Source organism: Pleuronectes platessa, chromosome 17 (genome assembly GCF_947347685.1).
Source record: "Pleuronectes platessa chromosome 17, fPlePla1.1, whole genome shotgun sequence".
Taxonomy (NCBI): Eukaryota; Metazoa; Chordata; class Actinopteri; order Pleuronectiformes; family Pleuronectidae; genus Pleuronectes; species Pleuronectes platessa.
Genome location: NC_070642.1, coordinates 7,932,327 through 7,993,274, shown reverse-complemented (window position 1 = coordinate 7,993,274; position 60,948 = coordinate 7,932,327). Strand labels below are relative to the sequence as shown.

Here is a 60,948-nt window from a genome sequence, read left to right as displayed (position 1 = left end):
TATATTGTATGTGAAAGGTGCTGACAGGCGACAGTGTGGGAAGGGCACAGCATTCATTCCCAGGATGGGTCGGTCGGCCAACCCGTCAGCACTGGCTAATCCGGAGTTGTGTTGATTGACAGAGGGCCAACTGTCAGGGATGAAAAGGCCTTGTTCTCAATGCCACTCTGAGGCCTTTCTGCAAAATGCCATAGGCCCACCCGAACACGTGGAGCAGAGATCCCAAACAGTAATCAATACTCAAGACTCATTCCAAAGATGAAGTTGTAAATAATTAGCGGCTTATAGAGCCAATCAGAGACAAGAAACAAGCTCAGAAGACCTGAAGATTTTAATTTGCAATCACCTGTATTTTCAGTTAGCACATAGCACTACATTAGCTGTACATTGTAATAGAATGTATAACAACTAGGCATTGAATATTATCCTTGAGGGTTTTCGGAGTTTAGTCTCTGTTTACTATGCATCAACATCCTTGCTAATAGTTTACAGTCATGCAGGCAGATCTATGAGACTCTACAGAGGTCAATGCTAAGGGTCAGCATGCTAACACAAATCAAATGAGTGCCCGCCATATTAACAATTTTTTATTGGTTTGAAGTTCATTTTCTTTGTCACTATTCTTCTGCTCTAGCTCAACATGGAAAAGCATGGATGAAATTTTACACTAAAACGACTACATTGACTTTGACTTTTAATGACTAAAAGAAATGATTTGACGGTAAAGTAAAATCTGTTTCATTGCTCGTGCGGGCACAAGAGTGTTTAATATAGACTTGAAAATTATGAACCAATTCTTTAATGTGCTGTTGAGGCTAATGAAGTGGTCGCTCTGTGCTTCCACAGACAAAGAACATAAAGATGGAGGAAGAAAAAAGAAGGTATAATATACGACAGCAGGGCAATTATGGTTAATTCATCAAATCTAAAATTACCAGATTAAGAGGGATAACACAATAAACTGTATTAAATTGTTCAACATCTTGAATGCCCCCTGGTGGCCGGCTGCAGTACACGTCATAGACGCCCACCTCCTCCATCTTTGTGGATAGGACATGGACAAAAATGAAGGCACACATCAAATTAATTTATGTAAGTAATACTATGTTATTTGTTCTCAGATATACATGATGAATGGTATTTATTTATATATATATAAATACACATATTTATTTATATCTATATGTAAACAAACTATATTATATTACAATCTTATACTGCTATATTAAAGAACTCTGCAGAGGAAATATGTCAATCAAAGGAAGCCCAGCATTTATTTGCCTTGGCACAGAACTGTATTAAGGCTGCATGCATATGAAAGTGAAAGTGTGTCTGTGCATGCTCCCACAGAGACAGGGAAGCAGCAGTGTCCTCTACGCCGTGTCCGCCCACACAGAGGCCTAGTCACCAGGTGGGCAACTGGCAGTCCACTCTCATTGGCCAGTTGAGGTCCGCTGGCTTTTCCCAGCCAAGAGATGATTTCCATCTCCTCATCTCCCCACACAAACTGCAGCGATGAGCATGGGCTGATTCAGAACAGAGAATTACCTTTGATATAAATAGTGAGGATATCGTCAACACTCTGCTTTGATGAGCATTCGCTGAGGATTAAAGTGACTGTGAGAATTTTTAAGAACCGTAAGCTGATTATTGTGACTTGGGAGGCCTGTCACACAATGCCACAATCCATAACCCCTTTTCCTCTGGTAAAACCCCCTGACAAACACCCACTATTTCGCTTTTGACTGCAATGGGAATAGATCAAATTGGCATTCACTTCTTGGTCAAAGGACTCCACAGTAGATACAGGTTTTAATGAGCTCTGTCTCCGATCGGCAGTGATGGAAACATGACACCCGGGTGAACGTGCTAATTTGGAAAGGAAATTTGGTGCAATCACAAAGACGAACATGACGCAATGTCAAAAGACAGACATGCAAACTCCTTGAGTAGTAATGGGAAAGGGTTGCATATTACCTTCGTATAAAACACCTGCATATACCTTTGAAATTTGGTGTCGAAGACGTATAAGTGGCTCACATGGATGGAAAGTTCCATCATCTGGATCTTGGTGTCCTTTCAAACAGAGAAAAATCCAAGTGAACCAAAATGCATCATTACAGTCCACACGAGAACATTCACTTATTGTTCAGATGTTTGTCGGCTGCTGCTTGTACACAAACTGTTACAGTTTGCGTGCTCTGCTGCTTCCCAGAATGCAAAGCACATGGAGCCGTTTAGCTCCGGGGAGCTGGGTCGGATCGAGGTCAGATCGTGTTCCCACAAACAAACTGCTCGGGAGTTTGCAAATAGGACCGAACCAAAACCACCTCCTCTAAAAGGGCTCGGGAAAGGAGGATAATTTATTCTTTTTTATTTATCAGTGAATTATTTAACATATGCCCTGTTGTTATTGTAATCAGCTGAGATGATTATTTAATCATTCTCTGTCAAAGAGACAAATAACATATTTAATCTACTGATATAAACCATTAAGCACCATACGACTGGCTGAAGAATCATTAAATCCTCGGTGATGTACAGCACCGTGAGCAGAGCCAGCCTCTCGCTCTCTCCCTCTCCCTCTCTCTAATTACCGCCTGGCAAACTAATGAGGATTCTTCGGTTAAACTCAAACAGCAGCCTTGCCCTTAATTAGCAGCCTCTCTGGTTTGTTTTTTGAAAACACTGAGAGAGAGTGGAGCATCTAATAAAGGCCAAGTCCTGGCTGACATTGTGACAAATAAAGGCCGTGCTGACGAGCACAGGCGGGGGGGCATTGGGCGTGCATGCGGGCAATTTACGTGTAGAAATTCTTGTGTGTGTCTGTGTTTATTAGAAACCTTCTCTTGCTCTGTTGTCTGAACAATACATCCTCATTGCTAGAAAGGTGGGAAGAATTATGCAAAGAAATACTTTAAATACAAGAGACAAAGTTAATGCTTTCAGCTGTTTTTAAATATTTCATCAAAATATCAAAACCACAATGTCGCCTTGGAGGTAGAAGAAATCATTTCCCCAGTTTTTAAACCAGTAGCAATACACAGATTTGCGCAGATATCCTTTTAGGACTTTGCATTGAGTTCCATTCATTATCCCACAGCTCAACATGATCAATTCCTGCATTACCCTCTTACCTCTAACCATGAGAAATATGAAGGAGGTGTTGCCTCAGTAAGGCTTTGGTCCCCACAAGGTACACTGGTCCTGACAAGGTCTGTGTTTATAGTAGAAAAGGTCCTAATGACGTGACGCAAAAAAGGACACACGCACACACAAACAAACTTGTTGCACTGTTTCACTCACATAACCCTGACACTGGTCACATTCCTCACCTCTTTCCCGAAGGTTTACTATCTAATATAAACACCAGCTAAATGACTAACCCTAAAACTTAGCCTTGAACCTCAAAAAGCAATTCCGTACATGGGTTTTACACACACAAACTTACACAAACACACACACACACACACACACACACACACACACACACACGAACACACACACACACACACACACACACACACACACACACACACACACACACACACACACACACACACACACACACACACACACACACACACACACATACATACATACATACATACATAGGCTATACAAAAGCAACAGAGCATACTTTTAGTGCTCAATTGGTCATTGGTCTGGCCCAGCGTAGCCAGTATAGTGTTAATGGAGGGTCAGAGGCTAAACACACAGAGGCATAGCCTGTCGAACTAAAAATATCCTTTTATTTGAGGTTCCTCTGGGATACGGCGAGTTGCCTTGCAAATACACATCTCTCTTTTCCCTCCCACCTTCATCCCTCTCTCTTCATTAAGTGCCTAGCATACGGGCCAGGAGGGCTGGGGGTCAGCCTGTGGGGGACAGTGCACTTCACCTGCAGCTACCAAGAGGACTTGGGGGGGACTTTATGGCAGAAAACCTGAGACAAGGGCAGTGACAGCAACACAGGCCGAGCCATCTTCAGTTTCCGCCAGATCACCCGAACTCCCCGTCGAGGGCCAATCACAATCACGTTCACCGGCTGGCGAATGACAGACAGTCAAGGATCAATCGGTCGGATGAGGGCAGCTGGATGGCAGTCCGCTGAAGTCACAAAAGCAATTTTTGAGGAGGCTGAATGGGCCACTAATGAGACATTTGATCCGAAATGATAATAGGGTGTTTATGAGAGGTCACCTGAGATAGCTGATGAATAATACAGGGCCTGTAGCCTGGTGAGGGCAGGTGAACTCACCAGGCTGTGGTTAGAGCTCTGCTCTGGGCTGAAGCGGCCACAGGCCCACAATTAGCCTCACGAGAGGGGCAACAAGTGAAAGGGGCAAATAAAGGCCAGTGGGCACGGAGCCTGGGCAAGCTGGGCACAGAGCCCGACCTGGGTCAGTGACCCAGAAGAGTGATAATGAGACCCAATAGTATGATGAGAAGACAATGGCAAAATATCGGATATGTCCTAGCTTAAAGAAAAAACTATTTAGTATTCTTATTTTAGTCAGAGTTTTCGTATAGCTGCATGTGTATTTGTAAACCTTTTTGTGGTTCTGCTTCTCATTCCTTTATCATAGATTGTGGAGAAATGACAGGAAATGAGAGACAGGGAGATGCAGCATGGGTCTCTGCACAGATTCCTAAGATACAGAGTCCAAGGCCAGTTTTTTCCCCCGTAAATGACAAAAAAATGATGAAGTAATAAACAAAATCAATATATTTTCTTCCAAAAATCCTCATTTCAGCTCTAAGCGAACACCTTTACACTCGCATTCACACCTACTGGAAGATTAGTTTCCAATTCGGCCGAACCTGCTCGCCTGTATGTTGAGGAAGGACACGTATTGCCCAGATGAAACACAAGGGAAGAACATGCAAACTCTATGCAAGTCAGCTCGACGCAGGAACACCCAGGTACCAGGTGTCATCGCTCCATGGGGCGTGCCTGTAATACCGTGTTGATGCAGTGTAGCAGCTTTTCATTTAGGTGGGTCAGACTTTTCTGGTGATGCTGCTGTTAGCCCTGACCCAATGAAACATTAATGAGGACAGATGCACTCTTAATAACCTCACTGGAAAAGCAGACTCTCAACCTTTTTGGAAGCGCTCACTCACATTATTATCAAACCTTAATAAAGCATGGTTGCATCCGACTGTGCACAGCTATAATCGCCTCAGCGGCAGAGATAATTTGTCACTATAAAAAGCCTATGGGAATTATTTGGTCTTGAAAATGATTGGATGACAGTGGATTCCATTAGTGCCTCCTCTCCCTTTTTCTCTTGTCGACATGTAGTCTCTCTCTCACTCCCTCTAATCCATTAAAGGATGCATCCATTTCACAATAAAAGACCTCAGTCCCCCAGCCCACTGCATTAGTTCGCTAACAGATAAAGGGAACAGAATGTTTCCTTAGGAATAGACGCAGACAAGTCAGCCCATTCATTTCCGCTTTAAACATGCATGTGGATGGATGGGTCAGGTACAAGGGGCTGTGCTCTTGCGCTGGGGGCGCTGTGTCTTTATGTACGTTCCAGTGCGCAGTCTGCGGGGCTTAACATGCATCCCTGGGCATCACTGAGGCTCATTGAAGCCAGCACATAAAGACAGAGCGAGCCTGCTCCTCTGCTCGCCCTCCTTCTGAGGGTTACATAAGAGTGGAAGATGCAGGCGTGCTGGCGCTGCTGCAGCTGGAGGTGAAAGTAGGCCCGTTAAGCCAAAGGGGTGATAGGTTTGTGTGGTTGTTAGAAAGGACCATGGGAGGGGAAAAAATAGCTCGAAGCAATGGGCTGGGCCGAGGGAGAAAAAAAGCCACTGCTGGACGGGAAATTCTATTTACTTATTCATAAACAGAGAGCTTTAGGGGCTGCTTTTCAACACATTCATAGCGTGTGTATGTGTTTGTTTATTTGTTTGTTTAAAATGAAGCAGTCACAAATTACTCACTCAGACAGGTAAACAACGTAAAATGGTAATATCATCTTATGACTAAAACAGCTTTTTTACAGAATTTGGAAAACAAACCTGCGATGAAACACTGATTCACCTCAACAGTGCACACAAAGTGCACAAAGCGCCCCCCCCCCCCGCCTTCCAACGGCCTCTGTGGAACACCATGAGGCTTTTACCGAAGACGAGAGGACCTCATGAATATTCATGTTAGCAACACTGCTGGAGACGCAACAGAATTTGCTGAGTTCAGCACCGAGAAACTCCCATTGTGCGAAAACACACACGTACGCTCATGCTGTACAGTATACGTACATGCATGACGGAGCGGCTCTCTCTAGCTCTCTCTCTCTCTCTCCATTTCTCATTCTTTCTCTGACATCCGGACGTCCCACGCACATCCAAATGTCGAGCGCACACACGCACACATGAACTCACAGCCACCTACACACTTTCATGTTTACGTGGTCTGGCTGAAGGATATCGAGGTCCACATCTTCACTTTCCCTTCATGAGGGTCCGACAAATGCTTTTTCCATTACATTTTGTAATTCAGCGTCTCTCTCCTCGGAACTTATCCTAATATGCAAATGTTCAGCACAGGCAGTGAGTCTGGATGATGTTGACAGCTGCTTCTCTTTCACACTGCAATCCCATCAACCACACACATGCAAGAACAGTAATGAGCTTGACCTCTGCACAACCTACTGAAGTGATTTGGGAAGGCACGGCAGCACTTGGACAATTACACACCGTGTTCTCTCTTGTGTTTATGAGTCAGTGCTCCTCATCCTGTCCTCAGATGGCTCGGCACCACGTGTGCAACACCTGCCTTTTAACTTGCCATTTGAGAGTTGCTACAGTGGCTTTCGACCGTACAGAGGCAGAGTCTTGATAATGAACGGAGGTGACAGCCAATCTGATGTCAGCTTTGGAGAGCGGGGACGAGGCCGAGCCTATGGGCCCAGACATTGACAAGTACCCTGGTATTACTGCTGTGCCCTGTGATCCGCTGGCAGCGCTGCTCAGCTCACAGCTCTGCAGCTGACCGAGTGTTACGAGTGGAATGCGTGTGACACAAGCAAACAATCTCCTTTGGAATGCAGTAGTGCACAAGGTAGGCTTCATTTTCTCCAACTGCTTTAATGAAAAAAAAACATTTGTCGCAGTTTATCTCAGAGGTCAGATTCATGGCCGGTTATGAAAGAGACCACGAGTAGGCAATCACTTCCTGACAGTCTGATGCCACGATGACAGTTGCCTTTCGAAACCTTTTGTTAGGTCCCTCTGTGAGAACTACTTTGGACTTATAGTGGATTAATGTGCAACTATTACCTAACAAGACATGGACCTCCCGAGTGATCGGAACACAGATGGTCAGTGGTAAGTTAAGGTCTGAACGCACCCAAATGGGTCCTGTGTCCTGAGAGAACACATTATAGGAGATGGTCTAAGATGCATTTTTCTATGTGTACACAGACACGTCCTGGGACACATATGAAGGAGAGTCTACTCAGCTGACATCCTCTGACCTGCAACAGTTTCAGTATGAACTGAAAGCAGTTTTAAATGTCTCAGTGTTAAAACATTGATCAGTTTAGGGCCACAGCCACAATATCAACACTGACACCATTGGACATATCTGTGCGCTCAGACGGGCTAAAGACAACATCATTTTGTCTTTGCAAATACAAATGATGCACTTGTATATTTGCATACGGAGTGAGGAAGAAACCTCCGACAAAAGGTCACGGGAGACAGACTCAGGACACGTTTTAATGCCAGGTGTGAAAAGAATAACTTCCCACTCTCCACTTGTTATTGTCTGAACAAGGCTGCTTTAGAGTCAGTCTTGGCCTCGCAAGATACTTTGTGAAGCTGTACTTTACAGGCAGCAGTTTATCATTTTAGTTGCTAACGTTGCCAATGAGCAACAAACATGTTATGGCTGAGGTTGATGCAGATGTCATTGTGTTTTCAGGTTTCTTAAATAACAAATGTCAAAGCTAACAGGGGCACTAGTTCTTAGAATTGTCTTTCTACCAAGTTTATTGCAAATCTATCCTGTAGTTTTTCAGATATTTCAGTCTGGACCAAAGAGGAGATCACGGTGACAATTTATAAATAATGATCTACTTTGATATTTGATTAATTGCAAATCATTTTTAATTAACGGCGGCAAATATTCGTCATTGGTGTGTTTTTATTACATTTCCTTCATCTTACCAGAAGGTAAAGTGAGTATTAGTCCAGCAGAACAACCATCGTGATAACACCACCTTCAGGAAACTGTGATGAGCATTCTTCAGCCAGAAGTTCTGAAGCATTATCACATCTAAGGCAGACGATGGTCAATACCAATGGAACATTTGCAAGATGGTGAATATTTAAAAATACATGAGGTTAACTTTCAGCACATGGAGCACATATAACTTGGGCGACCCTGTGCCCTCAAAGTCTCGGAAAGAAAGAAAGACAGACACAAAGATAAAAAATATGAATCATTGAGCTGCACCTCATTGTGGCTGTTGATTTCTTAGTCATAAAAACGTAATAGAAAGAGAGACTCAGGATTTAAAAGTAAAAGAATAAAAGAGAGAGAGCGTGAGAGATGCTACATCATGAAGAAAGAGAGGTAACATTAAAGACTGAAACTTGCATTAAACTACGTTAACACAGAGAAGGGAGACAGAGGCTGTACTTTGAAACTTTGGATCATCCACTGATCTAGGATTCTTGTCCTTTTCCCTCCCAGTGCTCAGCCCAACAGAACCTTAAACTCTCCCTCTGGTTTAAGGGAATTAAGGAAACATGTACTGTAGGTAATAGGCATGATAAACTTGGTCTTAAGGCCCCAAATAAACAGTAATGTATATGATCCTTTAGATATTTAAAATTATCTACTGATCTTGTTAATTATTAACGAATAAATGTCATACAGCCATACTAGCAGCTCTGTGAAGCTGCACTTAGGCAGAGAACTGCTTTGAGCTAAATGCTAACATCAGTATGCTAACCAAGGACAGTTAAATAAAGATATAGATGGATGATGTGTCTCACTTTGGTGCCTCGTAGATGTCCATCAAAGTAAAAAATGTCAGGAAATAAAATCAGTAATTAAAACTAAATTTATTCAACCAATGTAAAGAGTTTTTCCTGTTGTACACATTCTGCTGACAGCGTGGATACGGCATTTGTCAAAGTATTTCTGGTTTCCAGTGATACTGCCATGCTAAGCTAACTGGCTGTAGAATGATATTGTAGCTTTATATCAACATGGACAGACATGAGTGTGGTGTCAATGTTTTTTATCTAACTTGCCACCAAGGAGTGTGTTAATGTATTTACTATGATCTCACACTGTAAAAAATCTCACACTCTGCGAAGCAAGAGGAAACGTGGGCGAAATACAACAAATACATAAATTAAGCTGACTTAGATTTCTCAGCCAAGGTTTTTCATAACGCAGGGGACCTGGTGGCAAAAAAGTGACTTCTCCTTTATCCTCGAGTCTAGACTGAAGGCCATGGTGATTCTGTTATTCTTTGACAACATGGCTGACTGCGTAGAGCAGAGCTGCACCTCCGGAAGGCATACAGTGTGTGACATAACTTCCCATGAAGTGTAAACAATGTGAAAACACACCTGAAGGGACGCCAGATTGAGTAAATGTATTTGTGAATGAGCGGCAGCGACAGAAAGAAGTGCATTAAGTGATATCATTGTGATCCATCAAAGTAAAGTGTTGGGTAAAAGCACCCGGAGGCAGCAATCTTTCCCGTCCTTTAGACATGGTTCGCTTGAACCGCTACTAACGTCCCCTCCCCCTCTTTTACTCACACCCCACTGCTTTCTGCTGTCCATCAAAAGCCCTGGATGTGTTTGTGCATGTGTTCCCTGCAGAGTCAACTTTGCCATTATGATGAACTGTACTCTGAATTTTTCTCTACTCAGGATGTTCCTCTCTCCGTTTTTTAAGTGCAAAGCTGTAGAGCGCTTTGCAGCGTTGCATGAATGCATGCACACACCTTTATATGCTTAAACATGAACAGAATCCGATGTGTGAATGCTCATTTATAGCTATAAAAATCTGTAGGTGCGAGTGCACGTGTTTGTCCACACAGAGGCAAACACACAGAGGTCAGGCGGGTCACCAGTCAACAGTGAACCACCAAGGCCTGATAAGAAGCACAGAGCCGTCTCATTAAAGCTTGCGTATCTCCAGACTCCACATTCCCCTTTTTCTCTATCCAACACTGGAAAAACAACAAGCTTTGTAACTTGTCAGAGGGCACCACTTACATTGTGTTCTGCCTGAAAATGAGCAGAGCAGGGAATTCCTCTGAGGAAATTATTTCACAAACCCAGAAGATGGAACAGAGAGAAACAGAGTACCTGTCTTGGCGATGGGCTCTGTCAGCATCCTGTCAACAGCACACAGCCAATTAGGACTGCAGCCGAATGGCTGGGTGAGCTTTCTGTTTCTCAGTCCACTGATTCTGCATCCAGCTTACAGACACACAGACACACTGATGTGCACGTACACAATGCCGTTAATACAGCTGACACACATTCCAGTGTACGTTCAAGTAAAATGTGTATATATGTCTGCATTTTGTGCACAGGCTTTTACAGTAAACAAAACGCAACATCCATCCTGAGAGACAGGAAGCCTATGACTAAACTCTGAGGCAGGAGAATCTCCCTGACTACCAAGTCTGTAGCCTCCTATCCTGCTGCTCATGCCAGTTGGCCATTTGACTACATTTCCATATTGGGCCTGCTCTGAGGCTGCGCCTGCAAGAGGCGGATAAGATGTGTGTGTTTATCTGTTTTGGAAGATGACGCTGAACGTGATACCCTCGCTCTGTAAAATCATAGCAACTGTCTTGCCACTGGCTGGGGAACCCATCCAGACACAAACACACACCCTCTCACGCACATATACACAAAAACATTGCCCCCGTCTCTCTGCTAATGCTACAGTCATTCCCAGGACTACTTTGCATATCAGACCTGACATAATGGGGAGAGACTGTATGGTGTCTGGGGACAGTGGGTGTGGAGGTGGAAGGTGATACCACCCCGGTCGGCTAAATAAACCTGACGGATAGAGGCCCGACAGCCTGTTGGAGCTGCTTAGTTTCAAGCTATCAAGTCAAAAAGATTTATAACACCTGAAATCAATTGTCAGGACAGGAAAAACATCTCGAAGTAGGTTCAGGTGTTTTTTTTAAAGTTTTATACCGAGGAATAGGTTGGAGCTAAAAGAGACAAACAAAATCAACAGCTTGCAGTTTCTTCTCAAACATTTAGCAGTTTCATCTTTTAATTACACAGTCCTTAGCCTGTTACATTTACTGAACTGTTTTTATTATGAATGCTAAAGACTGATACACGTAATAAAACATGTTCTATATGAGCACTGCTGCAATTACAAGGCTCCAACAGCTTGGCCACTTGTCGTCTTGGGCCTGCATTTAAATTTTGCATGTAGGCAAGTGGCACTCACCACCTGCCAACCAGGCTACTTTGTGAAAGTGCAAGAGGATACATGGCTCTTCTATGAGTAATACGGCTGCTCCAACTGTTCACTGAGCAGTATTCTGCCTCTGCTGCAGCAGATGCTGGAGACCTAGACAGAGCTATGATACAGCAAGGACAGAGCAGTTGCTGGCAGCAGCCCACACGTCAATCACACTGCATTTAAACCTGAAAACATGCAGGACCTCGACGGTGCTGCTAACATCCAGACATCAATAGATGTTCCACTTAGCAGAGCTGCCATCTTACTCCTTGAGTGTGCACAGACAGCCAAGGGGATCCTTCAAAGATACCCTTGCACAACCAATGGCTGAGCCTAAGGGGGTGTACCAGCAACACTGTCCACAGAGTGGATAACGTGCTGCAGAGTGCATCTCATGCCAAATCTCACACAGGGCACAGATGATGCACTTTTTCAATGTCTCTGTCCCTCGAGGATGCAACGCACTGAAACTGGGAACCCTGCTCCCTGACAAACTTCTTATATTTATTGGCTAAAGCAGAAGGTGCTGTCTGAAAATAGTATCTCTCACGTCCCCTCAACTCAGCATGTAGTTAGGGTTGTATGGCTTATTCACCCTTGTAGCCGTTGTCAGAGTATGCAGCAATGCTGTCATTATGGATAACAGCTTTAGCTGAGCCTGCCCAATGGGTATAAACTAGCAATTTCCACAGAGGGGGAGAGGAGTGAACCATAGAATGCAGCTGCCTCAGCCAAATTCAGCAGAAGGTGGTTAAAGATCAACTATCTCCAAACCCCACGACAAGAAGAGATCAGTGATGTGTACACCTGGACAGGAGAGTGTGGCAGACAGGATATGGGGAACAGAACAGAATGGGTCTCTGGGTCACCTCAATCTACTAACATTGTGCTGGCGAGCCATTTTGCATTGGAGACAGAAAAAGAGAGTTCTACCCTCTTTGTCTCCAGATCACAGCCTTGAGAGGCTTACACAATTGTTGAGAATTTTAACGCACATTAGCTGGGACACCTATGCTTATCATACTCAAAGAGGTTGACAGGTAGTTCTTTCTGATGCTCTGACAGCTAAAGAGTGGATGAGAGGGAGTGGGTGTTCTGCTTTAAGGAAATGCCAATCAAGGCTGTCACTGCTCCGTTAGGCTGAGTTCTTTAGAATGAGACCGCAGTAGCCATCTTTGTGGCTGAGAGGGCTTATGGGTCATTGAAAGGACTGTCAGGATATCTATGAGGACTTCACTATTCCATGGCTGTAGTGAAACATGACCCACCGGACCTGAGATGCTTGTAGCAACCCCATTCATCAAGGCCATTCATCTCACATACCTTCTATCGAATAACAGGCAGTTTCTTGGCTGAGACAAATATCTGCCCTGCTGTTTGGGGAATGATAAAATATGCCAGGTTGATATCTGCAATGGATAAATTGATCACAGGAAAAGATAGTGGCAGCTGCTGTTCCATCCTTCAGTCGCCTTGCAGAAAGTAGCCTTTACATATCATGTCACAGGTCGGAGATCAGAAGTAAGTCGCAGATGCCAAGGCCCAGTGGCAATGCATCATCATGCTGTGCCCTGGCATCAGTCCACAAGTTGACTTGTGTTGTTCTAGTAAGCTGCAGTTGGAGACCATGATTGTTATGTACTGTGACAGACTCACAGGGGAGCAATAGAACCAGGAAAAGGTCTGATTCATCCACAGGAACAGAAACCTCAGACGATCTTAGTAAAAACTGTCCTAAATATTTCCAGTTAAATACTTCCAGTGAAATCATCAAATACTGCCCATTACTGAAAAAAGGGTTTAGCGATTATCAAATAGGATAATTCTTTGGACATTTTTACTGAATCTTTGGATCATATAAGAAATGAAATAATAAAAAATCACTGTACATAGTTTTTTACAAATAGCAATGCCTGATAACACAGACCTTTTGGTGATCTGGTAATATGCCCTAGTCATTTGTATTATTATCATATATTATTGCAGTGTTATATTCAACTTGAATTTGCCATTTCTCCACCGCGAGCCATTTGTCACCTTGTGGGTATTTTTTTATATTGATTTGACATTTATGGATAACTTGTATACTATTCAAAAACTAAAAGCATTGTATTAGCTGTGGTTGTTTTGCCACTGTTTTTTTCAATGTGAAACCATTTAGTCAGAGGTGACCATCTAGTACTTTCAGAGATCCATCTTTTAAAATTAATGGTATTTAAAAAGGTCTTCAAATTGTTGCTTATAAAAGACACCAAATCTAAACTTCCTTTCCTGTGCCTCAATGTCTTGCACAATGGAAGGTTGCGTGTTTCCAGGGTGCAAGACAATTTGAGCTTATCTCTCGAGAAGCAGGAACTTGATGTAAGAAGAGTCTAGATAGGATAAGATGAAGAAGCGGCTATACCCTGAGTGCTGATGGTGAATTCTAGGCCATTGTCACTGACACACTTAGAGAGGTGTCACCAGACAGCACTGTCCATTTGAATCAAACTCGCTCTGTACATCCCTCTCTTCTCATAGATCCCGATGATGAGCTGCGTGCCTCGTCCCTTTGATGTTAACCTATAGATTTATACATTTAACATTCTCTTACGCAATCAGCAAAGGTACACACCCACGCACAGCACTGGCACACGGCACATGCACGCATGCACAGAGAGATCTACACCCACAGCCTCACTCTGCACGCGTAGCAATGTACACACATGTACATCACACAGAGGGGCAGGGATATAAGTAATTTAGCACAGTGTGACACTTTCACGGTCTAATTAGCCCCAGTGTTGCAGTAAACACGTCCCAATGACCCTCCAGTTCTGGTTACTCATTAAGTATAGATGGAGCTGAAGATGGCTAGTTTCTCTCATCCATCAGGACCTGACCCGTCACAGTAGCAGCTCCCCAGAACCCTCTAGAACCTCAGGGTGAGCACCACATTCAACCCAGCGTCCTCGCAAATACAGACAGAGAGAGAACAAGAAAGGAACCCCCTCTGCCTTTGCAGCTATGCGTCTGCATCTACATGTAATGTCCAATTTTGACCATGTTCATACATGTATTCATGTGCACGCTCACAGGAGCGTAAGATGCAGAATCAAAGAGAGCTCTGGAGGGATGCTGCATGGCACGTACAGAGACAGACAGCCCTGTTGCTTGCTCGCTACTGCTGTCGCCTTTGACGCGGTGATGGGGGTTTTCCTCCTCCACGCTCTCTCCCTCTCTGTTGCGGTAGCAGACGTGGCCAGCAAGCTGTGATCAAACTGTGCCTTCATCCTCTCTCTCTCGCGCTCTCATCAGCTGGAAGGCTTCAGTAGCAGGGTGCCCCAGATTCATAGACCACCCCCCCCTCCCATCTAGTGCAGAGGCTCCACTGGCTCCACTGTGGAGCTCCACTGACACCTTGTGGCCAGAAAAGAGGAAGTGCAGTGGGGAAGTGAAAGGTGGGCTTGTTGGGCCATTCATATTGCGGGAGTTTATGATACACACTTTAATACACATCACAGTGTTGACCTGGTGTGAACGTGTTAAGTTATATGAAATTATATGTATTTGAAACATCACTATGGGCTATGAAGCTCTATCTAAAGGAGAAATGTGACTAATTAGTCTTTCAATTGATTCCTTGTCAATATTCCCAATAGATCGATCATAGGTCGCAATCGTTCTGCACGAGGCGTCAACACAGGCCCGAGGGCACGCTGACAGTTGGGGGAAGAAAATGGTACATCAGCTCAGATCCTGGATCGATATTAGTGTGTGGTGTTAATCTGGTGAGTGGCCCTCTGGCAGAAATAAGGGACTTAAGGGTTAAACAGCGCAGCAGACCAAAGAGTCATTATCAAATAGAACGAGCTCAGCATTTTTCTCCCAAATAAGCCACCTTTTTTTTTTTTGTCACAGAGGAGTGGAGCCCGGGTCCAGAAAACCGCTGGGGTGACTTTGGGTTGAGCACTGTCAGGGACTTTTCTGCCTTTGTACACTGGAGTATTATATAAGATTTTATCTGGGCCTTCTTGTGCATGCAAAGCCAAATCCAAAAGGCTCTTAAGTCAAAGAGAAGGAAATTAGCGTGACTCAAGCTGAGCTGCGCAGGTTGATACTGTAATCACCTAAATGCAGAGCCACTTTTCTTGCTGGAAAAGCAGACAGGAAGTCTTAAAATAACAGTGGCAAAACAATTCTAGTCAAATGAACTCTTATGAAATGTTTGTGTGCAGGTAGGACTCTTCAAAATATATATTACAAACAAAATCTTTAATCAGCTGTAGATGCATTGGCACAATGTCAGTTTTCTTTCGACCTCTACTGTTGAAAACGAACCATGGTACAAAAACCAAAGAAGAAATAAAACAGCAAAAGTTCAATAGAGTGGATTCCACATTTTTTCTTTGTTTATGGTTTTGTACAATACTGTTCCCAGCTAATACTTTGACATATGTATTGTATGCAATGCTGAAAGTATAATGCACAACAGAGAAGACACAATGCAACATCCCCATCCTTTAACCAAATTGTAATTTACGTTGGACGGACTGTACGCACAAAAATAAAGTCCTTTCACCTTCTTTCTCTTTGTACTGCTGATACATCAGTACTGAGGAACATTTATACTTACAACAGAGAAGAAGACAAAGGGGAATTGGGAAAGAGAAGTGACAACACAGGAGGGAACAAAGACAAGAGGAGAGGACAGGGAACAGGAAATACTTTTTTAGATGTTTCACAGATGTAACATTTATGCTGCAGTGCTTAATAAATGATCCTCTTTGCTGTTTTATTCAAAGCGGAAACAAACAGACTAGATAAAGGCAAAGAATATGAAAAATGGCACCATAAATTACAAATCAGATTTTCTTCTGGGCCCGTCAAATGAAACCCAAGCCTTTTGAGTTGGACTTTTCTAGTCCTCCTCTTTAAAAGGTGACACATCGTGCTCAGTTTTACTTTCCTCTGGTGGGTTATAGGTTATTTTTATGAATGTAAAGGATCTGCAAAGTTAAAAAGCCCGAGCTCCTCTCCTCCACAGAAAACACTGCTCCTGATAATCCTGTAGCACCCTGTCAGTGGCCGGACCATACTTCAGAAGAATTTGCATAATACACGGCGAGCTGTTAGTCTGACAGGCCACTTTACGGTAAAGTAAGAGCAGAGGTCAACACTTCCCACATGCTCTGGAAACAGTGGACCAGTTACAGCAGAGTGGACCAGCTGGCCAATCGGAGCAGAAATTGACATTATGAGGACAATGATGTGTTTTCCGAACATTTGAGCATGTACACCTTATCAAGTAATAACACCAATTCAAATTATGAATATGAAAAATGTATGTCTCCTTGAAAGAAAAATTCTGGCATCCCATCAACTTAGCCATCGTTACTTGATAGGAGCCACAGTAGCCGCATCTTCCAGTATGATAGTCTCTTTTGAATGTTTTTTTTTCTAGGCACTATGAGACACATGGCAATACAATAGGAGTTAGAGGGTAAAAACAGAGTAAACATACAATACTGTAGTCTCTATATACAGGGAACTTCCCATTTCTGCATGAGTAGGCCTCTTTTTCAAACTGTCCGGTTTTGCTTATTTCATGAACTAGCCTTGATTTGAACTTTAAAACATGTGGTGCCTTTAAAATTACACTGAGTCTTCAACACATAAAGAGATCATTCAGTACAGAGGATCCTCAAGTGGCTTCCTACAAAAGCCAGAGGGTATTCTTGAAGAACAGTTTCATCTCATTATGTTCACAATATAATCATCTACTCAAAACTGATTAATCATTCAACCCATCTCCATAATGACACTTATTTTCCTTTTCTAAATCAAACACTGAATCAAACTGCAGTCCCTGGGGATCTTAATACAGATTTATTAGGCTCTGTGGAGCCTGAAATTCAAGTCTTACAGCAGCCTCACCTGGATCAGGGTTCATTCATTGACCCACTTCAGTCCTCCTGGTGCTAACACACTACAGAGTAAGGCTTCACACTGCATTGATAGTTCAGAACTATTTTTAAGTCAGTCGAGGCATCGTCTCGTCTCAGAAAGGCACGCGACTGAGCTTCACACTTCGCTCCTGCTCCGGCTTTTCTCCCTTGGTTATTTATTTTTTTTAAGCAGCACTTTGCATTAATCTCCGATCCAAGGGAGAATGACACTTTGTGGCCTTGTCGAGAATATCAACATACATATACATATTTACAGAGAAGACCACCTTCTGAAAAAAAGAGTCAGTTGATACTTGTTTGTTTCTGCTTCTGTTGAATAGGTCTGTGTGAACTTTTCAGGGTTTTGAGTAAAATGTTTTTCACATATGTGTGCACTGTACATATGGCAAGCATGTAGAAAGATACAGCATGGAAACGAGGCAGAGAAACATGGCAGAGATGATGGTCTTTGTACTGTGTGTGTGCGAGTGTGTGTCACTGTGGTTCTAGGAGTGCTTGATAGTGTATTTGCCTTTCTGCAGCTGGGAGATGTACAGCTTTGACTTGGTGCCATCCAGCCGTTTGAACCACACCTCGTCATTGTTGATTGTGGTGATGATGGCGCTGCATGACACACAGAACAGCACAATGTTACTGCGACAAACCAAACCACAACCCTCACAGTTTGCGTGAGACTGTCTCAGTAAGCAGAAGTGGATGAGCACTTCTCACAGTGTGGAAAGCAGTCAGAAAGTGCCCTTGTGAATTACTTAACTAAAATGGCAGCATATGTTTTGCAGGCTGTTGCTGCATACGAAGTATGTGGATCTCAAAGTGAAACACAAAAAATTAAATCTATATGTTTCTACAAACTTCATGATTTATGATCAGGCTTAGAATTAAAACTTTAAGATGTGACAGAACAGAAAACACAAACACGACAGGACTCTATTAATCTTTGATCAGTGAATTATGCATTATTGGTACCACAGCCAAGGGCGTTATATTTCTACCAGTCTGGATCCTGGAATAGTTTTACTCACTTTCATGAACATTATGAGAAAGGGCGGTTTAGAATTTTTTATTGATTCCTTAGGGAATATTTCATGGATCTTGATGACAAAAGAAATCAAAACAGACAAAAAGACACATGAAGGGGACTGATATTTTAAGTATTTGAAATTAGGTGCAGGTTAAAAAAAAATCTGAATATAGTAAATTCAAATGTGGTTTCAAAAGAGGGTGTGCACTCTACTGAAAGCCATTCTCATTTGTATTCATATAGTGTCTCTATGTTTATATTATCATACCCATAGCTATGTCAACATCCATTTACAGATAACTATGGGGGTGGAGATGAGACTCATCCTAGTGACTGCGAGCTATTAAAAAACAACAACATGCGTACACATTTACAAATCTGACAAAATGAATGTGTGTACGTGTTTGTGTCTTTGTGCTTGAATAGTGTTTAACGTCATGAACCTCAGATGACTTCTTGGAACTAGATATCTTAAGGCTTGTTTTTGTGAAACTGGCACTTCCCCGGGGTGACGTTATACACACACACAAACGCACACAGAGGCGGGTGACAAATTAAAGTAGAAAACAAAATAAAGTGTTTTATTGAGGTGAGCCTGCAGAACAGCTTCAGTGCTTGTAGCTTTGGATTCCTTCTATTCGAGTACGTTTATTGTCCGTTTGTCTGCTCTCTGTTTGTTTATTTGTTCTCTTTTTAACATCAACATGCCTGGGACTGCAGATGAAATTGAGTCCAAGAATCTAACTCTGGTACATTTATATGAACCATTGTGCTCATATTAATTAATGAACACTGTCCCTTTTAAATAAATACAAGTTAAAGTTATTATCTCCCAAAGGAGTTCAGCTGTTTTTTTAAAAAGTTATTCAGGTACTTGTCACGAATTAGTATGTTTCAGGAATATAGTTTATATTAATATATGTTTATGTGTCAGGTTTTAAGTTTTACTCTCAGACCACTGACTGGCCCCTGTATCGCAGCTCTACCCCCCCATAACATCCTTCTATTGCATTTGTTTTTCCACTAAGTGTTATGGAGGGGTGTCCAAGCTGTGCTGTGACATCAATGCATTCCCATCTATTCAGTGGGCATCCTGTCTTGACTACGCACATGATGGGACGCATGGAGCAGTGGGTGGAATCACAATCTTTCCTCTTAACGCTATCATGGCATCGGGTTAAATCAGCCATGATCATCTCCATTGCTGAACAAATCCACCCTGTGACCACAACTGCTCCACAGGCCTTGTCAAAGCAACTGTAGATATTTATTTAAATGAATATCTTGTCCTCCGTTGTTAAATGAAACTTGCAACTTAAACCTGTTTGTGTGTGGACGAGAGGTGAAAATGCAGAGGAAATAGTTTGTTTTGCAAAATATCTGCATTCATGTAGTCATAAACACAATGTTGCAGATGATGTTGTTCAACGTTCTAACTTTCTCATCTTGTAACCAAAATCCTCACTCTCTCTTAGTTTTACATAGAGCAATCTATTCCTAAATAAACCCTCCTCCCACACACACACACCTCGTCGGGTACTCGTCCTTCCTGTTGATACAGATGGCCTGCCCCCTGCAGTACCACTGGTTGTCATAGAAAAGTCGACCGTCCTCGGAGCGCGCGACATGGTGATGCCTTTCAGGCTTCACTGCAGGAACTGGAGGAGGAAAAATAGACGGATAATATTTGATGAGGATGAGACAGTGAGACAAGGAAGGGAAGAAGTGACTAAGGGTGAGGTGACGTTTAAAGAAACACAGTACAAAATCTAAACAAAACTAAAAAAACAGAGGACAAGGAGAGGGACAAAGGCAACATTCGTCTCCTCATCATGAGCTTGGGCACTTTCAGTAATGAATGAAGCCCTCATGTGTAACTGTGGGTCGATCGCTGCACTCAGCCACCTATTGACTGTAACCAAGGAAGAGGAGTAACTCTTACCATCCACCTTCACCCTGTGTGGCCCCAGTGATGCCATTGCCTACGGGTGGAGGAAACAGACACCTAACATCTGTACTTAACATCAACACAGATGCATTGACCAGCTGACTAGTTTGGCCATTATCATAACAGTACCTTTCTTATTGCAGTCCAGTCTTCAAGAATATCCAGGTCTTGCAGCATGTAAACGATATAAGGGCGTAAAGGAGAGGTTAAGGGAAACTCTGAGGAGTGGTAGAAAACATCTGTCTGTAACAAGCGCGACAGTGAACTGCTGCAGTAAAGTGTAAGTGGAAAAAGACAAGGACAGGCCAAAGGGGAAAAGGATATCAGAAACTACAACAGGCTTCTTCTTCTTGACAGGGCAGAACGGGTCCTTCTTCTTGTTTTTCCGTGAGTGTAATCCATCGTTCCACAACTCTGGAAAACAAAGAGAGTAGATTACTTCTTCTGTCTGGATATTTGCTTTAATATTTTAATCCGTTTTATAGTTATTATGTGCAAACTTCACTTGTTGTCAGTTAACATTTTCTTGATCAAATACGCAATGTTTATTCGCTGATTGCTTATCATTACTTCTGCGTGATAACCGGCCCCAAGGAGGTTGTTTTCCCCCCTGTCAGTTTGTTTTTCAGCAGGATTTCCATGAAACTTGATGGAAGGCTGAGAAATGGGCCAAGAAAGACTCTATTAACTTTTGGTGTGGATCTAGTTCCTTATAACTTCCTTTAACATTGCGTGATAAGAGATTTTTTGTCATTTTCACCATTTCCCAGAGACTAATAAATGGATCTTGGAACATTCAGGAGTGTGTCCAAATGAAAATACAGCGTTAGCAGATTTAAATGCGGTTTCAAAGGGAAGGCTTAAATTTAAATCTTTTTGAAATGTTTTTTGATTGATCTTGGAGGACCGTTGGGCCTTGGTGGAGTAATGCACTCTCTTGAATGCATACAGTTGTACCCTGTAAAGTATGTAGAGATAAATTACCTGCTTTACTTATTGTTCATAAAATTTACAAATATTTACCAACTGCTGCATAATGAATGCAAGTTAGTCTTTTCTCTGTTTCCGAATATAACCAAATACTTTGGGTTCCAAGGACTGTGGCTGACCTGAATCAGAAACTTTGGAATCTCTCTCTAAAAAAATCATTCTGATAGATTTTTGGCATGTTACTTGGATGGATCAAAACAACAATGGTTTGTGTTGAAGCCCTGGCTGGTACCTGAGGTAATATCAATACTGTGTCTGTCCTCTTCCAGTCTTCTTATCTTTTCCTCCAGTTCACTTTGCACAGTGTCAAACAGCAGCAACTTCTCACTCTGGAAGACAGAAAGAAAGTCAGTAAGGACAGAGGGGTCATCACATCACCTCACAACCAACTCCAGAAGCAGGAGCAGGAACGGGGTTGAATGTAATCCAGGCAGTGAAGGGGCCTGTACTACGAAGCAAGTTCAACAATCCACATGAGCTCCACAGTATCCTCTAAAACGATGATGTCATGTTTCAGAGGGCAGAGATTTTACACTGGTAGAACTCTTATCTCCAACTTAACCTGGTCTGGAGCAGGTTAAGTCGTTCTGCATAAGTTACCATGGTGATTTACCCCGATGAAAAGTGAATAAAATGCGACAGAAAACCCTGAAGTAAACCTGAAGCTCCCCTGATAACTGCAATCCTGGTTCATAGTACTGGCCTCAGATGAGGCAAAAACCACAACGTCCAAAACTACAGTGGATTTCCTCCTTTGTCCAGGTAATCGTCTGTTGAATAAAATCTATTTTTAAAGAGGTGCCTCACTGGCTCTACCGTTGGCCTCTCACCTCCCAGTGTTGGCAGGCTGCCTGGATCTCACACTCGTACTTATTCTTCACCGAATCCAAACACAGCTCCCTGTAGATCCCTGCAACACACAATGATGGGAAATCAATTCCGCGGGGCAACCGACAGGAAAGACGACAATTCGGTTTAATTCAAACAACTACAGTCTTTAATTTGCACAGAGACAAATGTAATTAAGTATTACAATCAAACACTGACATTTAATCAGGTGTTAAATCCTGTTTTGCTTCCCAAGTCCAGACATTTTCCAGAAACTTCTACAGAGGCGCGTAAAGTGAGCCCATGGGAGAATTTCCAGAAAGTTTGCAGCAAGCCAAGTGGCAAGTTAATGCCATTCGACATTAGACATGAAGACACAGACGACGACATTTACTTGGAATGGCAATTAGATTGGAGCTTTTGGTTATGAGCCGGCCGCCAGTGTTGATGTGCTGTGAACAAATACGTGTGTTTTCCATGGCGGACTTTATACTCTCCCGCATGCTCCATTCCTCGCCTGTATTTGATGGACTTGAACATGTCTGACAATCTCCTGCTGCATTCTTCAAATGTTAGAGGCAAACTACAGACAATCCTGGACCAAATTTTCAGTCAAAGTTCATGTCCGAGTATGAGCTTGGACTCACCAGCCACTTTAGTCCTGATCTGCATGTTCTCCTGCAGGTTGGCTAAAGGCTCCAGGTACTCTTGGGCACAGCCAGCCATTACCTCCTGCAGCTTGATGTCCACCTGGCTCAGACGCTCCTTGTACAACCTAAGCAGCAAAAAGTAATAATAACACAGCGGTAACACACAGAGCAATTCAGGAGCTTGAACTTGATGATTATTATTGTGACATTACTGAGTCCAGCAGCAGTGGGGTGCTAGCAGCTTGTCACAGCTTGGAGAAAGGACATTACTCCATTTTTTGGAGATACTAGATTGATTTTCATTTGAAGTAAGAATGGTGAAAGTTATAATATAGTCGAAAGTCTTCAAACAATATTAATGTGACAGGAGTCTCAATTTGTTTTGTAAAGATAGAGCTGGTAGAAATGGTCTTCAGAGGAACTTATTTTTTTACCTAGAGTACTTTTCAGAGCCTGTACTTTTCTACTGTTACCTGAGAAAAGAGGTTGTATCAGTACTTACTTGAGTCCTTTTTAACACAAGTATCTGTACTTCTACTTGAGGAAAGAATGCGAGTACTTTTGCCACCTATGCTCACTTCTGACAGACGGAACACTGTGACCATCAAGTACAACAGGCGAGGTTGACATTATAAAAGCAAAAAACTATTTCAAATATCACTTCGCAGTTACACAACTCTTTGATTTTAATGTCATCTTGGTGATGATAAGGATTTGATGTGAAGAATACTTGTGGAAGAGGACCAAAAGCAGTCATATGTACGTTGGCCGAGAGAGGGCAAGGCACTGCCATTAAAGTAAACACAACTTCATCAAATTGACGACACATGCACTATAAAAGGTCACAACACATGCAAATAGCAAAAACAACAACAGAAGTGTCTCCAGGGGACCCACAAAAGTGATGAACCTGGCTGTTCAATGCTGTATAAAGTTCCATCCCCACTGATTAGTAGCAGACTTCAATAACTTTACAAAGCATTAAACTACAGCCAGGTTCATCACCTTTTTGGGTCCCCTGGAAACATTTCCATTCGGTGAAATTGATGAAGTTGTTTTCTTAATCTGGAGTGTGTAGATCTCTCTTGGCCCCCGTACACAGATGAGCAGCATCTCAGAGTCTGCTCCACACCACAGTAAGAGATGTATTTGTGTATGTTGTGAGTTCGGGACAGTTCCAGGTGTTAATGGAAGCAGCATGTGGAGGAACTCACTGCTCCTTCAGGTCAGTGAACTGTTTCTCCAGCGTGGTCATCTCGTCCAGACACTCCATCCTCCTCCTCTCACAGTCCTCATCATCCATCTCTGTTTACAGGAGGACATGACAGCTCCTCGTCAACAACACTGTACCACCTGCACTCCCTGGTCAGCATGTCAGGTCATTTTAAACAGCACAACCAGTGTAACATTGTAACTGCGTGTTGGTGTTTATTGGGGCCTGTTGTTGTTGTTTTCCTACCGGAGCTGTCTCCATCTTCGGACACGGAGGAGCTCACTGTGTCCTCCTCGTCCGTGCTGCTGCCGTCCTGCTCCGGGTAGTCCACCTCCATCTCCTCGTGGTTGCTTTCTTTCTTCTCCCGGGCGTGAACCGGCATGGCGGCGGACAGAAGAGCCGGTGTCGACGGGCTGGCGCCGCTGTTCGTTGATGTTAGCCCACGGTGATAAAAAGAGAAATATGGCCCAGACAGCTAACCGGTTAGCTAGCCCGCATCTACACCAGCTGGAAGTGCAAACATGGCCACCGCCGACCAATGAGAGGCGGCTTTACTGAGTTTGTCCAATCAGATGCTGGTACGGGTCACTGGAGGGTTTCAGGGATTTGTAGTTTGTTAAACTTTCTCCAGATCTCGACAGCTACTGTATGAGCAGGTATTCAAATATAATAATGTACTTTTATTTCACGATAAAATATATAGTATAATAATAATAATATAAATAATAATAACAATGAAACCTCCTGATATACAGTTAAAAGACCCCCCTCCCAATAAATAAATAAACAAACGTCATTTTAAGTAATTAAGAATAACACAATGAAAAAAAGCAGTTGTGATTAAAGAATATTGACGTAATTATAAAAGAGATTTAAAAAGTTTAATTTGATTATTATTACCGAGGCCAAAGTGGTTCTGCTGTCATCCGTGTATGTTTGTTTATAAGTTAGCAGGATTATGCAAAAACTACTATTTCCATGAAATGTTGTTGCAGATCTTGATCGGGGAGCGGATCAAATATATTTTCTTCACCTTCATCAATGTTGTTAGATGGGGTATTTCTCAACTCTATTAATAATAAGATATGTATAATAATACATTTTATTTATAAGGGGCTTTTCAAGATACCCAAGGTCGCCGTACAACAGTCAACAATACAGTTAATTCAAATTTTTAAAATGCACAAAGTAGAGCAGCAGCAGAACAACAACTTCAGCAGACAGGAACATTAAAAGTTATACGTCTGCCTAAACAGGTGGGTTTTGATGCTAGATTTAAATTGGGTCAATGTTCCTGATGTCAGGGGGGAGGGAGTTCCAGAGGTATTAATTGCTCAGAGAATAATTTATGGATTTTGATAATAAATCAAACATGGAACTCACTGTGTATCTATACATCTGTGCAATTGGATGCTGATCCAAATAAAGATCCCGGTGGTATGCAGTCCACTGCCATTCTGGTTATGTTCCATGTTTCCCCCCCTCCTGGTTGTTTGCAATAATGTAATATTGACTGCCATTGTTTTTGAGAGACTCTTATTCCTGTGGGACTCAAACGTTTTCATTGCATGTTGTCAGTGTCATCATCATCAGTCTCAGTGAGGCTACTTGGAGGCAGACAGGAGAACCCTTAGAGAGATTCTACCGAGCGCAGCTGCAGGGGATCTGGTACAAAGTTGCTGGAGGGCCTTTGATACCTGACTGGAACATCATTCCAGCGCCTTGGGGGGCCAGAGCTGTGACAGCCTGCAGCTCATCTGTCACTCACCTGGGTGATAGTGATGGACAGACTGAGCATTGAGGGGAAGTGTGAGCCATGGTGTTGTCTACCAGCCGGATGACAAACAAAACACTATATGGCACAAAATCATTGTGTTGTGGTTGGCAGTGTACATGCTCTAGTCTAGTGCATTGTATCCCACTGACAAGGAGAAGGGCCTTCTATCCTAGGACCTGCAATTCATGCGTTGACCTCAGGATGGCGATAAAGGCATTTGAAGGGTGGGCAAACAGTCTGTGTATAAAAAAGTAAAATATTCCTGAAGAGTATGACCTGCGCTGCTACTGAAACAGGAAGAGTTCAGAGTCATTATTAAATCAAATAGAGATTTGAGAATAATGAAAGGAACGTGATATAAAAAAGATCACTGTTTTAGTTATGTATCTGTAAAGAATAAGATGAGCATGAAGCATGAACTACTTTAATGCTTTAATTTTTTATTTGTGAGTCATAAGTTGACAGAACAAACAGAGGGGCCCCTCCAACCTCACCAAAATGCAAAACTGCGTAAGAGGATATTAAACTGAGAGATTGAGCTCAGTTGATTTGTGGTTTGTCTTGTAGCATCACTGTTTCCGTGGTGTGTAGCATGCTTCTGTAAGTGTGTCAGGAAACTCTGCCGGTCTAATTTCAGTTCAGGGTGCAGTACGTTGTTCTACAGCAGAAAATCCGAGCTGTTTTTGTGGTTTATTTAATAATATTAAACTTTTTCTCTCTGGCTCACACGGCCCAGAGCGGAGACGGGCTGACACAATGGACCATCAATAAAGCTGCGCACGAAGGGCTGATGGAGAGGCTGAGGAATGAGAAGTAATCCAAACAGAGAACCACAGTTTATGGTTAACTGCACATTCTCTCTTGACTTGTAGCTGAAGTCTCTGCAGCCTGGATACATTTCTTTGTACAATATCATTTGCATTGATTACATGTCAGAGCACTCACATGTTCATTGTATGCACCAATAACCAGAGCAAATTCCTGGTAGGTGTAAACCTACTTGGCAATAAATACCTTCTGATTCTGATGACAGTGAGTGCTCTGACATGTAATCAATGCAAATCTATGACCTCAAACCACACTTGCTAACACAGGCTGCGTCTCCAACTCTTTCCCCCTCTGATCTGATTTTAGGCCTCTGCTTTCAGTCTCATCTGGTGAGCTCATTTGAAAGTACTAAGAATTGAGTTGATCTATCGTTCCCTATAGAACCTGATGGTCATATTATTTACTAAACGTTACAATAACAGATGAAGATACAGGGGAAGGCTTGTCATCCAAGTTACAATTAAACAACTTGAAGTGTGTCTCTATAATGCTTTTATCTTACTTCGATTGAAGTACATCAAATCACTCCTACATCTCCTGCGTGTTCAATATGCAGCGACAAGTATTTGAATTTGAGCCAAGCAAGGCGTTTTGTAAATCCCCAACATTAGCATTCTGCTTACCCCTCTAAAATCACACAGACATTTTCATGATCGTGTTTAAACCCATTTCACCTTTGCATCACAGAGCCCTTGATTTCACATGCAGGTATGCACAGCCTGACATCTCCCAGCCTTTAAGGCTCATCAATACATAATTGTCTTTAAAGCAAGGTCCTTAGCTAGCTGCATATAAGTGCTTTAAGGTTAGCTTGAAAGGAAATTCCAGATTGAGGAACGCTCTTCTCAACGCGCCTTCTAAGCGTGGGTCTGTAAGACTGATTCCACTCTCATGTCTGTATGGTAAATATGAAGCATAAGAGCCAACAGATATAATTATTAACTTAAAATTAAAAAAGAAACAGCCGATGTTACTCACTTCAAATCAAATCCGCCTACCAGCCTCTCTAAAGCTAACTAAGTAACACGTTATACTGAGTTTGTATAATCTGTATGAAACCCCAAATTGTAAAAGTGGCAGGGTATCATGCTGGAATCTCAGTCCTACACTCTGGGATGATCGTGTTGGCAACCTCATGGTGATGACAATAAACCTCCATCTTTAGCTTTCTTCATATTTTTTGTTCCTTTGGGGTCTCCATGTTGGGCGGCTGTGGCTCCGGTGGTAGAGCGGGTCGTCCACGACTGATTTACTGGCAGTGCGTGAGAGATGTTGGAAAGAGAGAGTGCTGCACAGAGATGCACTGTATAGCCATTGCCAGACGTGATAGGATCCTGACTTTCTCCGGAGTTTTTCTTTCACTCATGAACGAAGCAGCAGGCGTGAGTGATCATCAAGATGAGAAAAGCCCGAAATAAATACAGACCATTTATCATTTATGTTTAACAAAATGTTCTCTAAATCTATGAGAAGAATATCAGATATCTAATAAAACTAGCCAGTAAAAATAAAAATGTCTGCATGGCTAGACACCACTAAGTACGTATGCTTTTGTTTTTTTATAGATCTATCGAGCTGAACCTATAATGTGTTTTAATGCTGCTGTAAGAAAACAATTCTGAACCTGACCGGGACACTAGGGTCTTGGGAGATGGCTGCTGGCAGTAGGGCAGTAGGACAGCAGTTCATCCCTTTCTGTGTGTCTGTGTCGACGTGTGTCTGTGTGCACATCACCGTGGGAATGCCTGGGGAGGGAAATAAAGGTATTACCCCTTCTGCGAAAAACACCCACGCTTCCCCGAAAAATTATGCATTTGCGCATTCAGCGCGAAACTGACTCGACAGAGGGGAGCGTCTCAGAGACGTTCACCTCAGTTTGAAAGTTTCAATCAGTGAGTCTCTGTCTTCAGTCAGTAAAACAGGTAGAAACTCAACTTTCCCCCCATTCGAAGCATCACACCCTCATGACCATTAGATTACATTGTGAAGGGGAACCGTTTTTATTTTACAGGTGTGGGAACCTGTTTGAAGTGATCTTTTTTTACAATAATTGTATTGAGAAACATTGACCTTCCTTGTTCTTTTATTTATTCACTTAATGGGGTCGATTAATAATCTTCGACTATCTTCCGTTATGTCTCTATTAAAATCATATCATCCTACATGAAGGTTACACAAGATCGTTTCATAAAGCACGGTTGTGATGAGGTGTCTCTTACAAGGAAACAGGCTGACTCATGGCATTAAACAGCAAACATGCCTACCCATTATTCAATACAAGTCGTGCAGAACAGCCCTGTGTGTGGTTGTCACACTAAAATACTCCTCTTTACACAAAGCCACGCACTGTGAAAACATGGCGTGGGTGTAGTGTGTAAACTCTGGGCCTAGAAGTGCTTTGTCACTGGGCCCACACGAGCCATGGATGAGTGTCAGGGTAAAGGTCCACTGAGTGATTACTGTAATAACGGAGCGATAGCTTCCTCCTGAAACAGGAGGTGTATTTCCTACCAGGAATTGGATAATATGATGACGCCATTATCTCTGTATGTTAATTATGGAGCCAGAGCTAAGAGGCTATTTGCTTAATTTAGCATAAAGACCAGCCTGGCTCTGTGCAAAGTAAATTGAAGGAAAATGTCACGATAAACACATCACATTACTTTTGATTAATTTGTACACAAACAAATACGGATGCCTGTACCATACAGTGCACAAAGATGGACGACTCTCTCCTCTTGCTCCCATGAATGCTGCCATCTTGCACATTTGACCCCAGTTCATCAAATGACTAATTCAAAACCAAACCTCACTTTTCTCATCATGTCCATTGCTACATGCTGCCTATGGTATGTACCCTAGTTATGGAACCAGAGTCACACGTTATTACTGTAACTTAACCTCAAAACAGGAAGCGAGGAGAAACAGCTAACACTACTGTGTCCATCATTAAAAGTAGGTGTAACTACACCTCCATAGCTAACTAATTATCATGTATCTCTGTCTGTGTACTAAATAAATGCCCCCCCCCCCCCCCCCTTCTCTCCACCCTCTGGGCCTTAGCTCCAGATTTAGAATACAGACATGACAGAGGTATCACTCTCTCATGTCTCAGCATGAAAGTGAAAAAGCGCATCTTCCAAAATGTCAAACTATTCCTTTAGGTATAAACATTCTGTCCAGAAATTACGTTTGCGTCTCACTTTCACAAATTAGCCATGCATGATGCAATTTCAGTATTAGTAGTTTATTCGACGTCACCCCCTCCTTTTCCCCTGACTTCTAATTCCACAGTATTTTACTTCTTGCTAACCTAAAGCACCAAATCTAGGCATCGATTACTCTAACATAAAATGTTTGTAGCAGTTATTGTTAATTATTCTGATAATACCCATATGGGAAATTATTAGAGTAGCTAACCATGACACTTTTACAAAACAAATGTTTTTTTTTGCTGTTTTTGTTTCTATAAATTAATACTATTTATAGGACAGGTTTATTTGTTTTTTGGAAATATATTGTACACTATAGATTGTGTCTGCAGTAGTCCGTTTTGAGTTCTCTTTAAAAATACAACCCTGGTATAAATCGTTTAATGGTACTACTGAACTGTATTGCATTACACTGAGGGTCTTTTTCCACCCCATTAATATCAGTGTTGGCACGTACAGTTTTAATAAAAACTGAATATTAAAATCTTAGCAGAATTTATTTTAGGGTGGTTGTATAAGGCATAACTTCAATGCATTCGTTTTTAAACTGGTAGCTAAGTTATTATTTAGAATCCAGGGTGAGGTTGGTGGTAAATAATAATCTTTTTTGGTTTCATGACATCAGCATTTCGTTGATTGGCTGCGATGCCCCAACTGGCACCTCGCTGACTTCGATAAGTGGTGATTTACCAACATGCAGATAGAGGGAAAGGTGCATCACTGGATCCGAGCTGGCGTCAGTGCTCTATGTTGGTTTCCATAGCGACCACAAATAAATACACAAGGCAAGTGCAGGCAAGTGCACACACACGCAAGCCTTTACTAAAAAGTAAATCTCTAGGATGCAAAGTGGAAGTTCCAGTATTTCCCTATCATGTGACCTTATATAGACACACGCGTCTTGGCAGCGGGAGTGAAAACACAGGGCTGCAAGAACATTTTGTCCCCAGATGTGTCATTGTGATACTTGGCAGATGTGAAAGTATGTGTGGAATTCAAGGCAGGAGAGGGTATGAGCCTGAACGAGGGATGTGTGTGTGTGTGAGAGACGCACAGGAGGCTGCCCTATACTGACATCACAAACCTGCTGGGTGTGTAGATGTGTGTGCGTGTGTGTCTGGTTTTCATATCGTAATCACAACTGAGTCTCGCCCCACAGAGGTGTGATAGCTTCACCGTACCTGGTTACCGTTGCTATGTTTTCACCAAGACCCCATTCAAGGTGTCAACAGGCGTGATCCTGGGAATTTTTATCTTAAATGTCGGGGGAGCACACGCCAGAAGCCCAGTCACGCACTTTGCCACCACTTTGTCGTGAAAGACGGAGGAGTTTCCTTTTTAAAAATGTACCTCAAAGCAACGAAGAGACAGACGCAATAACAAACAAAAAAAATAACGAGGAAAGCCACAACACTGCATGTGAAAAAAGAAAATAGGAGGAAAATATTCAGAATTCCAACCAAATGTCAAAAGCGATGTGATGTGCATTATTATGACTTAACATAGTAACAGTAACGTGCATTTCTGCATGACTCAACACAGTGTTTCCCTGGATCAGAGCTGACTTATCAAGGACTTTTTCTCCGGAGGTGTGTAAAAGCATGTGAGTTGCTTAACTGGTAAGTCCAGAGCATAGTGTTGTGGAACACTATGCTCTGTGTTGTTTTCATCAGGGAGTCTCCATGAGGAAACTTCAGAATCTTCCCCTCTTCCTCTGATCTGAGTAGCGTAAATATGTTCAGGAACAGGTGTGGAAATCCTGCCACTTTCTTGTGTATGTCCCCTGAATTTACAAGCTTGAGATTTTTCTTGTTGTTTTCACACCACATGAGCTGCTTTCACGTGCATTTATATATGATTTTATTTCATGCATCTGGGGCAAAGGGACACATTTGGCATTCCTGCCCATCTCATGTTTTTAGAATCTTATGAGGCTGCAAAAATAAGATAAGACAAGATAAACTTAATCTTTTATGAACAGTCTATGTTGCAGAGGGAAGTTAGAAAAATGTGTGTTCATCCTACCTGGTTTATCTGAAATGAAGACTGCTACAGAGCACTGGTCGTTAAGGCAATTCGTATTAATACTAAACGTATCACGTGTCCAAATCACACTAAATTTGACACTGCCCATTAGATGAACTGTTCGACATAAAGACAGATGAGTCGTTTCTGGAATTAATAGGTAGATAAACATTACTAATAAATCATGCACGATCAAATAAATATCTCTTTATTTGGGGGACATGTAAATTTAATTTTTGTGATATTTACATGTAGAGGAAGACAAGTATGAATGAGCTTTGCAAGTCAAATGAAATGCCTCTCATGTCTGATTTAGATGACCACAGAATTCATGTATGATAACACAATGTGGTGAATGGTGAACGGTGTGGGCTATTGTCACAGTAAACCTTGAACTGAACCTCATTTTGGAAGCACAGATTTTTATGAATTATGACAAGTTTAAATCTGGCCAATTAGGCCAGAGGTATGAGATGGAAAATATGCAGTCCTATTTTGGTTAGCCACTTTAAAAAAAATATTTTCCCCAGTACAGAAGGGAATTCTTCTCTCTTTCATTCATGCGCACCATGCCTCATTCACTGAAATACATAGTGTCTAAGTTAACCTACATCACAGGTGAAAATAGGTGTTGAATAGGAAACTACAAGTTTTCGTTCTGAGTGTGTGTGAGGGGGGATTTTTCTCACAAAAGCACAGCTCCGTGTGATTTCCCTCTGCCTAAGATAAGTGGAAATCCCCGCCAAGGCTCCGCCCAGCGAGCGCACAAAAAGCAGTGCGCCTCCTCCAGAAGCACCATTCTGCCCTGACCTTTGGATAGAAACGAACACACAGACACGCACACACGCACAGCCTGCTACTGCTCTCACTCAGACATGGACGTGCACCGAGTGTCCAACCACGGTCAAATGGATTACAACTTCGACAACATGGGACCTAAGCAGGGAAAGGTTCTGCCCTGCCAAGAGGACCGCTTCGACAGCGGCCTGGACTCCCTGAAGGAGGACGAGCTGGTGAGCGACTTTGAGGAAATGCGCGTGGACCCGCGGGATCACTCGCAGGAAAGCGAGCCGTGGAGGAGTGCGGTGACGGAGGATGGTGACACGTAAGTGGAGACTTTAGTGGATCACTAATACTGCAACTGTGCGTATGCAAGATGTGACGATTGTGCGTAAAAACCAGTGGACGTTGGGCACTGCACCAGCATTGAAATGGTTTGATAAGTTGCAACATTACGCATGAAAGTTGCACGAAAACCAGAGTTATTTTTAATGGTTCGGGTGTTCGCGTGCGTGTGTGTGTGTGAGCAGCACAGTGTGTACTCAGCAGTGTGTGTACTTTGGCTCAGAGCGCAGCTGGGGCGGTGCTTAACTCCGCGCTGCGCGTTCAGGAAAGTCCCTGGCCCTCTGCCAGTAACTGATAAAGCATCAGATGTGTCAAGCCACAACTGGTGGAAATAACCCGACAAAACTCCATTCTTGCGAAACGCTCCACTGCTACTCAGCCTTTGTTCTTTCCTATTTGGCTGGAACCACTTCCTCAGTGCCTGTGTTTCTTCTTTTATTGGGGGAAAAGCACTATTTTAACTAACCTCCCCCCCCTCTCTCTCCCCTTCCCCAAAGGCCTCTCCACTTGGCCATCATTCACGAGGCCACTGAACATGCCCTCCAGATGATCAAGCTGTCGCACAACCACCCCTTCCTCAACATCCACAACCACCAGAGACAGGTAATAATCAAAGAATCAAGATTAAACTAAAATAATTGTCTTCTTCAGCTCAAACAGAAAGTGGTTTAAAAAAAAAAAGACAGTATAATAATGAAATGTCCATTTGATTGCCCTCCCCCTCAGACTGCCCTCCATCTAGCAGTGATCACAGAGCAGCCCCTGTTGGTGGAGAAGCTCCTGAAGGCCGGCTGTGACCCCCGGTTGGCCGATAATTGCGGCAACACGGCGCTCCACATCGCCTGCAAGAGAGGCTCCCTCGCCTGCTTCGGCCTCATCACCCAAAACTGCCAGCGCTACCTCACCTCCATGGTGTCCTTCCCCAATTACAATGGTACATATTGAAAAAAATTGAAGTTTTAAATACATGCAGAGCTGGTCTTGCTGCTTATTGACTTTGGTTGTTGACTGAACTTTTTCAATTTATCTCCTCCCCAGGTCACAACTGTCTCCACCTGGCGTCCATTAACGGCTACATTTCATTGGTGGAAAATCTTGTTCGGCTGGGTGCAGACATCAACACACAGGTAGGCGTCACTTCCTCCTGAATAAAAAACAAAACTGCGTAATTTTGTTTGCAGAAATCGGAATTGAAAAGCAGGAAGCTAACGTTACTTTTACCTCATTGTTTTTCGTTAGGAACAATGCAGTGGACGAACGGCCCTCCACCTGGCTGTGGATCTCCAGAACCCCGCGCTGGTCCGCTGCCTCCTCGACCTTGGTGCCGACGTCAACTGCATGAACTACGGCGGCTTCACGGCGTACCACCTCACCTACGGCCGCACCAACGAAGTGATACGGTGCCAGCTGTTTGAGAAGACGGCGCAGGAACTGAGGGAGCTCCCCGAAAGTGAATCGGACGAGAGCGACATGGAGGAGCTGGACCTGTCGGAAGACGAGGTCAGTATCTTATTTGGAACAGCAGTACCATGAGGCATCTCATAAGCAAATGTGACACATTATCATGCCTTCAAAATACAGGTCCCTAACATTCTCTTTTTCTTTCCTACAGTTGTACGATGACATAAAGTTCGGAAAGTAAACAGAATCATCTCTCCGCTGATGGTATCAACGACAGTGAAGCTGCTACTGGGTTGCCTGCGGCCCAACGATGAGGGACGAGTCAGTGTCTGTCCCCCCCCCGTCCAGGTCCACATCCACTGGTGCCGGCCCCGGAATCACACAAATGAATGAAGATGGCGTCCAGTCTGGGCCAGGCCAGTCCGGGTCACAGGACTGAACACCCCAGAAAGACCATGAACTCCATGTAGTCTTTCTCTATACTGTAAAAATATATATTGATGTGTACATACCAGACGTGTAATATATTGTAAATGCAGAGATATTATTTTTGTACCTGTACATTCTATATGTCGTGTGAATTGAAGCACTATTAACAAAAATGCTCAGAATAAAAAAGAAGTCTATGAATATAAAGAACTTGGACAGAATGAGTATTATTTCCTTCCATGTGACCAGTCGGGCTTTCCAAAGTTTAAAGTAAGAAACACTTCTCACTTACCCAAAGTGACGAGGAAGAGAGTCACCCAAACTTGTGAAACACAGACAGACCACTTGGAACCGTCTGGGATTTCCTTGTTGGGGCGAGGTCACCAGGTCTCTGAGTCACCGCGCTGAAAGTCCCTGGGTAGAACAAGAGAAGCATAATGCACTTAAATATTCCGCCCCGCCCTGGAACTACCGCTGAATAGCAGCTGGGAACCGGCACCGGGTGGAGAGGCCAAGGGAATTTTTGAAGGGAGGAAATGTTATTTAAAAAGACGGAAGAGTGTGCCACGGAGAGTTAGGGTTAGCCCTGTGTCAAGGTGACACTTTGATAGAGTTAGGTGGAATTACCTGAAGGAACTGGCTCCACTTGAAGTAATATTTAACCAAGTGACAAGGTTTAATAGCTGTAATCATCCTCAGGGCTGTCAACTTTTCACTGTGTGTGGGGGGGGGGGGTTCTGAGGACCAACTTTTTGAGGGAATTGGAAATTACACAAGGGATGTAAACATTAATATGAGTAAAAAGTCCCGAAAATCAAAAACGATGACTTCATTTGAACCTTAGAGAACTTTCCTTTTTTAGCTGGATTTGTTTCTTGGACGTTATGGGAACAAGTGCTGATACGAGATTAATAGGAAGCAACAAATAATGACTCAGTGATGTGTTAACATCATTTCTGATCATATGGTGATGACAAAGTCGTCTGAATTATGAGCTGGAACCCCCCCCATTACAGACACACACTAGAAGCCACTGTTAAAATGATTGTGAAGTACATCCTCTGAGCAGAGTTCATATGTCTGACACGATAAAGATCGTGAAGACATAAATTAAGAGAAAATTAGGTCAGATGTCATCTACAGCAGTTTGTGTAGTAGAATAACCTCTACACACAACTTTAGTGTAAGTCATGTGATTTTTTTACTGTGCCACAACAGGAAGCTCAGAGGTAAAGCTCTGCACCCGCTTCGTGTTCTATTTCCTTCTGCAGCTAAATTCAGCCCACCGATGAAAACACAGCTGGTGAAACAAAGGTTTTAGTTAGTAGTACACACAAAGTCTGGTCTGTGTGTGTATGCAAGGAAAAAACTAACAATGCAAAATACAAATAAACAGTAACAAATAAATCAAGTACAACCGTCATTTTACTCCAAAAACATATTTTTTTTTATTGTTGAATGAAACAGTGGGGTAAATGTACAGCAAACAAAGATAACACCATCCTCCATCTGGGAACTGCAGATCCCATCATGCTCTAGCTTTAATCTAACTGGAGGCCGCTCAGTCGCGCTCGGCCAGGGCCATCAGGTGGACGTCCACTTCAGTCTCTGTCAAAATCCTGGAGGGAAAAGATACACAAATGAATGAAACATTTTAAATCATACATTTCAAGTCGAAAATCAATTTGTACTTTTACTAGAGGTGTTAGAATTAATTGATTGTTTTGGTTAAACTTTGAAGCTGCTACACATAAGAAACTCACACTGTGGGGATCATAGAAATGTTCAATGTTTTCTGTCATGTTAGAAATGAAGAATTGAAGGCAAACAATAAAAAAAAAAAAAGCAATTTGAAGACAACACAACATTACAGCATAAATAATAAAAGATTAGAGAAGAGTAAAAACCAGATAATATAAAACATTACACATAAATAAAACAGGATGTGTTGTGAAAGATGACTGACTAATAGTGATTATATTCTTACAACCCCTTTGGAAAATCGGTTTTAAAAAAAAAAAGGTAGAAGTGAAATGACTTTTGGAGCTGCTATTTTTAGACTCACCCCTACCAAATGGATATGTGTTAAAAGATCATGTGCTGCCTGACTTTTACCTGAACTTGGGGTCTTGTGTTGTGATGACGCCCACCTCGAGCTCAGAGGGCTTGAAGTCAATGGAAAGAACAGTTGACATACATGAAATTGCCGTCTAAAAGCAGAGAAAAGAGGAAGAAAAAAAAAAGGAATAGATACGTTAGGAGGCAGACAAGAGCAGGTTTATGTTTATATTATATCACATAATGGTTGACTTGATAAGAGAATTCACTGCGTGATTTGACAGCACACAACTGGAAAGCCCCTTTAAAGTTACTTTCACATTCATGTTCCTACTTTATCAACGTACCTCAATAGTCTGTTCAAAGGTCCAGTCCAATTTCTTCTTCACTTTCTTCTCCAGGAAGCTGGTGGCTTCTGTCTGCTTGACTCCAGAGGCGGTGGCCTTGAAGCCGCAGTAGTAGCCTGCTGGGTCGCACTTGTACACCTGGGGGCCTAACTCCTCATCTATGCCGATCACAATCATACCTGCGGGTAAACAGGCGTTTCAGAGGAGAGAGGCGGTTAATAAGCGTTGACCAAAAATTAACAATAGTGAATAAAAAAAACATGCATACGTACAGCAGCCCAGTGGTCGCATTTCAGCATTCTGCGTGTAGACTTGTGAGATGTCCGCCATCCTCTTACACAGCATGTCCACTGGAATCTCATAACCGTACTTGTACTGCCAGTTGGCCGCCTCATAGCGAGCTCGCTGCACTTGGGACCTGCTGTCAGCTGTTGGATGTCAGAGCACGTTGAAGAGGGGGAGAGAAGAGAGGTTTGATTTGATTTAGAGCGTCCACTAAACTGTCATACAGTAAATATGGTGCTTTCAATCTTGAAAGCAAAGAACTACGAAGATGGGTTTGAATTGGATTTCATCTGGATTGTTCCGATTGATAGAAATGTTACTGTGTCTTCTAAACAAGCGACTCTCAGACAACAGTTTTATCAGAGAAAGTAAAGAGAAGAAGCAAATGCAAAGCAGCCACCACAAACTAACCTACAATAAGACAATAAAAGAATGGAGATTCTTAATTGTCTTTTTTGAAAATGGTATTCATGTAAAAAATGTGCCCAGATTTTTGTATATCAGGTTGTTTGTAAATTTGTGCATTTTATGACTTTAAAGGTCCAGTGTGTAAGATTTAGGTGAAAGGGATCTATTGGCAAAAATTGAATATAGAATAATCCTAGCGATGTTTTCACTAGTGTGTAATGATCTAAATTGTATTAATGGTTGTTTTCTTTACCCTAGAATTGCCACGTATATATTTAAATACTTTATATTTGCATCTGGAGCACGTCCTCTCTACGGAGGCTGATATATTTTTTTTTTTTTACAGTAGCCCAAACTGGACAAACTTAACAGCTTTTGAGTTTTTATGACAACTGAAGACTACCACAGGTTCTCCTTCATGTTTGGAAGGGGCTGGTGAGGTGAGGTGTATTCAGCTGCAACCTGTTTATATCACTAAATTCTACACACTGCATCTTTAAATTAGAGGATTTTTTCCACATAAAATAGTGAAACATTAGGATCCATAATTAGTTTCCTTTATCATAGAAACATCAGTTTTTTTCCCTTACCCGTCATCCCAGACATTACGCATCCAATATTATCTGTTATTCTGAAAAGGTGAGTCATTGTGTTGGAATCCAGGAGCTTGTCCTGTTTTAAAGAAGAGAAAACTAATCAGCAAGCGATAGTGGCCTAATCGTTTTATCGTTGAAAAAGAAAGCAAAAAAATGTCAGAGAGAAAGGAAACATTTTCTTCCTGAAGTTAGAAAGATACAAACTATCCAATATAAATAACATATGACATATAATACACATTGTCTATTTCAAATATAAATTGGGCTCTAAAAATATGATGCACGTCTACTATTATTTTCTGCTGTTACTGAAAACACAGTACATATAATCTAATCTAAAATGTGAGACATGTTTGCAGTAAACTATGAGTGTTTGACGGAAGGAGAATGAATATAGTGAAACTCACGAATACCAAGACTAAGAAATACAATCAATCAAACTGTTGACTGACCACCATTAAGCTGCCATGAAAATAAACTTCCACACATTGTTAGTATTATACATTTGACCTGCATTGTCACCATGGACGATACAATGAAGAAGAACCTGGTGTTGTGGTTGCAGGAGGATGTTAGTGACGTGACCCATGTGAAAACTACATGATGACAACTCACCGGCACTTTTTTCTGTGTTACAACAATCGCACAGTCCTTCCCCCTGATGGCTACTGACGTGAGTCCACCTTGGTTGATGGCCTTGAAAGCATATTCTGCAAACAAGCAGGAGACAATGCACATATTTGTTCAAACAACAGTAATGGACGTTTAAAAGTGATACTAAACCCACACAGCACTCAGATGATTGTTGACAGCATGGTCAACATGCACAGACACACAAAGGTGTCTCCTTCAGCAGCAAACATGGATCACCTGATGCTGCATGTTCAGTGAAAGGCTGTTTATGAGCAAATGTTCACTTCATTCCAGTAAATAGCCTGTGGTGCAACCTCAGGATCTGTCTACTAGCTGATGTTGATAAGATATCAGCAGCTAAACTCTGGATGGATTGATTGGCGGTAATATGAGGTAATTACAGAGAAAATGTATTAAATAGAAAAGTGATCAGTGACTTTTCCATCACGCAACATTTACATAAACAGTACATTGTGACTTGGATCAATGAATCAAGCTTGCTTGTCTGCAACGCTAGCCATGCTAACGACCCTGCTAGCCAGCTAGCTGTTTTGATTCCGTCTTGCTTCCTGTCATCACCAGAAAACTAAATGTAAAAGAAAAACTGGCAGGACATTAATATAATGGTCATGGTCACATCCGACGCCTCTTTCGCGTTGGCGCGTTGTTTGTTTACCAGCTAGAAGCCAAGCTAAGCTAAGCGAACCATGACAGAGCATTTAGCTAGCTAGCAAACAGGTGAGCCTCGGAGCCGGCTTTTGTCTGGACCCGTCCGCGCACTGACCGACTTGGTAGAGCCTTCCCTCGGGAGAGAAGATGGTTATGTGTCGGTCGAACCCCGCACTCGAGCCTCGGGACATTTTACACAGGTTAGCGGGGCCGACAAAGTTCGTCCAGATGAATTATTGCAGGCAGAATCTAATTAATACACACAGTTTCCACCCGGAAGTTGAGCTGAAGGGACCAGAACACCATCCGGTGTGAGAGGCCTGCGTTGTTTCCATGGTGATACTACCACTACTTCTACTCTGCTGTGTCCTCTGAAGTATAGTTTCAAGTTAAATGTTTATACTTTTTTAATACTTCTTTTATTTGAAGGTCACCCATTCGGAAGACTGGTATTTTGCATTCATATTCAATGACTTACTCTTAAAATACATTGTAATGGCTTTATGGGATAATTCACCCAAAAATTAAGATTCATTTCCGGACTTCTACAAATGCGGGTACACAGGTTCCTGACGTCTTCACTTATGAACCAATAAATATAATTTAACAGCTCTAAATAGACAATTTCAATGTGAACTTGTCAAATGGTAAACGTTTGTCACTTGTTCAACGTGCACCTGTTGTAAATTATGTTTAAACTTATGTATAAACCTGTCGGACTTGAGCTCTTCGGCATTATGCAAACATTGAGGTGTTGTGTAAACACTCTAAACACATCGCTAAGTATAATCAACCAACACTTAATAAGCTTGTTAAATAAGGTTATACCTTGCCATGCTTCAACTTAGTGCTTTTTACACATAAGCATCAGAAGTAATCCAATATCACAATATTTGCTGAAATACACTGACAGGGACAATAATGTTTGAGGAATCATTATTTGTGATATCTATATACATGTTACTCCTAATATTTCCCTACTTATTATCTTTATTAAATACAGGACAGTCTTGTATTGGAGTACTCAGCATGGCAACTTTTATGTTAAGTATAGGCTCTTGAATATTTTTTCTGGAGTGTAATGTAGAGAATTTTTTTAATGGTATCATTTACACAGTTCAATTTAAATTTGTTTAATAACATATATGTATTTGTCTGTGTCAGCCCTGAGTGCCTCATTTTTTTTGACTGGTTTAGACATCAACATTTAAAAGCCAAACTTGTAATTGTATATTACTGTGACAAAGTGAAAAAAGTGGAAAAAACCATCAGATTAACCCTCATGACACCACATATTTCTCTTTCCTCATCATATTACCATACATGTGAAAGTAATGCCACCTTTAGAAGGAACAAGTGCAGTTTCTTTTTAACAGTTTGCGGGACAAAATCAGTTACGGATTACATGGTTTTATTCTTAATTCCCATTTCCTTCTTCCTTATAAAAAAAGAAAAAAAGCCTCAAATGTGTGCGCATGTCATGTGGGGATTTTCCCTGTTTCCCCAGGTAGCTCATGCAGCTGTAGAGAGGATGTGTGCTTCCTCTTTATAAGTCACTAGCACATTCAGATAATGACGTACAGAGCATTCAGATGATCAGCGATAAGAAGCAAGTCACCCCCTCGGCCTGCGATGCCAACAGGGGCAATCTTATAACTTCTCTCCTGTTTTATGGCAGCTTTGGATACCACTTCATGATCTTTTTTTAACAGCACAGCTTGTGATAGTGTATAATTGCAGGTGACATACATGGGAGTTTTTATATTTAATTACCCAACCTCATATGACCCAATTATGTTTTTAGTTATTTTAACAGCCGTTTACTGTCAAAAAGCGAGTCCTCTCCGGCACACCCAGACTCCTTCTCATGAAAGGAGTGTGCGCGGCAGAGATGATAAAGACGTGAGTTTCCAACATGGATTTTGCAACATCAAAATGTCCACTTTTGGATCATTTTAGAAAATCCACACCAGTAAATGGAGACATTCATTTTTTATGAAATGACCGATCAAATGTATTTTTAAGACCTAATTAAACTGCTGGTTGAGGTAAGTCAAACCTCAGAATGCTTCTAGTTTACGTCGACAGACCATCTGCACCTTCTGTATTTTCATATTTAAAACCATGCAAACCACCTCCCACCCACGAGGAAGCCCCTCCAACCTGACACCTGTCACTTTCTTCCCCCTTTCCTGTCCCCTTCACCACATCTCTCCTCCAGCGTCCGGTTCTTATGCCATATGAAAGCACAGCTCATTCATACTATACTGTGCAGCGTTTTCGCTCACATTTGAAACCAGAAAGACCCCCGCCCTCTTGTCTGAGAGAAAGAGGCGTGGGACGGTTCTCTGGATTATGGGGGGATCTCCACCATCTATGATTTTTTTTTTTTTTTCAACATTCAAAACCCACAGTCTGTCTAATTTTTTCCAAGCGCAGAAGTTTAGATGTTAGGCAATAAGGGAAACCTTGGTATGATTAGGCCTGCTCTCTCTGAAAACCCTCATAACTGAAAACGGGACATTGACTCATTCTGTACAGTACATTTTAAAAGCTTTTCATTCCATATCTGACACATTTCTTTGTGCTGTTTTTGCTCAAATCTTTAAAACTTGTATTTTACTGTAGAAACATGAACAAAATATATAATACTATAAACTATAATATAACTCAAACAGAAAATATTCATTACATGTTACTGCTCTCAATAAAGTTTCTATGAAGCTCAATCAAGTGTGCAGCTTCTACGAACGGCTAATTTATAGGGAAATAATGCAAGTTGAGGCAAAAGTGATACAATTCCACCCAGCATGCGTGTGATAAACATTCCGCATTCTCACTTCCTCTTACGTCTGACATCTTCTTTGGAATTTGTATGTTGTTCCTTCTAAGTAATCTATCGGTTTGTCATGTTGCAAACACGCAGGTGGTTGCACAGTATTCTCAAGATATGTGGCAATTTGTGTTGTCACACATGTTCGCAAATGCCCAAGGTATTAGAGAGAAATTAAAACCTGTAAGGTAAGTACAATAACCCAGAATGGTGTAATCTTGGACTGGCTGTATATCAGTGAGACAGCAGAGTGTAAATAACTAAATGGTGTAGTGACAGCGGAGTTAAAAAGCAAACCACCCAGGTACTGTACAGAGATTAACACACATGCAATGAGTTTGGTTTGAAGAGAAACTATAGGAGTGCTTTACTCAAGTAAATAATATTTTATGATCATAATGTCATAAATTATTTGTGTGAACAAAAAACAACTGTTGGCATACAACCTGGAAAACATTGTAACATGTATTTTTTTTCATACAATATTTGTTTCTCTGTCTTCTCTTCATCTAATTGATTAATTTAATTGATCTTCCAACAAGGTCCAGTCTATTTCTATTTTTATTATAAGCGTTTTACTACTGAACAGCTTGACAGAAAATGTTGCTCTCGGCCTTTATTTTTTGGCAAATGTTCGTCTTTCGCTTATGTTCTGACTTTGCTTTCATGACCTGATTCCCTTCAGTGCTGCTCTGATGATCCTCAAGATAAACACTGCGTTAAGCCCGATGGAGACCGGGAGGAAAGGAGAAACAAAAGGACCCTATTTTGTTCAAATAGAAAGTGAAGATAACTCCATTCAGCTCTTGCACAGCTGCTACAGTGGCCGTCACTAAAATGTGCAAAACAAAGGTGTATAAATCACACAGAAATCGAGTGAACAGAAGGAAATAATAAGAAAATGAATAAATCGGATAATTGATACCACACTTGAGTCTACAGTGGGTATCGTGGCCCCATTTGAATCTGGTATTAACATCAGCCCACATCTGGATATCCTCTCTGGAAAAAAACCACCCCACATTAATGCAAAGTGTTAATGTACGCAGACCGCAGCGAGTCCAGGCCACGATTTAGACGTCTAGACCACATCTAGACGTCGTCACCTTGCAAAAAGTAGATCTAAAAAAAATGAATGACGCCTGTTGATCCCACCTAACTAACTTGAATATTGAGATCTGGTAACGGGCAGAATTTAGTTTTATTGAAACCAGGTCTGAAGACAGAAGCCTGTGGATAGATGGTACCCTGATACAGATCAAAAGTAAACAAGGTGTAAACAGGACGTTGAATCAAGTGCTAAACTAATAATACAAAAAATAAACATATTTCATTTTTAAGAATGTTACACATTGATGTAGTATGAGCAATTCCACGAAGTTAAAGGCTGTGATATTTGGATGTTTAGTTCCTTGTATGAACAACTGGCCTAAACTCTTGGAGAAACACTACCCTTAAGGCCACTCTGTAGCATCTTTCACAAGAACCCTTCGGGCTGCCTAATCATATTTCACTCCTCCAGTTTGTGACAAGGGCTTGTGTTACACTTTCTTTAGCATGCTCCCTCCAGTGCCTCAAAGAAAATAGATAAATATACACATGTTTTCACAGATTGAAAAATACTCTACCTCAGAAGTGAACTGGACTTCATATGTATACTTGTTGATATGCCCCTGTACTCTTTCAACTGTATGTTATGTAGTTTGAAGTTGAATTACTGCAGCCTATTTCAATGCAATATCATAGAAACCAGACATATCCAAGTTTTTCCTGTCAATTAAGAGCCATAATTCAAATTAAGTACATTGACCAAAGGAAACATAGGCATCCCCTTTTTTCCTATAAGAAAATACATGAACCATACGTGAATATGTGTTTGCAGTAACAGCAGAGCCAGCATTGAAGGGGGTATCTGTGGTTTAACCAAAGCATTTTACTATAATTATCCCATGAAATTAGATCCTGAAATACCCTGTGCATTAAATCCCAGAGACTAACAAACACTAATGATATTCACAGACTGAGAGCTTTTGATTTAAAATAGTTGCACTTCCTGTCTCAGTGCAGCTTGTAATATCATATATAAAAATACCAGTATGAAAAAGGAAGCCACATGGGCGAGATCAATGGCTTTTTTAGACTCCCACATACTTCCTCTTCTCCCTGAATGTAACCTGTAGGATGGGTAGAGTCTATAACTTGAGAAAAACATGTAATTCGCACATTGCCACAGGAGATCTGGGCCTAGTGCAGAGAAATAAGATAGAGACGGATCCAATTTAACCTGAGGAAGAAATCCAAATGGGGCCAAACACAAAAACAACTTTTAACATGCCTCACTCTGCTGTACCACAGGAAACCCAAACCCTCTTCTCTTTTTCTCAGTATTTCTCTGTATTTTGAGTCATGACAACCTCACAGTGTTTTTCAGTGCACACCAGCAGGCGTATTCAGACAAGCCTTAACTATCAGGTTCTGCTGGTAAGCTTTGTCTGCTGTGCCTCATACCTTGATCCCTGTATCATCTTCTGCCTCATTCTGAGCAATCTCATTATATTTACTTTAATGCCATCATCCCATCATCTGATAGCGACAAACTTAACCTTTTTACTCATCACATGACAGCGAATGCTACCCTCAGGCTTTGAGGTTGTATTTTTCACTTTGTTTAACTAGAACCAGAACATAGCTTCTCCCATGAGGCTAAAACTTACAAAAAGCAGAGTATTTATTTGCTACAAACTTATTTCATTGATCAAATACACATTTCTTTGTTTAGCTCACAAAACATTATTCAATAACACTGCTGTGCAGAGCACCTGACCTTTTGGCCCCTTGGTTTCAGTGGAACAAGTTGGAAAGACAACATTGGCATGTCAACTTAATAAGAGTTGATGTGGCTAATGTGTTAGCAAAATGTGTGTTTTTAAACAGCTAGCATTTCTAATTGCAGTTTTGCCTCGGACTACAAAATAAATAAAAGTCTGATATTTACTCTTCTACTATTTTGTAGGGTAGTATCAAGATATTTGGGTGCTAAATGCTCAGTTTTGTCCACCAGCTAGTCCCCAATGGCATAGTGGCACAGTATGGAGGCCCATGCTGTACTGTAATGTTCGTAACTGTAATAGATACACAATACAACTCAACTACATCTACTACGTTCTTACTTGTTCTTCAAAAGAGATATGGCTGCAAAAAGCGAGGCTGCAACGTCGGAATAATTCATTTTTAAATGTAAGTACTCAACCGAACAGCTAATGGTACACATGTTTAAAAACATGTTAATCAACCGAAGATTATTATTACAGCGTGCATTATTCACGTAAATTTCTTTTTTTTTCTACTGCTATTACAAAAGTACTGTAGCTTTAAGAAGCAAGGTGAATAAATGTGGGACTTCTCATCAATCACATAAAACTAAAGTATTCCTAATTGGAGACGGGGGATTTTCCATGGTTGGCTGGAATAAAACCTGGAAATCCCATCTACAGATTAATTTCAGGGGCCAGTAGCATAGTGCATAAAGCACAGTGGTTCCAGAGCGAGGGAAGTAATCTCCTGATGGTTTACGAAGAGAGGAAACACCCTACTGTGTTGCAGCAATGCCAACTGTACTGTGCAGCAGCACCCAAACCCACTGTGTTTTGGCCCATTACATATATGATGATGAAAGAGATACATCAAACTAGTACAATAACACGATTTTGTCATCAAATATTGAGCAATCCCGGAGCAAGACCACAGCCTAATAGATACAATTGTGGAGACAGTAAAAGAGCCAAGTCACCAACAAGCATGACTCATTTTCTTTGCACTCTGCTGTACGCCTATAAAAATCCCCCTCGGACAGTTACACATTCATTAATTGGGTGTCCACGTTATCTGCAAACGGAAAACATGCCCTCATCCTCCTTATTTAGTTATGATAGATAGTTATAGAGGAATAAACATAAATAACCACATTCGACTCTGAAATCATGGCAGGGGATTCTAGGTGAGTTTGTGTGTTCCCTAAATTATACAATTACATGACTGATTGTTAGTCATAATGCTATTCTGTGTTCTGGCCAAACATGAATTATATATGTACAGATGTAATCTCACAAATTATTATACAACATACTGTTGTATTTACATGTTGAGCAACTAAGAAGTCTCTTCCTACTTCCCTGTTCCCTGCTTGTTCTTTCATGCTCCCTCGCTTTCCCAAAAAGATCTGCATCAAGGAAATTGAGGAGGGATATAAGCTTACATGAAATATCCTCAGCCAAGAAAGATTTACTGCTAGCTTGAGGCTCCGCGGAATCTTCAAAACTGCCCTGCAACTATAAATTCGACTTTCATTTCAGCAGCAAGATGCTGTGAAAAACCCAGGAATGTGCTCACAGAGGACTGCTGGAGTGGAATTTTTGCTGGGAATTTCCCACTAGTATGTGTTTGCGCATGCGCATCAGTGTCTGTGGGCATGTGCAGAGTGTCTGTTGTCTCCGAATGAGCATAAACAAGTTTGACTGACTCAGGTGCGTGTCCTCTCTTGAACAAGGAAGTAAACAATAAGCAAAACATGCCACTTGTTTTTATATGCGTCCTACTTGATATCAATTATAGATCTATTAATAATTCATCAGGAAATGTTCCCTGCAAAGAGGGACATGCTGTACTCTGGTCATGCATGCACGTTTACTCATTCACACTTCTTTTAAACTTCTTGAGGTCAGTTTCAACATGGGGCTCTGCATTTCAAAATAAAACATGGTAGAAGATGGTAAAAAATCCTGCAAAAACAGTCTGAGTGTAAACGTGCAGTTTTGCACAAGCTGCGGACTACTGCTGACCTCCAGTAGCACTGTTACTTAGAAAGCTGCATCTTTCCCTTCTGAAATCCCCCAAAACTTCCCCTCCGCCAAATCTCTCCCTCCCAGTTGCCAAGTTAATGGTCTTTTCAGGCCTCCCATGATACACGCTGCTGTGGACCGCCACAGCCGCTGGACTGGCTGCCTGGTGAGTGGTAGTTTACACCAGGCCATGTGTTCTACCTAATCGCTTTTCCAGGGTAGAGCAGAGGGCAGTGTTATGAAGACGAGACATGGAGGGCTCGGAGGATGGAGGAGGAGGCGTGCGGGAAAGCGTTTTGGCCCAGATGTATGCAGTAGCAGTCGGCCAGGCGCACATCTGCAATCGTTTGAACCTACTGGGGGAATTCCTCTCTCACTGTGCGTCTCCATGTATTTTGCCCCGCTAAATCCTCAACTTTGGACAATGAGTTGCTTGACTGCCTCCCCCTGTTCTTCCTCTCATATTTCCCTCCGTGTGTCATGAGCTGTTTTCCCCCCCACAGACAGACAAACAGGCTGGTCTGGTAGCTACATCAGAAGGCGTGGGATCCTTTTGTGTTGAGTGAATTTAAAAGGGAAGATAAAAGAGCCAGGTCTTTCACGTAAATATACAGTACCGTGTACGAGGCACAGACATAACAAGCACTGTGAGCCTGCGTTTGGTTTCCGTGGGCTTTGAATGCACCTCACCACCCGTGTCCTGACTGGGATGAAGGAAAAATGCAAAGATTTCAGCCACAAGTGTTTTATCAAAGCAGCTTACGTGAGACAGGCCTCGGCTTGCCTCAAAAGCCAAACAACCTAAATAGCAATTTCATCTTAACAGCACTGGTAAGTGGGTTATATTTAACAAAAGGGCTAAAAATATCCATTGTTTTGCTGCTGCGTGGGTTGGCCACAGCAAAACAAAAGTAGGGAGTTTCCTGTCCTCCAGGATGTTGGGGAGATTTCCTTGTGTGTGTTAGCATTTCGAGATTTGGGGACAAGCTGTGCTGATTGACAATTGAACTTTGCCGAGATGCACTCCACTGCTTGACCTCCTCAGGGACAAAGCGTTATTCACATTCCTGTCGTTTCTCTTGGGATTGAAGCACTTTCGGATTGTGGAGTCGCAGAAGCGTCTAGTCACAAGCAAGGGATGAAATTAAGTTCTGTTCTGTGAATGTGTGTTTATACAGCCATTACCTTCTAATTGCCCCCTCAAGCTGTTATACTGTATGACATAACCTCTCCCTGAAGACTCACATGCTCGCCATTCACCCCTTCTGGAGCTCGCAGGTGACCGGGCACATCCAGGTGTTTTGTACTGCCGATGCAAAGTGGATCATGTGAATTAAAGTTATGACTTGATTAACATGTAGAAAACCAAGCAGAAAGCAGAGATTTTGACTTACACCGTCCAAAGAGCAAAGTATATAAAAAACCTAGTGACGTTCAAGTTGACTTCATGCATATGCCCACTGTAGCTTTGTGTCATAAGGATATGCCAGATACAATAACAACAATGGCTGGTTTCTCTATGTTTGGTTAGCACTGTAATTACAAGTTTGCAGTTAAATTTACCATTACCGCACCCAGGGGCGTTGTTAGGATCATGAGACATCGGGGGCTTAGCCCAGGGGCGAACATTGACTAAGGGGGGTCCGGGGGGGTTGCCCCGGAGAAAATTTTGCACGTCAGTTAGTTAAATCCATCAATCTGGTGCAGTAGAATAGTTAAAATAAAAATGTCAGTCCTCAAATGCCTGCTGATTGGATGCAGACCATTGGGTGTGTGTCATGTCTCTCTGCTTTTTTGTCTTTTACTTAATCAGTTGCTAAAAAAGAGAGCATCAGTCCTAGCTTATCTTGCCTTACCTGGCTTGGTTTGTTATAGCATCATCAGATACAGTATGGTATTTCACCGCAAATTAGCATACAACTTTCACAGCTTTCCTCACTTAGAGATGGTTGCTATCTATGCCAACGCAATGTGGATATGCTGCCCGTTCTATGGCCAGGGGAGAAACTGGAGCAATTCATCTAAATTTTCTAAAACATACATGACTGCTTTGGAAAAACGTTTGCTTTATAATCAGCGAATGTTATCGCGGGGCTATAATTAAAAAAAAAAAAAAAAAATTAAAAAAAAAAAATTAAAAAAATTAAAAAAAAAAAAAATTGATGCGAAATTGATCCGGGGCTATTCATAAAACATCCGGGGCTAAAGCCCCGGACGCCCAGGGCTAACGACGCCCCTGACCGCACCACCTCACCCGCAGCGTTCTTCTCTACTATGTTAAAAACCGTTGATGAAGACTTTATCACCACCTACTGGACTAGCATGCCTGTTAGGGCTTTTGTTGTTTTGTGTTGTCCGGACATAGATACAGTATATTGTGAAACACATTGATCCAGGTATTAGCACTATCTTGTATCGTTGTATTTTTAGATGAATTGAGTGATATTTTTGTACAAGTAGTAGATCTGTACGCTCTGTAGAGTACAAGCAGCAGATACAATACGTAGTAGCTAGCATAGTAGAGCATCAGGCAAAACAGAGCTACAAAGAGAACAAATAATAGACATAGATTCATCCGGTCCCCAGACAAATGAACGTTAATGATACTTTAAATTAGCAACACTTTAATGACACGTAAGCCTTTTTAACCCAAATGAGCTGATGATGTGTTTGCAGCTTGTTTCCCTGCCTCAAAATTGTAAAACAAAAAAAAAGTATACTTATAATGATATAGTTTTTCTTCATCTACACTGTAGAGCTGTTTTATGTAATTGATTTATAGTAATTGCAACAAATAAATGACCGATGTTTCTAGCGTTACTCTTTGGAATGGCTTGTTTTCCTTGACGTGATCTCAACAAAGTAAAACAACATGAAGCGTGTTTGCTTTACCACCTTCACACAGTCTGGCATATTACATAGCTGTGCGTAACCTGTGTGTAATCATAGATTCGACACGTGTTTATTCTCATTACTCACGTAGGCACATCTATAAACACACCTTGCCATACCAAAGCAAGACAATACAAAACATTTTTTTATTTATTTTTGTATGATACAAAGCTCCACCCGATTGATTTACCTCTAGTAGTGGTTGGGCCTGGATTAGCAACTCCTGACTTTCTATTTAAATGCCTGACAGCTACGCCTAAAATAGCTTAAAGCCACTGTGCTTCACATAGTCATCAACATTCTTTTTCGTTCACATCTATGTTAAGTTGCCAGTCGCAGTACAACTCCAGACTTGCCTAAAATAACTCATCATTTTGCTCTTTTTTTTCGATTCCATTACAGTCCAGCCTCTTCAAAGATTTCACAGATTTGCCTGAGGAGAAGCAACATCTAAACCAAATTCAAAAGATCCTAACCTTTGTGCTCATGATCAAATGTTTTCAATGACAACAGTAATGCACTGCTATGTACTTGATGTCTGTGAATGACATAATAAAACCAACAGAATTAGTGTCACTGTTATTTTTGACCCCAGCAACAGACAACCACAGCTTAAAGGTGGGCTGACATGTACTGCTTCCTGGTTTCAAACCACTGTTCACGCTGTCTGCATGATGTGAGAACATGAGTGACAGATGGAGAGGAAAGTACCTAGAGTTATACATTTGGACCTCAGCGGCCTTTGCAAGCAGCACACTCCACCCATGCAGGGTCATTATTGTGCAGAGGATGTTTCACTACCACTTTGCCCCGAACGGCAGTTACATAAGGTCATTCTGAATAAAGGGAGCGGGCCTCCACCCTGCAGAAAAAAACACCCACCGACCAAGCCAAGTCAAGGCCAAAAGTGAAACATTATTATTAATTTTCATAACATGACTCTACATCACATACTATTTTTTAAAACCGTCTTTTAGAACATATAAATCTACAAAATAGCAGGTTTAGAAATGTTTGGGCCGGATGGGGCACAGACTGATAGAAAACACTGATATGGCCATATTGCTCGAGTCCTTGTCTTATGTTGCGTCATTCTCATGTTCATGTTTTCTTTGTGGTTTGCTTTGTGAGTCTTTTTATGCCTCTTTGGTTGTTTTGTGTCACTTTGTAGTTATTTAATGTCTCCTTGTATTCGTTTTGCATCACTTTGTGGTGGTTTAGTAATTGTACATTTTGTTGTTGGTCCAAATCCTGATTTAAACTGATTCTATTTTGATCAGGTTTGACTGATGTAAGTACCTAAACATTTTAATCAGTATATGCTCTGTCTGTCTTGGTTGTGAATATCACTCATTCATACGTATAAGTAAATCTAACCAAAAAGATCAATTTCACACTGGGGCTTTTCACAAACTGCCAACATCCGTCAGTCTTGACTCATGTCCAGATGAGGAGAAAGTTAGAAATTGCGATAAAAGATACATTTTGTCCACTGGTTGATGGTTGACAGGAGTCTGAGTCATAAATTACAAGAAAAACATGATAAAGTCTAGAAACTGTCATGTGCATCTACTGATCAAGGACATGACTCATACTTTCCACTGTCTTTGTGGACATGAGTTTTTTCTGCAGATGCACTTTTACTAAAAAATATCAGGGAAAAATTCAATACAATTTAAATACATACACAGTTTTCATCTATCATGGAGAAGTGTTATTTTCACCAATGGGCCTGACTGGGTTTCCTGCTGTCCCAGCCAGTGTGGACAAAGAATAATAAAAAGGCCAATAACTGCAAACCAAACCGAGAGCAATGGAAGTTTGACAAAAATGTTTTTCATATAATAAATAGATTAAAGAAACAGGGTTTGAAGAAAACTAAAATTGTATACAGAGGGTGGTTGCACAGAATATCCCGGGTTGTTGAAAGAATTTGTTCATGGTAAAAGTTTTGATTCTGAATAATAATAATAATATAATGTGATGTAGTACATATAAGATAGCCGATTTTTTTAGTAACATATAGATACATAAAGTTAAATTACTGAGAAATGTACAGTAAAGGAGAAATTCATCAAAAATTTGAATTTATGTTTAACTCTAGATTACAGTGATGCTGGCCTAGATGTATGTGAAGTTTACAAGTGCATGAAAAGTTACACCTGATTTACTACAAATAGTAGTATAACTATAAGTCCTTTTGTTTAACCTCACAAAGCTTTTAGATAGTAAATGTGTATAGGCTATAAGGCCATGACCTCACACAACCTGCAAACCTTCTTCTAAGAACATCAGCTTGTTTTACTGGACTGGATATATCAACATTCAACTGAGTAAAATTGAAATCATTTGGTAAATATTAAACTGTCTCTAGATTTATGTAGATACGTTGGTGTGGAATATATCGAATTAGATTATGAGCTTGTTTTGTCTTTGTTGTATTGGCTGAGGTTGATGGAGAAAATAGCATGTGCAGCTTGCACATTACACAGGAGCATGGCACATGCAGCTCACATGTTCACATATAGAAAAAAAATATAATGTTTTCGATTATTCACACATTCTAAATGTGTTGTCTTTCATAATTTTGAGTTTATACCAGATTTGAATAATTTTGAAATGCTAAAATTATTTCTGTAGTATTAAAAATTGCATCTGTATCTTATAGATTAAAATAAATCGAAATGCTTTTCCTGTTTGGTTACTCATGTATCTGCTTTGTGCTTTGGGTAGAAGCAGGTGTGTATCTTCTTGAATGAGGGGATATAGTTGCCTTTTTTTTCTTCTATATTTGGGTTGAGGGGAAGTTATTGAAGCCACACTGTAAAACCTTGTTGTGATATGAAGCTTGCGAGCCTCATCAATCTGTCTGCTGGTGAGGATCTCCCCCACGAACAGACTTTTCATGTATTTTATTGAGCTTATTTGCAGTTTTCCCAAAGCAAACAGTCAATAAATGCACGAGCAGCTGGTAAAGCCCAATGTATGATCACAGGCCATATTGAAGCACCCACCTGTACTAGCAAACAGCTAGAACTGAGATAGAAGACATCTTGTGCCAGGGACTTTCCACAACCTTCTGTGTGTGTGTGTTTGTGTGTGTGTGCGTGCGTTTGCGTGCATGCGCTACATGAGTGTGTGAAGTGCTTTTTGACAAGCACATGTTTCTGCATTTGGGTGTGTGCATGTGTGCTTGGGTGTGTGAAGGGCACTGTGTGCAGACAGGGTGAGTGAGTGAGAGAAGTGTGATGTGCAGACATCAGAAAACATGCAGAGGAGCTTTTGCAGTTATGTGGGGGAGATGAGTATCTTACATTTGGTGTTTTCGGGGCATGCATTGCTAAAAGAAATAGGCCTTTGAGAGAAATTACAAGTGCATGGAGGTAAATATTCATTTTCTAAATGTTGAGATTTTGGTTGCAATATCTTTTTATGGCAACAAGTGATGTTTTAATAAAGAGATACTGTGTATAACGCTTTGTTGCAACGCAGAGCATTGCAGTGTTTCAATGTAGCATGCAAAGCTAAAGAGAAGGAACTTGACACCCCAAAGCAACAGAGCCCACTCTCCTTCACCTTGCACATTCTACATCCTTTACTACCCAAAGGGATGTGGTTATAACATAGAGTTTCAACATTAAACTGACAATTCCTGCCGTTCCAGTGTTAGCTGCAGGGGCTTTGTCTCACAGGAGACAGGCTCTCTGTGTTTTACGCTGTAGCCCACGGAGGAAGCAAAGGCTAAAGGGGGTGAGACAGGAGACCAAGCGGCGCTGGAAATCCCCTTCCCTCAGCAGGCCTGCTTTGCTGAAGACACACACAACCACACACACACACACACACACACACACACACACACACACACACACACACACACACACACACACACACACACACACACACACACACACACACACACACACACACACACACACACACACAACCACACACACACACAGGGCCCAGCTGAGGCCCACATCAAAGGGGCTGCTGCTGTTCTCATCATCCTCCCTCCCTCTGTCTTTCTATATGTCTCACTGTCCCCCCGTCTCTCTCTCACCTCTGCCTCTGTTTCCATTAATGTACATGTGGCTTTCACCGCTGAGGAGCAGTAGTCCTCTTTCATTTCATTTTTCTGCGAATGTCGAGGAAATTGCTTGGAACGAGCCACAAACGTGCCCCTCTAGTTTTCTGCCAGGTACCAGATCTCTCTACAGCACTTACCTCACTTTTGTTGGGGCTCTGTGAGTGATTAATCGGCACGTGCACGCTGATTAATCCCAGAGACGATGTGTCAGCACATATGGCACTCAGGTGTGGTTTGATACTTTATTTTAGGACGCGTGGTTAAACTGGCGTACACCAGATTTGGGCAAGTCGGCAGTGAGAACGCTCGCTGAACTGGTCTCCCCAGAGCAGTAAACACCTCCGGCCCCCACCCCCACCGCTCAAGGGCCGCAAAAATGTCAGGTATGCTCCAAGTCTTCGGACGACTCGGGGCCGGCACGTGCACACACAGGTGGGGGATTGGCACAAGACAATTGAAGCAACGTTTTGGGCGATCACATGTACACACACAAACACACACAGACACACACACACATTCATGGCTGCACCAGTAAACACTCAGTCACGGGGAATGGCATTGTGAATTCTCAACTCTGGATTTTCCCACTTAATCACTGTTTGCCCGATGACTGGTGAGTGCCTCACGTCTTCTGGATGGAAGAGGCTGAGAAGGATGAGGCGAGTCTTCTCTCTGCTGCACCAGCGCACAGGCTCTTATATAAAGGCCAGTGGTGGACATGCTTTATCAAACTTGCTTATATTCCAGATTTACAAGACAAGAAGCTTTCATTAGATGATGTTTTGCATCCATAATTCATTTACAATTATTTTTGGATGATTAGCTTTTTTCATGCAAATCTTTTCCTCAAATCTTTAAAAAAAACCTTTTGGTTACGAAATTAGTTCAGCAATGACTTTTATTATGCACCATAGTAACCCCAGTTAGCCTCTTCTATTAAATACAGTACCACCCCCTAGTGGACTGAACAGGAAATGCACAATAAAGACGGTAAATATATATATTTTTTCCACAACCAGCCAGACCAACCTGACACTGGTGACTAGCTTCTGGAAAAAAGGTTTATACATACATTCATACAGTTCTACACAGTCTGAAAACATATCTGCCTTCAATGACTAAGCAGTCATGTATCTGTACAGGTAATAGCAGAGAAGTAAAGAAATCAGCATTATAGGAAAAAGTTCACATATGAACAGTGCCTCCAGTGGCCATAATAAAGTATTTAACACAGTTTCAGTCTTTCTATCTTTGTAAATGATCTGTGATGGGCTCCCACAGCTGAAATCAACATAAAAGAGCTGCTCAAATGGACATAGCTTCCGATTGGTTCAATTAATGATAACGTCTGTCTAAGCCTCAGTCTAGATGGAAATGATAAAAATAAGTACATTTGGGAAACAGAAGGATGAATCTTTTACTGAAATGTGAACTGTCAAACATCCCAACAAAATTTTTTTTCATAAGGAAGACCTTATTTTTATTAAGCCACAATGTATCCTCCCAATAATAGACTTCTTTGGATCAACATGCTTATTATCCCCCCCCCCCCCCCCCCCCCCCCATAAACACTACTGCCCTCAAAAGTAGCAGTCCAATGAGGGACACAGACACCGTCTCCTTCTCTTTTAACAAATGATGAATTGATCGGGAGGTGAGGAGGAGTTCAACACAAAAGATAAAAAGTGTTTCAAAAACAAATTGCCAACCTTTCCTTTAACTTGACTGACAGGACTTATCGTGACATCCTTATCTGGTTTAATTCTTGAATAATAATAATGACTAATTGTTATTATCGACCAGACAAAGTCCCATTTGCATGTGGAAACTGGCCCCATAAATAAATGAGATTCTCTTGAAGACTCATTTTGCACACCGTGTGTGCAAAGGGAAATACAAATCTTAATGTATGTACATAAATGATTCTGAAAACATATCAATTAATGATAAAGATGAAACAGCCAGGAGCTGTTTTTCAGTAGTTTGAGTCTATTTCAGCTGCAAAAGAGGAACCTGGCCTTTGACACACATTTCCATTTATGCTCCTAACAACAACATCCATATCAGATCGTAAACACGATTTAAAAAAACCTGCCCTGTCACCGGGTTTTGGAATGATGTACGAGCCTTCAGCAGTGTGACATGACTCGGTGATCTTGGCTGTGCAGGGCTGTCAGTGGGTGGTATTGTCTGTCAGTTTTCCAGGAGGCCAGGCTGTGGCACGGACCCATTTCACAACGTGACTCTCACAGATGAGCTGTCTCATCACGGCACCACCACAGAATGACGTGCTGCAGCATGTACTCAGCCACCAACAGGCTTCGCTTTTATATCTTGTTTGTGAGTTTGAAGGATGCCAAAGTCTGAATGTGTAATTTCACATCCTGTCTAAATGACCAGTAGAACCCAGCTTTTTTTCAGTTTTTCCAGGAAACAGCTATTATGCAGAAAGAAAAGCTTAGTTTTCCTGTCATGGTCGCTGCCCAACGTTTCCATCATATGTCGTTTTGTTTCTCATTAAGTCCTTAAGTACTGGCGACGGGCCCAGTTTCAAGCTCCCCCTCTCAGGAAATGTCATGAAAATGAGCAAAACCTCTTTTAAATTACTTGTTGAGCTCGAGACATTTTGAGACATTTTTTAAATCCGAGGTAACGCTCACGGTTCATCTTCTCATCTTACTGACTGTATAAAGCCAATGAGAATTTTAACCAGTATGCTTCCACTATAACAAATTAGTTTATGTTTTGGCTGAAACAAACACACTGCACTCTGTTGTCAAAACCACTTGAAAAGTTTGTTGCAGTTTAATCAACAATTATGATGAATGAAGAAATCGAAATGATCGCAATGTTGGCTCTACAAGTCGACCGACACACAAACACACATATACATTCACAATTGTTGTAACTCTAACACTGTAAGAATAGTTCATGACCCTGCCGGTGTCTTAGTGACTCTAAAGCTGTTTTCAGACATGAACTCTAGAGTCTGCCTTTCACATACAAAGTACACAGCATGAGGCCCAACGGTCCCCCTAAATCCAATAAAGCTGCAACAAATTTCACACACTCATAGATAACAGGTTTCTGAATGTGCCAGGATTTTTTTCAGCAATTATTCCCTGGGAGAAATGTCAGGAACATCATCAACACCTACATTATCCTGACATTTTGCTAAGGGGCTGGCAGGAAAAGTTTCAGAAAACGTCTGAAACAACTGAATCTGACATTTGCTTTCTCACATGCAGCCCCTCTGGCTAATTTCCCCGAAAAAATGTCCGAAGTTCAGTGCACGGCTGAAAGCGGCTCTATACGCACTCCCCCATCCCACCCAGCAGCGTTCACTCAGCATGTTGTTGATCTGTGAAGCTGAGTGCGTCACATTGACAGTCGGCGGTGAGGGGCGTGGCTGCTGCGGAGGTCGTTCGGGGACCACAGAAGCCCACTCTGACCTGAGAATGGGGACATTGTGCAGCGGGTGGACAGAGTCGCTGACCTCAGATCGGTCTGCACACACGACAACACAGGCTCCCTTGTTTGCGCCGACAAGCATCAGTCACATCCCTCACGCTGCAGCACCGAGTCACAGACACTGACTTCGTGGAATAATACAGAGAGACATGTGTAAAAGTCAGACAATGGTTTTATTAACAGCTCATTACAGTGTTACTTATTAAAGCAATAGAAAAAAATGCATGAATTAAGTGCAATCAGTTTGGTAAAATAAATACATAAATATCAAAAATCTTACTAAAAACTGTTAAAAATGTAACTTTGCATGTCTGGATACAGACTCAGTGTAACAATGCTCCCTGCCTTTATTAAAGATCTTCACGCCTCATCTACTATTACATGTTTTAAAGGTGTAGCAGATGAGGCAGACAGTTAGAGCAACAAAGAACAGGACATTTAAACCCGTTTTCATTGTTTTTTTTTAAACAAAATGTCAGTAGTAACCAAGGCTTAATCTGCTCAGTGCTTCCACAGACATTGAGTGCAATAAGAGCTTAATGAACATTAATACAGACTACAATCAAACAGGTGAGGGCGTGTTAAAGTAGCCAGCTCTTTAGCGCAGCCAGGTGGATCAAGACCACATTGCTTTGAACAGATCTGGACAAAACAGCATCAGATACTTGAACAACTTCCTCCAAATCTGAGTGTGCGCGCTAAATCGAAGGCTATTTGACATATTGAATCACTTAAAATGATCTTCAAATATATGTTAGTCTAGATCTGGCACTGACTTGGCTGTATTGGTGATTTAGGCACAGTGTCCGGTCCATCTGAGGCACAGGGGAGCAACGTATAACCTTCACTCCACAGCGGGCGCTCAGATCCGGGACGCTGCTGCAGCTAATAAAGTGTTGAATAATGTTGCGAGGAGCCTGAAATGGAAAACGGTTGCTCGAGCAGGTAAACTGGAACATTTTATTTTCATGTCCTGGCTCGTACTGTTTGTTTTTAAGATATCACACCTCTTGATAATTATCCAGCGGCTACTTTATCAGTTGCTCCGCTGTTGCATAGGGACACCGCCTCTACCGTCCTTGCCAATCAACCACCATACAGCAGCACTGCCCATCTGAAGCCGCGTCGACACACAAACCAAACGGTGCTCGGTGAAACAAGACAGTGGTCCTTCTTCAACAAAAAGACAGACATTAAAGCTCAAACGTCCTTTCCCCCCCCTCCCCCCGGGATGGTTAGGTCGCCGTGACGAGAGCGGGGACTCTGATGGTGCTCGGCGGGACCCGATTTTCATCCTCGATCCGATAGGTCACGTCGAGGCGAGCGGCGGACGCCCCGGCTCGCTCCGACACGGCGACGGGCTCGTCCTCGTCGTCCTGAGATTGTAGATGGTCGAAGGTTCGGTCTGCTTCTTCCGACAGTCGGTTCTCCTCTTTCTCCTCCTCCCTCTGACGCAGGGACACAAGATTAAATCAGCTGATTTACAAATATACAAAAAACACATTAACAGGCTGTCAGAAGTGGAACACACCTCTTTCTTCATCCTGTAGTATTCGTCGATGGCGTACTGATATTTGGCTGAGGTTATGCCAAAGAGGGAGGCCATCCTCTCGCCGAGGTAATCACATGCTGGAAAATCAGAACAGGGGGAAATTGGTAATAATACAAACCAACACACTAACAGATATGATGTAGTGCCCATTTTGGAAAAGCTTATTCCACTTTGGTACAGTTCAAGTAACATGCTCCTCTTCTAATTCTCTATTAGCTGAACAAATGCAGCTGCTTCAAAAAGGTCTACAACTTCACTGACATAAGGTGAACTCAAAATTTAGATTAGCTGCGAATACAGAAATGTGTATTTTTATAAATCTAGTTAACTGCATTCGTAAAGTTTGTAGTCTGAAGTTCTCCATGACCCAAACCGCCTCATGCAGCAGCAGCAGAACTGCGAGTGCAGCACTTCATATGACATGAGACCAAGCAGTGATGACCTGCAGCACATTACATAAGCAGCAGAGAGTGCTATGAAAGTGATAACGAATATATTAAATATGACATGAGTGTGGTATGATTATGTAGAAGACCAAGGAATACTATCAAAAGTAAGGCTCCATCTACAAGCTCACCAACCCACACAAGTTGAGACCATCTGACTGGGTGAGATAACCAGCACTCTGACCTTTTGACTGACCTTCTCTCAGTGGAAAACACACCAATGAATAAGAAATGGGGGAAGAAGCTGCCAATGACAACGAAGCATCAAAGTGTGTGGATCACAAAACGACCGACGAATACAAGGCTGTCAAAAACACATCGGATAACTCATCTGCTGGTTTTCAGCACAAGGGAGACAAGACACAAGTATAGTATTAACCTCATCTGGATGTGTTTTCAACAGATTGTTGGAACATATAAACACAACAGTAAAGGGTAAGAAAGGTTCTCTGACTGAGGGATCAGTGGATCTCAGACTCGTGCATTATGATGTAAGGGCTGTATTCAAGTTGGGTATCAGTTCAAATTTGTTCTAACTTTAATCAGGGTCCTTTTTTTGACACAATTCAATTGGTAAACAAACTGACCTCTTTAATGCTTTTTAGTACTTGCTACTCTCCTGTAAACAGTCATTTGTCAGGTTCAAGCAGGGATGATGACCTCCAGAGAGTCTGACATAACCTTCTCTGGAACAGGTTGACCCTATCGATGTATTATTACACATCCATGTGGGTCACCAAGCAGCATGAGGTGATGTGAATAAAAAAAATCAGAAAGCCTGAGTTCAGCCCAAAGACGGCTGACTAACACACTCATCATGCATCATTACACTGGAGCTACACGGCCTCCATGTTGTGAAGAAGGAACCTGGATGAACAAACCTGAGACAGTGGACGTGGCCGCTCTCCACATGTGGAACCAGAAGTATGGACCCCAGGTCATCTTGGACT

The 60,948-nt window shown here is 41.9% G+C and overlaps 4 protein-coding genes across 5 annotated transcripts in view; 1 reads left to right on the top strand and 3 right to left on the bottom strand.

Moving 5' to 3' along the window:
- Positions 1-15,727: 15,727 nt before the first annotated feature.
- brms1lb (BRMS1 like transcriptional repressor b) lies at positions 15,728-24,596 on the bottom strand. The gene is made up of 10 exons (XM_053445406.1): positions 24,333-24,596; positions 24,088-24,178; positions 22,871-22,998; positions 22,226-22,305; positions 21,628-21,724; positions 20,730-20,819; positions 20,535-20,599; positions 20,400-20,439; positions 19,986-20,115; positions 15,728-18,039 (listed from the first exon to the last, which is right to left on the bottom strand). Exons 1-10 carry the CDS (start codon positions 24,466-24,468, stop codon positions 17,922-17,924), a joined length of 975 nt encoding a protein of 324 aa, XP_053301381.1. The 5' UTR covers positions 24,469-24,596; the 3' UTR covers positions 15,728-17,921.
- An 8,107-nt stretch (positions 24,597-32,703) lies between these two features.
- LOC128460010 (NF-kappa-B inhibitor alpha) lies at positions 32,704-35,093 on the top strand. The gene is made up of 6 exons (XM_053444998.1): positions 32,704-33,033; positions 33,551-33,656; positions 33,780-33,987; positions 34,092-34,180; positions 34,293-34,553; positions 34,666-35,093. The coding sequence occupies exons 1-6, from the start codon at positions 32,804-32,806 to the stop codon at positions 34,693-34,695; spliced, it is 924 nt and encodes a 307-aa protein (XP_053300973.1). The 5' UTR covers positions 32,704-32,803; the 3' UTR covers positions 34,696-35,093.
- Positions 35,094-36,306: 1,213 nt separating this feature from the next.
- Positions 36,307-40,178, bottom strand: LOC128460059 (proteasome subunit alpha type-6). The gene is made up of 7 exons (XM_053445078.1): positions 39,995-40,178; positions 39,193-39,287; positions 38,572-38,653; positions 37,561-37,716; positions 37,289-37,467; positions 36,999-37,093; positions 36,307-36,502 (listed from the first exon to the last, which is right to left on the bottom strand). Exons 1-7 carry the CDS (start codon positions 40,068-40,070, stop codon positions 36,445-36,447), a joined length of 741 nt encoding a protein of 246 aa, XP_053301053.1. The 5' UTR covers positions 40,071-40,178; the 3' UTR covers positions 36,307-36,444.
- Positions 40,179-58,154: 17,976 nt separating this feature from the next.
- The window catches only part of LOC128460114 (protein FAM177A1), a 3,680-nt gene continuing 886 nt past the window's right edge, over positions 58,155-60,948 (bottom strand). For both annotated transcript variants that reach the window (XM_053445155.1, XM_053445156.1), the window contains exons 3-5: positions 60,880-60,946; positions 59,532-59,629; positions 58,155-59,448 (exon numbers count right to left, since the gene is read on the bottom strand). In XM_053445155.1, the coding sequence (XP_053301130.1) occupies positions 59,236-59,448; positions 59,532-59,629; positions 60,880-60,946 (378 nt within the window). In that variant the 3' untranslated portion in view covers positions 58,155-59,235. The remainder of the gene's footprint in view (positions 59,449-59,531; positions 59,630-60,879; positions 60,947-60,948) is intronic.

Coding starts and splice junctions, on each gene's coding strand:
- brms1lb (XM_053445406.1), bottom strand. CDS start 24,468: ATGCCGGTTCACGCCCGGGAGAAGAAAGAAAGCAACCACGAGGAGATG. Junction 20,440..20,534: donor ACTGGACTGCAATAAGAAAG/GTACTGTTATGA, acceptor CTCCACCCGTAG/GCAATGGCATCACTGGGGCC. Junction 20,116..20,399: donor ACACAGGGTGAAGGTGGATG/GTAAGAGTTACT, acceptor TTCCTCCTCCAG/TTCCTGCAGTGAAGCCTGAA.
- LOC128460010 (XM_053444998.1), top strand. CDS start 32,804: ATGGACGTGCACCGAGTGTCCAACCACGGTCAAATGGATTACAACTTC. Junction 33,657..33,779: donor TCCACAACCACCAGAGACAG/GTAATAATCAAA, acceptor CCTCCCCCTCAG/ACTGCCCTCCATCTAGCAGT. Junction 34,554..34,665: donor TGGACCTGTCGGAAGACGAG/GTCAGTATCTTA, acceptor TCTTTCCTACAG/TTGTACGATGACATAAAGTT.
- LOC128460059 (XM_053445078.1), bottom strand. CDS start 40,070: ATGTCCCGAGGCTCGAGTGCGGGGTTCGACCGACACATAACCATCTTC. Junction 37,468..37,560: donor AATGCGACCACTGGGCTGCT/GTACGTATGCAT, acceptor GTTTACCCGCAG/GTATGATTGTGATCGGCATA. Junction 36,503..36,998: donor ACACAAGACCCCAAGTTCAG/GTAAAAGTCAGG, acceptor TTTTCCCTCCAG/GATTTTGACAGAGACTGAAG.